Source organism: Mus musculus, chromosome 14 (genome assembly GCF_000001635.26).
Source record: "Mus musculus strain C57BL/6J chromosome 14, GRCm38.p6 C57BL/6J".
Classification (NCBI taxonomy): domain Eukaryota; kingdom Metazoa; phylum Chordata; class Mammalia; order Rodentia; family Muridae; genus Mus; species Mus musculus.
Genome location: NC_000080.6, coordinates 42,098,084 through 42,170,172, shown reverse-complemented (window position 1 = coordinate 42,170,172; position 72,089 = coordinate 42,098,084). Strand labels below are relative to the sequence as shown.

The 72,089-nt window shown below is 41.3% G+C and overlaps 4 long non-coding RNA genes across 5 annotated transcripts; 3 read left to right on the top strand and 1 right to left on the bottom strand.

Moving 5' to 3' along the window:
- The first annotated feature begins 7,680 nt into the window (after positions 1-7,680).
- Positions 7,681-9,973, top strand: Gm17027. The gene is made up of 3 exons (XR_001781233.1): positions 7,681-7,711; positions 8,499-8,661; positions 9,937-9,973. It is a non-coding gene; the product is annotated as a predicted gene 17027 (long non-coding RNA).
- A 25,094-nt stretch (positions 9,974-35,067) lies between these two features.
- Gm5376 lies at positions 35,068-38,201 on the bottom strand. The gene is made up of 2 exons (XR_003951209.1): positions 38,181-38,201; positions 35,068-35,762 (listed from the first exon to the last, which is right to left on the bottom strand). It is a non-coding gene; the product is annotated as a predicted gene 5376 (long non-coding RNA).
- A 2,425-nt stretch (positions 38,202-40,626) lies between these two features.
- Gm41135 lies at positions 40,627-45,986 on the top strand. 2 transcript variants are annotated; one of them, XR_874535.3, is made up of 3 exons: positions 40,627-40,676; positions 42,583-42,702; positions 45,801-45,986. It is a non-coding gene; the product is annotated as a predicted gene, 41135 (long non-coding RNA). The 2 variants fall into 2 exon arrangements; XR_874534.3 differs by lacking the exon at positions 40,627-40,676 and adding an exon at positions 42,013-42,178.
- Positions 45,987-52,934: 6,948 nt separating this feature from the next.
- Positions 52,935-55,370, top strand: Gm7951. Its single transcript, XR_874536.1, has 3 exons — positions 52,935-52,964; positions 53,920-54,082; positions 55,334-55,370. It is a non-coding gene; the product is annotated as a predicted gene 7951 (long non-coding RNA).
- The last annotated feature ends 16,719 nt before the right edge of the window (positions 55,371-72,089 follow it).

Below are 72,089 nucleotides of genomic sequence, written 5' to 3'. Positions count from 1 at the left end.
AGAGAACACAAATGCCAGCACAGGCTACTATACCCAGCCAAACTCTCAATTACCATAGATGGAGAAACCAAAGTATTCTACGACAAAACCAAATTCACACAATATCTTTCCACGAATCCAGCCCTTCAAAGGATAATAACAGAAAAGAAGCAATACAAGGACGGAAATCACACCCTAGAACAAGCAAGAAAGTAATCACTCAACAAACCAAAAAGAAGACAGCCACAAGAACAGAATGCCAACTCTAACAACAAAAATAAAAGGAAGCAACAATTACTTTTCCTTAATATCTCTTAATATCAATAGACTCAATTCCCCAATAAAAAGACATAGACTAACAGACTGGCTACACAAACAGGCCCCAACATTCTGCTGCTTACAGGAAACCCATCTCAGGGAAAAAGACAGACACTACCTCAGAGTGAAAGGCTGGAAACCAATTTTCCAAGGAAATGGACTGAAGAAACAAGCTGGAGTAGCCATTTTAATATCGGATAAAATCGACTTCCAACCCAAAGTTATCAAAAAAGACAAGGAGGGACACTTCATACTCATCAAAGGTAAAATCCTCCAAGAGGAACTAACAATTCTGAATATCTACGCACCAAATGCAAGGGCAGCCACATTCATTAAAGACACTTGAGTAAAGCTCAAAGCACACATTGCACCTCACACAATAATAGTGGGAGACTTCAACACACCACTTTCTTCAATCGACAGATCGTGGAAACAGAAACTAAACAGGGACACAGTGAAACTAACAAAAGTTATGAAACAAATGGACCTGACAGATATCTACAGAACATTTTATCCTAAAACAAAAGGATATACCTTCTTCTCAGCACCTCACGGGACCTTCTCCAAAATTGACCATATAAATGGTCACAAAACAGGCCTCAACAGATAAAAAAATATTGAAATTGTCCCATGTATCCTATCAGACCACCATGGCCTAAGACTGATCTTCAATAACAACATAAATAATGGAAAGCCAACATTCACGTGGAAACTGAATAACACTCTTCTCAATGATACCTTGGTCAAGAAGGAATAAAGAAAGAAATTAAAGACTTTTTAGAGTTTAATGAAAATGAAGCCACAACGTACCCAAACCTGTGGGACACAATGAAAGCATTTCTAAGAGGGAAACTCATAGCTCTGAGTGCCTCCAAGAAGAAATGGGAGAGAGCACATACTAGCAGCGTGACAACACATCTAAAAGCCCTAGAAAAAAAGGAAGCAAATTCACCCAAGAGGAGTAGACGGCAGGAAATAATCAAACTCAGGGGTGAAATCAACCAAGTGGAAACAAGAAGAACTATTCAAAGAATTAACCAAACGAGGAGTTGGTTCTTTGAGAAAATCAACAAGATAGATAAACCCTTAGCTAGACTCACTAAAGGGCACAGGGACAAAATCCTAATTAACAAAATCAGAAATGAAAAGGGAGACATAACAACAGATCCTGAAGAAATCCAAAACACCATCAGATCCTTCTACAAAAGGCTATACTCAACAAAACTGGAAAACCTGGACGAAATGGACAAATTTCTGGACAGATACCAGGTACCAAAGTTGAATCAGGATCAAGTTGACCATCTAAACAGTCCCATATCACCTAAAGAAATAGAAGCAGTTATCAATAGTCTCCCAGCCAAAAAAAGCCCAGGACCAGACGGGTTTAGTGCAGAGTTCTATCAGACCTTCAAAGAAGATCTAATTCCAGTTCTGCACAAACTATTTCACAAAATAGAAGTAGAAGGTACTCTACCCAACTCATTTTATGAAGCCACTATTACTCTGATACCTAAACCACAGAAAGACCCAACAAAGATAGAGAACTTCACACCAATTTCTCTTATGAATATCGATGCAAAAATCCTCAATAAAATTCTCGCTAACCGAATCCAAGAACACATTAAAGCAATCATCCATCCTGACCAAGTAGGTTTTATTCCAGGGATGCAGGGATGGTTTAATATACGAAAATCCATCAATGTAATCCATTATATAAACAAACTCAAAGACAAAAACCACATGATCATCTCGTTAGATGCAGAAAAAGCATTTGACAAGACCCAACACCCATTCATGATAAAAGTTTTGGAAAGATCAGGAATTCAAGGCCCATACCTAAACATGATAAAAGCAATCTACAGCAAACCAGTAGCCAACATCAAAGTAAATGGAGAGAAGCTGGAAGGAATCCCACTAAAATCAGGGACTAGACAAGGCTGCCCACTTTCTCCCTACCTTTTCAACATAGTACTTGAAGTATTGGCCAGAGCAATTCGACAACAAAAGGAGATCAAGGGGATACAAATTGGAAAAGAGGAAGTCAAAATATCACTTTTTGCAGATGATATGATAGTATATATAAGTGACCCTAAAAATTCTACCAGAGAACTCCTAAACCTGATAAACAGCTTTGGTGAAGTAGCTGGATATAAAATAAACTCAAACAAGTCAATGGCCTTTCTCTATACAAAGAATAAACAGGCTGAGAAAGAAATTAGGGAAACAACACCCTTCTCAATAGTTACAAATAATATAAAATTTCTTGGCGTGACTCTAACTAAGGAAGTGAAAGATCTCTATGATAAAAACTTCAAATCTCTGAAGAAAGAAATTAAAGAAGATCTCAGAAGATGGAAAGATCTCCCATGCTCATGGATTGGCAGGATCAACATTGTAAAAATGGCTATCTTGCCAAATGCAATCTACAGATTCAATGGAATCCCCATCAAAATTCCAACTCAATTCTTCAACGAATTGGAAGGAGCAATTTGCAAATTCGTCTGGAATAACAAAAAACCTAGGATAGCAAAAAATCTTCTCAAGGATAAAAGAACTTCTGGTGGAATCACCATGCCAGACCTAAAGCTTTACTACAGAGAAATTGTGATTAAAAACTGCATGGTACTGGTATAGAGACAGACAAGTAGACCACTGGAATAGAATTGAAGACCCAGAAATGAACCCACACACCTATGGTCACTTGATATTCGACAAGGGAGCTAAAACCATCCAGTGGAAGAAAGACAGCATTTTCAACAATTGGTGCTGGCACAACTGGTTGTTATCGTGTAGAAGAATGCGAATCGATCCATACTTATCTCCTTGTACTAAGGTCAAATCTAAGTGGATCAAGGAACTTCACATAAAACCAGAGACACTGAAACTTATAGAGGAGAAAGTGGGGAAAAGCCTTGAAGATATGGGCACAGGGGAAAAATTCCTGAACAGAACAGCAATGGCTTGTGCTGTAAGATCAAGAATTGACAAATGGGACCTAATGAAACTCCAAAGTTTCTGCAAGGCAAAAGACACCGTCAATAAGACAAAAAGACCACGAACAGATTGGGAAAGGATCTTTACCTATCCTAAATCAGATAGGGGACTAATATCCAACATATATAAAGAACTCAAGAAGGTGGACTTCAGGAAATCAAATAACCCCATTTAAAAATGGGGCTCAGAACTGAACAAAGAATTCTCACCTGAGGAATACCGAATGGCAGAGAAGCACCTGAAAAATGTTCAACATCCTTAATCATCAGGGAAATGCAAATCAAAACAACCCTGAGATTCCACCTCACACCAGTCAGAATGGCTAAGATCAAAAATTCAGGTGACAGCAGATGCTGGCGTGGATGTGGAGAAAGAGGAACACTCCTCCATTGTTGGTGGGATTGCAGGCTTGTACAACCACTCTGGAAATCAGTCTGGCGGTTCCTCAGAAAATTGGACATAGTACTACCGGAGGATCCATCAATACCTCTCCTGGGCATATATCCAGAAGATGCCCCAACTGATAAGAAGGACACATGCTCCACTATGTTCATAGCAGCCTTATTTATAATAGCCAGAAGCTGGAAAGAACCTAGATGCCCCTCAACAGAGGAATGGATACAGAAAATGTGGTACATCTACACAATGGAGTACTACTCAGCTATTAAAAAGAATGAATTTATGAAATTCCTAGCCAAATGGATGGACCTGGAGGGCATCATCCTGAGTGAGGTAACACATTCACAAAGGAACTCACACAATATGTACTCACTGATAAGTGGATATTAGCCCCAAACTTAGGATACCCAAGATATAAGATACAATTTGCTAAACACATGAAACTCAAGAAGAATAAAGACTGAAGTGTGGACACTATGCCCCTCCTTAGAACTGGGAAAAAAACACCCATGGAAGGAGTTACAGAGACAAAGTTTGGAGCTGAGATGAAAGGATGGACCATGTTGAGACTGCCATATCCAGGGATCCACCCAATAGTCAGCATCCAAACATTGACACCATTGCATACACTAGCAAGATTTTATTGAAAGGACTCAGATGTAGCTGTCTCTTGTGAGACTATGCCAGGGCCTAGCAAACACAGAAGTGGATGCTCACAGTCAGCTAATGGATGGATCACAGGGCTCCCAATGGAGGAGCTAGAGAAAGTACCCAAGGAGCTAAACGGATCTGCAACCCTATAGGTAGAACAACATTATGAACTAACCAGTACCCCAGAGCTCTTGACTCTAGCTGCATATGTATCAAAAGATGGCCTAGTTGGCCATCACTGAAAAGAGAGGCCCATTGGACATGCAAACTTTATATGCCCCAGTACAGGGGAACGCCAGGGCCAAAAAGGGGGAGTGGGTGGGTAGGGGAGTGGGGGTGGGTGGGTATGGGGGACTTTTGGTATAGCATTCGAAATGTAAAGGAGCTAAATACGTAATAAAAAATGAAAAAAAAAAGAAGTGTGGAACTACATAATTCACGTTCATAGAATCACAAAATAATTGCAACCTGTCCGGATATTGAATCTTTTATCCTCAGGCTGGTCCTCTTGTCTAAGAGCTGTGGTGGCTACCACTATTCTACTGAGAAAAGCAGAGAAGTTACCTCTGGGTCAGCATCTTATACTTACATCACCCCATGCCGTTAAGTTTCTTCTCAAAGAAACCCCACAACACTAGCTGTTCAATGCATGGGTGAAGGGCCTACTCTTGGACCATCCTGGAGTCTGGTTTGAAAAACACATTGTCTTCATTTCTGTTACCATCTTGACAGATGATGACCTACAGAAGCTCATTAATAATTGCATGACAAAAGAAACATGAAGATACAGAACTGACTAGAGCTAATGAACACCTGCATATCCCATGAAAGATTCTGAGGGAATGCTCTACACGAATGGAACATCTTCATTAAACCTGGAAGAAGATACACAGTGTCTTCAGCAGATAATTACTCCCTTGAGGACACAAGTAATCAGGGCACTGAGTTGGCTGGCCAAAAATTGTCCTGAAGAACAGTAGAAGTCGGGCATGGTAGCACAGCCCTTTAATCTCAGCAATTGGAAGGCAGAGGCAGGGAGATTTCTAAGTTTGAGGCCAGCCTGGTCTACAGAGTGAGTTCCAGGACAGCCAGGTAATATAAAGAAACCCTGTCTCAAAACAAACAAACAAACAAACAAACAAACAACAGTGGATTCTACTGACATTCTGGTCACATACTGTGACCCACTGCTGCCTGAGACTCTATAATATAAACAGGGGAAATAGGGGATGTAAATATATCCAAAGTGTAGCTGAAACCAATGGTTGGTGGTAGACACCAGAGGGAAGAATCACTCTGCCAGGAAATATGGGCAGGTTTCTGGAAACAAACCTTCACCAGACTACCTGACTTATATCCACACTACTTTCTAAGTTGCTCATAACAAGGTATGGTATAACTGGACTTAACAGCCAGGCTCAGTTCCTTTAAGGAACATGTCAGCTTTATAGTAAAATATGTGTAAAGACAGATATTTCTGCCAGAAGTGGGAACATATGAGGGGCCAAACTATGGTCAATTGTGGGAAACTGACTTCACTGATATGTTTCCTGCTGGAGGAGGATAAGAGTCCATGCTTGTTTTTAATGAAACCTCCTATGGGTTTATCCAGTAGTCTGAAACTTCTAAAAGAGTAGCTGAAAAGCTCTTCAAGGTACTTGACCAACAATTATACCATGCCCTTTGAATTGTGTCAAACTATATTAGAGCATTCATAGCCAAAAGCTGTCAATAAACACTGAATTATTTATGAATAGATGGAAAAATTCATGGTGCATGCAGACCCCAGAGTTCTGGTCTCATGCAAGTAAAGAAGAGTTCCCTAAGGGAAACTCTACAAAACTCTCAGTAGATCTCAGGGAAAGGTGGATGGGCCTCCTCATTACTTTGGGCCTATTGTACCCAATACTGGGAGTATATTCATCCCTATACTCTTTTATTGGAATGCATGACCCATTGCTTTCCAGGCTCAGATATCATCAGCTAGCCAAAATATAACTATTTGTTTATCATTAGCCATGTTCTCCAGTTCCCCATAAAGGCTCTTCATACGACTAGCAGAGAGACAGCGTGGACTTCCTACTACCCCACCATCTCCCCAGACACCTTTGAGCCTTGTTGTAGTGATATTCCATAACCGAAGGTGGTAGCCAAAGACAACACAATCAATTTGGAAAGCCTTTGCATGATTTCTCCACTCTTACACCTGCAAGGTTAGGTGGCATTTTACCATGCACTCAGCACACCCAGGTCAAGAAGGCAGAAGGCACTGATGTCAATGCCAAAGAGAGCCCCTTCTGAAATTATGGATCCATTAAAATGGAGGTTTCACTGGACCCGAGGCCTTTTCATTCCCTATCCATGCAATTGAGTCTTAGGTATCTTATGAACACAGGATCATATTCCAACCCCCAAGAGACTCAGGCCTAGAACTGGGAACTCAAAAAGGTAGAAACTGGAGAAGTGAGAGCTAATGGGACTACGAAGAAGCAATTCAATGTCCCTGTTGGCCTTTGTTCAAAGATGCCTACTTTGGTTGTTTTGGAGATAGAGAGAATGTGGGATTTTAGCTTTTGAAGAAGGGACATAAACTTTACAATTTGCCCCATGGCTGACTTCTTCTATTGCCAAGTACAAGGGCGTTTTCATTGCAAAGAAATGGGGTTGTAAATCAGAGATTTTGTGAAAACCCATGGCTCATTTTATTGAAACAATGGCTCCTCTCAAGGCAGTTGCACACTAACACATATAATCCGACATATGTAAAAATAAAGGTGCAGGAGTAGGATTTTGGCCTCTGGGAAACAGAGACACCTGGGTAAATCGACTGTCTGTTACATGAATGGACCCCAGTAGTAGATTTATATTGGAGAAGAATCTCCCTCATAAAAGGATCCTAATGAAGATGAGCTAGCCAAGCCATGGCACTAACAAACTCTACCCATTCAAAGCACTGGACTTGTAATGAAGCAGTTAGAAATCTCTAGCTTTGGAAGGAGAAGTTGCCAAGAGGTATCCCCAGGGACAAAAGAGAGACTCAGGAAAGGGCACCTCAGAAACTGATCAAGATGGGGCAAGCTGATAAGCCGGTAGGCCAGGGAAGTTCCAGGTGACATCATCAGTAGACACTTCTCTATCCAAGAGAACCCTAGAATCTTCTGTGATGTCGCCAGTGTTGTGGTAACCAGATCAGCTTGTGGGATATTCCTTCAGATACTCATGGGTTCCCAAGCAGGCATGTTGTCCATGCTCCTCAGGGTATTTCAGAGAGAGAATAGAATACACACAGACACCAGACCAAGGCAGAAGGAGGCCGACCGCCCATCATGGTGGGAAAGGGCAAGAAACAACTGGTCGTGGAGAAGGCACAGTGAGTCCTGGGCAAGGTTTGGGGAGCTCCCTGGGGGATGTGGGCTTCAGCTGGTCCTTCCAGGAATAGGGATTGTGATCTGGATCCTTCAGATTCTTCAATGGTAGAACCAGAGTCAAGAGTGTCTGATGATTAGTTTTACAGACAGCCTGGTATTGATAAGCCTGCAGGGGCTTTGCAGAGATCTTAATTTGCCACTGAATGGCAAATTATGCAAAGACCAAGCTCTGTGAGAATAGAAAAGTGTTCTTCTCAGGATTAGTGTTCATGCACTTCATATTAATATAGTTTCCTCTAGGTTACATGACCATGTGATGCCAAGAACAGAGAAGGCTATTCCCCTGCCTATGAATCAAGATCTCAGACACTTTGGTATTGAACACACATGATGTGGACTGATTCACAGTCGGGGTTCCTGTAGTAGTGTATGAGCTCTCATCATGCATTTGAAGAAGACTAGAAAAGTGTTGGCTAGTATGCTAAGAGGTGTGAATGTTGTTGTCAGATATGAGCTGACAATGCTCTCCATTTATTCTTGCCTGGTCCAGCTTATGCATTTCAGGGCTAGGGCGATTACAATACGAAGTCAGGCATATGTTTAGTGATGGTGGTTGTGAACAGGGATCTATTTGAGTAGCCCAGCTTGAAGTTAGCTATGATGCACTATCAGGGATTCTCAGTGTCTCTACATTTTCCTCTTCCTCAGGCTTCTGTGTGGGAAAAATCATGGTTTCCCTTTCCCTGCCCTATTATCTCTACAAGGTTACTAGTGTTTTTATACCTACAGGGTGTGCTGGGGAGGCATCAATCCAAGCCCCCACCATCAATGAGCAGGAGAAGAGACACGAGAGGTTGGAGAAGCTCAAAAGAGAGCTCCAGAACATAAAAAATGCCAGAGACGAACTTCAGGGAATCCTGGCCAACTACACTAACAAGGATTTAAATGACAGGTAGTCATTATGCCCAGTTCTTTGCTGACTATCCTGGGCCATCCCTGTTAAGCCCAGATTCCCTCATACCACAGGTGGCTACAACTCCAGGCTGTTTACATACCCAAATCAACTTTGCTGATTGGAATTTCGATGCAGAACTTCAAGTTCAGATGGGAGTGAGATGGGGTCACAGGCACTTTTGATTCCTCCAAAAGTAATTCAGAGCCTGTGGCATGAATCACAGTCTGGGGATGAAGGTAGTAAGGTGTGAGCTCTCATCCTGCCATTTAAGAAGGTTACACAGGTGTTGTTTGGTGGGATTTGCTACGTAATGTTTGTTTATAGCCAATCCTTTCCATAATTGACCAGGCGGTAATTTGGGTCCAATTGGTCCTGTCAACAGCTAGAGGGGCCTGTCACATATACCACCTCTTAGTATGACTGGATTGGCTGCAGTTCATAACGGCTCTCCTCAAATTTGGTTCATTATACTCTCAGATAAAGCCAAATCAATTTATTTGGCATTCAGATTGCGTGTAAGTGTGTTTGTGTGTGTGTGTGTGTGTGTGTGTGTGTGTGTGTGTGTGTGTGTGTGTTTGTGTGTGTGTGTGTGCGAGCGTGTGCGTGCGTAAAAGAGAGAGATAGAGACAGAGACAGAGAGAGATACTGTGTGCATGTGAGTCTGTGTGTGCATTTGTGAATGTGTGTGTTCCTGTGTGTGTAGCTTAAGATCTAGAGAGTCTGTGTCATGTGATATTTCCTTAGGTTGTGCCTGACTAGATTTCCAGGCAATAACAGTGAGGAAGCCATGGAGGTTCATTTTGAGTAGCACAGAACTTGACATCTATGCTCACCATGGATGCACATTGGAATCTCCTGAAGTGTTATAAAGGCTTTTCCCTATAGATATGATTATGTCCTTTGGGAATTGATGTAGCAATAGAGCCAAGAATTGGCAATTCCGTGTCTAAAACAAGAAGGAGAATCATACAGATTTAATGTGGACCCAGGCCTGTGACACAGATTCCTGGAAAGTTCTGGGAGAGCTAGTCTATTCTTTCAAACCCCTTCAGGGAGCTGAGGCAGATCAGCACACTGCCTTTAATTCCCTGGGCTTACTGACCCAAGATGAAGAGTAATAAGTTTAATAAGCACCAAGTGGAACCGGTAACAAGGAGCTAGGTCGAGTGGCATATATGGGGTGGGGTAGTGCATGATTCAGCTTGAATTGAAATGATCCTTGTATCCTTAGTTCATGGGACAATTTGTTCCTTGGGCCATGCCCTCCCACAGGATCAACTTTGAGACATTCATGCTTGAGATGCAACATGACCAGGTGATGACTGACCTGAAGAGAATGCCCCAGGACATCAGTGAGGCCTTGTCCAAGTGCAAGCAGTTGACTAAAGAAAATCAGTTCTACTGGTGAGTGACTAACAGGGTCATGACCCAATGCCTAGGCACAGGATATGTCTGCAAATCCTTGTCTTTGAAATAAAGTGGGGACTCAGGTTCAATACTGTTAGTCTCTAAACAGGAAGCCTGCCTCCTTCAAACAAGGCACTAAGATTTTAACATCTTGGATCATTTTGGCCAAGTGTGAAGAGTCTGGGAGCCCCTCAAGTCACTGTCCTTTCCAACTAAGTATCCTCAAGATCAAAAAGGTTTCCACCATGATGGAGATCAATAAGCCTTGGGCCTCTTGGGCTCTGAAAGTAGATTCATAGATGGGGTTTCCAGGATAAACATAGAAAGATTCTGTGATGCTTGGGTCTCTTCACTCCTAGAGAATTTTGCCCTATACCTACAGGTGGTTTTTTTATACCACGGACTTAGAAGCACATATAGACCCCATGTTCTTTTCTGAGAGATACATGAGTTACTGTTGGTGTCAGGGTTTTCAAAAGTACCTTGGATCTTCTGGAAAGTGGCAGTCCTCTGATTTTTTCTCCCTCTAAGGCCAATCTGGATACTTGTCTGGGGCTGCCTGGGGACCAGGGCCAATGATGAAGGAATGGTCTTGGAGGAACAGGAGGAAGATGGATGCTTCCTGGATTCACCATGTTTTGTTTGTTGCTCAGCTTCAGGAACTGCCAACTCCTGATTGAATCTAACCTCATCCAGCACAAAGTCAGGATGTTGAGGAAGGAGAATAGACAGCTGCTAAGGGAGCACATTGCATTGGAAGAATGCAACATAGAAACAAAAACACTATGTAATGAAGGCAGCCAGAAGATCAAAGACCACTATACTAAGCAGCAGCAGGTAGTATGAATGAAGCATCAGGGGCAGAATGCCCTAATGTGTGATCATAAACACAGTCAAGCCTATGTAACCTTCCTGCACCTTATCCAGGCTCTCTCCTATTTCTCATCCAGTTTTACACTTCTGTGATCATTTCCAAGATTTTGTGTGGACTTACCCTCTTTTGAAGAAATTGGATTTCTGCCATGCCCCCTCCTCCCCATCCCATTAGGCCACCTCTAGTTTGCCACTCTAGGCAGAGGAGATCCTGGACCCCTGGAGGCAACCCCTTGAGGCTCTATGGTATGGAGAGGTGCCTCAGGATGCCACTTCCTGAATTATCTACCAACCAGGTCCTCTGTTCTGCTCTATGGCAACGCAACATGAGGGGCTTGGGCCTGTCCTCTCCTAGGACAGAAGGGCAGGCTCCAATTTTATTGTGTATGTGTGTGTGTGTATGTGTGTGCATGTGTATGTGTGTGCATGTGTGTGTGTGTGTGTGTGTGTGTGTGTGTGTGTGTGTGTGTGTGTGTGTGTGTGTGTGTGTGATGGCTTGGCTGAAAAGATGCAGCATCCTTTCGCTGTCTCCGAGATGAGGTACTAACACAGGATGGAAGTACCTAAGTAGCCATAAGCATAGCAGGGTTATTGGTTTTTGTTTTTGTTTTTTGTCTTTGTTTTTTGTCTTTTCCTTCATGAGTATCCCCTTTAGATTTCAATGCTTACCCTTGGGAAGAATTGCATGAAGCACACTCTTGCTGATTACAGTATTTTTTAAGTGTGCATGAATTTCCTGTGAGATGGTTTCTCTGGGGATTCCCAGATATATGGGTTCCCAAGGAGAGCCAAGGAAGGATTCAGCACTCCAGAAATAATAAGAGCCTTCACTTCAAAGTTTGCTAGGCTCCCTAGAAGGCCTCTGTTTAATGTTAGATTCAGACACTGATACACACTTATTTTTCAATATCAAGTATTTAGACTATTGGAGAAATGTGGTGTTTTACTTTAACTCCAGCACAGTGTGTAGTCCACAATTCAGTGTCAAGCAATTTTTTACATTTGAGAAAAACATCCAGACCCAGGTGCTCTCTGCCCTTTCTCCTATGGGGATACAGGAAAAATCTCAGATGAAAGGTCATACGGGATTGTTCTGCTGAGTAAAGCTGGTATTTGCAGGATCGATGACATGGAAAGATCTCACCAGGCTTTTTTTCTCTTCCTCCCGTAGGTCTGAAATATTCAGCAGAAGCTCAAACAGATGAGAGACCAGGTCAAGATCTTGCTCAGACACAACTGTTCACCAGGAGCACTGGGTGTGCAAAGCAAATTAACCACCATTGCATCTAATCCTTGTAACCATGGCAATCTTGGGCTGCATTTTCTTCTTTTTTGGTTTGCTATGGGTAATGAGGCCTTTATTTTGTGTAGCCTCTGGTCCAGCAAGACTGCCTGTTTGGAAGGCTTCAGAGAAGTGCTGAGATACATCAAGATCTGCTTGGCATCCAGGAGGGCTCTGAGAATGCCAATTTTGGCTGGTCCTGTTGGTGTTCTAGAATTATTTCATGGTGATCAGTCAAGTGAATTTGAAAAACTTTGAGGTATCATCTGTAACATCTCTCATGTTAGCCTTGGAAGGCCTAGTCCATCAGCAGAACACCCACCCCTATGAGGCATGCCTATATTCATCCTGAACAGATTATTACCATCAGTGACTGCCTTTGCACTATTTCGCCAAGGCCAGCAACAGGCTGTAGGTCTGTGCTGAACATCTGCTGCAAGAGAATGATGCTTAGCTTAATTATTTTGTTTGGTTTTTGGTTAGAGTTTTGATTTCTTTGTATCTTTGGTTTTCCTGTGTTTTCATTCAAAGTTTCATTATATATTCATTATCTTTTTGTTACTGTAATTAATTTGCTATTTGTGCTAAGTCTATATTCTGTATAAACTGACTCCCCACTTTAAGATGTTATTGAATAAAATTAGTGTATTGTTATGGATAAAATATCATCTCTAATTATGTCTATCATAAGGATATTCTGCATTTATGTGTGGTTCATACATAGTACTGTAACACTAGAAGTTTCAGGCAGGAATGGGACTCTTCAAGTATCATGTTGTTTAGGTTTCATAAGTAATGCCCAACCAGCCAGAACTCCACAGATAATTGATCTTTTGATGTGGATAATGTGTCAAACATTGTGAATCCCAATGTCAGGATGAAAAAAGTATCCATCTCTATCTCTATAGTCATAAATTTAGCTACAGTTATGATGTACTCTCCTGTGCATGACCACATCGGACAAACAAATAAGAAACACAACAGTATTTCTCTAATACATCACAGTAAATAAAAATATTCACATTGATTAATTGAAGTCTTCTGAATTATAAATAGAGTCATTTGGATAAAAATGACCTTCAAAGGTCATTTCATAATTGAATGTTTGATACTTACTTCATAGAAATGTTTTAGGATGAACTAGTATATATATGGCCTTGCTGGAGGAGTTGTGACACTGGAGGTTGGCATTGAGGATTCAAAAGATTATGCCAGTCCCTGCCTCTGTCTTTGTCACTATCTCTCTGTCTCTGTTGATCTCACTATGTTTCTCTCTTTTTCTCTATATCTCAGTCTATACTCTCTCTGTCTGTCTCTGTCTCTATCTCTGCCTCTGTCTGTCTGTGTGTCTGTCTGTCTGTATCTATTTCTTTCCTCTGCCTCCTCTATATGTATCACATGCAAGTTCATCTACTCCTCTAGTGCCATGATGTCTGTATGCCTGCCTGCCTGCCTGCTGCCATGTTCCCAACCTTGACAATCCTGGATCACCCTTTTATATTGTTGGCCAGCCACAGTTGAATGTTTTCTTTAAATGTTATCCTGGTCAAGGTGTGTCCTACAAATAAAACAGTGAATAAGAAAGCAAAGAAACTCTTAATCAATGGAAAGATCAGTTATGAGATGGGAGAGGAACTTCACTAAGTGTACATATGAAAGAGAGTTCATTTCTACACAATCGGATGGTGTTAAAAACTAAACACCAGGAAACTGCCTGTTAAACATTATAACATTTTAAATTTAAACATTTCAAAACGTTCTATGGCTGTCCATGGTAGAGCACACCTGTAATCCCAGCAGTCAGATGGCAGAGGCAAGAAGAACTGCATGAGCCTCTGGACAGCCTGGTCTATGTACTAGATTCTGGGACAGCAGGGATAAGTAGAGAGTCCCAGTCTCAAACACACTCCCTTCTAATGTTCTGTCAAACTGAACAGAATCTTCAAAAGAAGAGAAAGAAATGGATCATATTTGTGTATTTAAATGTTTAATATCCTTCTTCATCAGAAAAATGCAAATTAAAATAGTTTTAACCTTGTATCTTACTGCAGTCAGAATGGCTATTACCAGTAGACTAAATGACCACAACTGTTGGCATGAGTGTAGGGTAAGAGAATATATATTCACATGTACAGTCATTATGAAAAACAGGAGAAATGTTCTGGAAAACATTGCTAGAGATAGATCTTCTATATGAAACAGCTGTACTATTTGTGGTTGTTTGAATGAGAAGAACCCTTATAGGCTCATAGATTTGAATACTTGGTCAACAGGGTATAGCACTCTTTGATAGTATTCGGAGCTGTGGACTTGTTGTGGAGGTGGGCTTTAAAGTTTCAAAACCCAGCTCAGGGCCAGCATCCCTGCTTCCTGCAGATCCAGATCCAGAACTCTCAGCTACTTCTCTAACACCATGTCTGCCTCTGCATGATTCTCTCAAGACAAAAATGTACTAAAGTTCTGAAATGGTAAGCAGCCCCCCATTTAAATGCTCTCATTAAAAGGACCTATCATGGTCCTGGTGTCTCTTTCTAGCAAGAGAACACAGACTCAGACACTATTTCAGAGCATATAGCCAAAGGCATTATCCTAAGACAGAGACCAGGGTGTGCTCATGTTCCTTGCTGCATTATTCACAATAGTCAGAAAATCAAAACAACCCAGATGTAATATAACTGATGAAAGGATAAAGAATATATGGTTCATATACACAATGGTAATGAACTGTGACAATATAAATGAAATTTACAGGTTAATGGATAGAGACATGAATAATCTTTCTGAGTGATATGACCCACACCCAAAAAGACAAGGAACTCATGATGTGTCTTATGAGGATGGTAACATTGAATGTCTAGAGATGTGTATTTAAACTGCAGTATCCATAGAAGGTAATGCACTAGTGTTGGGTTATAGGAGGATATTTCAAGAAAATAATAGAACACATAATTTGTGAAGGAGAAAAAGGAAAACAGTAGGACAGAGTGAGGTAAATGTCTTGGGAGATTGCAGAGGAGTGTGGTGGCTTGAATATGGGGGTGTTACTTTTAGGAGTTGTGGCCTTGTTAGAAACAGTGTGTCAGTGTGGAGGGTAGGCACTGAGACCTGCATACTAAACATATGTCCTGGTGTTTCCTCATATCAATAAATCTCAGACTAAGACCTGGGACAGTAGACTACCATGTCCAGAATTTGGTAAATTTGAGTGGGTTGGAAGTCCCAGACCTAAAGTAGATAGCAAAAGTGTCACCTGCTTCCTAGCAGGCCTCTTTCATGGGACCAAAATCTCTACATAGGAACATGGCCTGTGGTCATTTAGAACAGAATAGGGTTTTCCCTGCTAATGAGGTACCTAGAAGATGGTAGGGTTCAGTCAATAACCTTCCCTTCCTGGACATTCCTTCCTCACAAGGTACTTAACTTCTAGTCTAACCTCAAGACATGTTATGCTTTCTTTCTTTTCCATGAAAAGCAATAAACAGTTTACAACCAAGGACTGTCTCTCTCACCAAACCAACTGTGGGTTACATGGAGAAAAAGCCTTTGCCTACAGAGCCTTGCCATCTAAGTCTCCAACAGAAGGCCCCTCAATACTCCTGGGCTAGTCACCTCTGAGCTAATCCAGAATTCCCCATTCCCTGATTTCAGGGCTAGTTCTCAGCCTGCTGGCCTCCTCCATGCTCAGCTCCTCTGAGACTTCTAGCAGTGCCTGCATGTCTAAGATTCTGAGAACCCCTTGCCCTGTTATCCTTGCAGGCCAGCAGGGTCAAACCTGCTGTGAACTCTCTGCACCCCAGCAATGTCTGGATGTCCAGGATTTTGTGGGTCCCTGTCCCCAGACTCCTAAACATAGGCCCGTGGAATTCAGAACAATATACTACCCAATGAAAAGCCCAGGGACAAGTTTGGGTTATCTTGTTTGGGGTTGCTCATCATTGAGTCTCATACACACTCCCCAGTCATTAAAGACTGATGTCATTGCTCTTCCTTCCTTTCTGGAAGATAATGGTAAGAACACATTGCTGAAGAAGATGGTATCTCGCACAGGCATCAATTCAGGCATCTATCTCATTATTTTCTGTGTGGTGAGAACATATTTATTACTCTTTTGCAGTTACTTGGAGATATTTGACCATTGCAACGCATCAAATTTCTATAGACGTGGTAATCCCTTGGTAGCTGAGATTGCAACTCCCTGTTCCCCATCACCCTCCCAACATCTGTCTTAAGATCTGGCAACTGTTATTTTAATTTCAGCTTCTCTAAGTGGGCTAAACTGAAGAGGGAGCCCAGGGCCTCATGCATACCAAGCAGCAAACACTGCAGGAGAATACACTACACTTCACCACAACACACTGCACCACACCACACTACAGTACACTACACTAGAGCACCCCCAGTCCACCTGTTTCTCTGAGATCAACTTTCTTTCTTAGCCCTTTCTCAGCCTTCCTGCATGGATTATCTGCCCAAACAAGGTGAATGTAATAAAACAAAGTGAACATTTTCTACTTTTATAATCCACATTGAAATTTGCTGTGAACTCTGTGCAGAGTTCATGACCACCAGGAGCACCTGGCCTCCCTTCTCCCCATTGTCACTTACTGGGTTCTCTCTCCATTTTTTCTGTTGTCTTTCTAATCTGAGGATACAGCCTTGGATACTCAGATTTTGGGTACTTTGTCCTTTCCTTCAGACCTCTGTATTTGCTGTGTCTCCCCTTAGGACTCTGTGCATCAGGCTGAGTACTTAGTAGAGCTGTTTCTAACTCTGCATCAGCAGATACCCACAAGAGCTTCTGGCCCTCAGACAGGTGGTTCTTCAAAGCTTTAGAGAAGAGATGTGACTCTGAAGAACACCCTAAGTGCTGCAGATGGATGGCTGCTGAACAAACTCCATGACTAGTTGTCTCAGGAGGGTTTTGGGACTCCTCCAAATCTGGCTGCACTGCAGCTTCTCCTAGAATTCAATGTGGATGCCTTACAGGTTAAGAGGATCAGTCAAGTACCAACAAGGTGGCCACATGGATGCATCCAGAAAGGCATGGTACAGGAGAAGCTGAGAGTCCTACATGTTCATGTGAAGGCTGCTAATAGAACATTAATGTCCAGGCAGCTAGGGTGAGGGTTTTGACCACACACACAGTGTCCCATATACTCTAACTTGGCCACACCTTCTTATATTGCCACTCAGTGGGCTGAGCATATAAAAACCATAGCAAATATTGATGCAAAAATACTCAATAACTTCTTGGAAACTGTTTCTAATAACACATGCAAATGATCACTCACCATGATCCAATAGGCATCATGTATAGGATGTAAGAATGATTCAATGTGTTGGAATTCATCAAAGTAATATACTATGTAATAAATTTAAGAAATTATTACTTGATCATCTCATTAGATGCTGTATCATCCCACGGATGCAGGAATGATTCAATATATGGACATCCATCAATGTAATCCACTATATAAAATAACTTAAAATATATTGGATAATCTCATCAGATGCTGAAAAAGTATTTGACAAAATATAACTTCAAAATAAATGCATTGGAGGAATCAGAAAGTCACGGTCTATATCTGAATATAGAACGAGCAATATAGAGCAATCCAGTTGCCAACATCAAAATATATGGAGAAAAATTTTAAGCCATCCCATTAAAATCAGAGACAAGGAAAGACTTCCCCCTCTTCCCGTATGTATTCAACATAGTCTTTGACATTTTACCCAGAGCAATCAGGCAAAAATGCAGATCAAAGTGATACAAATTGGAAGGGAGGAATTCAAGACACTACAATTTGAGGAGTATGGGATATTATACATAAGTGAGCCCAAAAAAATCCAGGAGAGAACTCCTACAGCTGATAAACCACTTCAGCAAAGTCAATTAATATAAAATTAACTCGAACAATCGAGGAACTTTCCTCTACTCAAAGGATAATTAGGATGAGGAAGAGATTTTTAAAAACTACATACTTCACAGTAGTCACAAACAATATCTAGGTGTGATTCGAACAAAGCAAGGCAAAGATCAGAATGACAAGAACATTAAGTCTCTGAACAAAGAAATCAAAGAAGACCGTAGAAGATGGAAAGATCTCCCATGGTCATTGATGAGCAGGATTAATATAGTAAAAAAGGTCCATCTCGCCAAAAGCAATCTACGGATTCAATGCAATCCCCATCACAATTCCAACTCATTCCTTCACAGAGATAGAAAAAGCTATTCTCAAATTTATCTGGAATAACATATATCCCAGTATAGCAAAAACTATTCCTAACAATAAAAGAATGGCTCGGGAAATCACCATCCCTGATCTCAAAATATACCACAGGGCAATAGTGATAAAAATGTCATGTTTCTGGTATAGAGAGACAAGTAGACCAACAGAATAGAATTGAAGACCTAGAAATGAACCTACACTCATATGGTCACTTGATCTTTGTCCAAGGAGCAAAAACCATCCAGTGGATAAAAGACAGCATTTTCAACAATTGGTGCTTGTTCAACTGGCAGTCTGCATATAGAAGAATGCAAATTGATGTATTCTTATCTCCTTGTACAAAGCTCTAGTCCAAGTCACTCAAGGACCTCCACAGAAAACAAGATACATTGAATCTAATACAAGAGAGAGCAGTAAAGAACCTCAAACACATTGGCACAGGGGAAATGTTCGTGTACAGGACACCAATAACTCATGCTGTAGGACCAAAAACATTGTCAAATAGGATCCCATAAAATTGAAAAGCTTTGTAAGTCAAAGGATGCTGTCAAAAGGACAAAATTGCACACACATATTGGGAAAACTTCTGTACCAACCCTACGTCTGATAGCGGGCTAATATCCAAAATATACAAAGAATTCAAGAAGTTACTCTCCAGAGATCCTAATAACCCTATTAAAGAATGGGGTACAGAGCTAAACAGAAAATTCTCAACTGATGAATCTTGAATGGCTGAGATGTACTTAAGAAATGTTCAACATCTTTAGTCATCAGGGAAATGCAAATCAAATTGACCCTAAGTTTCCACTTCACAGCACTCAGATGGGCCAAGAACAAAACTCAGCTGACAGGTGATTCTGGCAAGAATGTGAAGAAAGAAGAACATCCCTCCATTCCTGCTGGGACTGCAAGTTGGAAAAACCACTTTGGAGATCAATCTGGCAATTCTTGAGAAAGTTGGAAATGGTTCTACCTCAAGTACAGGTATACCACCATGGTACATATACTTAAAAGATTCTCCAATGTATTAAAAGGACACATGCACCACTATGTTCATAGCAGCCTTATTTATAATGACCAGACTCTGAAAACAACCCAGATGTCCCTCACAAAAGAATAGATACAGAAAATATTGTACAGTGTACAGGAGTACTACTCAGCCTTTAAAAACATTACTTCATGAAATTCAAAGGCCAATGTTTGGAAGTTGAAATATCATCATGAGTGTGGTATCCTAGTCACAAAAGGATACACATGGTATGTAGTTATTGATAAGTGGAAATTGGTCAAAAAATGCATGGAATGCCCACAATACAACTAACAGACCATGGGAAACCAGAGAAGAAGGAAGATCACACCAGAGTGTGAATGCTACAGTTCTACTCAGAAGGGGGAAGCAAAGAATGTTTGGAAGTAGGAGGAGAGAAGGATCTGGGAGGGAGAGAAGAGTAGGAGGTAAAGGGGGTTCTGGTTCAGATATGGGAGGAGATGGGGAAGAACTAGAGAGGGAAAGTCATTTGAAAGGAGGTCTGTACCCATTGGGGAGGGGGAACTGTGTGTAGCCACTATAAAGTCTCAGATGCCAGGGACCCAAGAGATTCCCAGAACCCAACAGGGAGGACATTAGCCTAAATACCAAACAAAGGGGAAGTAGGAACTATACAGACCATAATATTGGATAAACATGGCAACCTTTTAAGGTTGGGGCTACCCAACCACCTCAAAAGTATTAATCCAGAATTCCTTCTGTCAAAAGGAAATGCAGGGATAAAGAAAGGAGCAGAGCTTGAAGGAATGGCCATCCAGAGACTGCCCCAACTTGGGATCCATTCCATCTGGAGACACCAAACCCAGTCACTATTGCTGATGTCAAGAAATCTGATGCTGTCAGGAGCCTGGTTTCTTCCTTCCTTTCTTTCTTTCTTTGTTTCTTTCTTTGTTTCTTTCTTTGTTTCTTTCTTTCTTTCTTTCTCTCTTTCTCTCTCTCTGTCTCTCTCTAACTGTCTCTCTCTCTCCCTCCCTCCCTCCCTCCCTCCCTCCCTCCCTCCCCCCTTCTCCTTTTTTCCCCACAGGTGGAAGAACATTTTTGTTCCTTTTCCCTAATCACAGTGTAAAAATGATAGATAGCATTTGTATCAAGTTAGAATTATGTAGGATTTTGGGTAATCAGGAGATGACTCAGTACATCAGTATATAGCAATGGTTGTCAACCTTCCTAATGCTGCAGCAAATCTTTTATGTACTTCTTGGAATGCTACTTCATAACTGTAACTTTTGGTATTGGTGTCTCTTGAAATGCTATGCATGCAGCCAAACATGAGACTGAGCGAGGGGACCCAGATTGTGAAGTTAGGACAAGGACTGAGGGAACAGAAGGGGCTTGCAACCCGATAAGGAGAACAACAAAATCAACCAAACAGAGCCTCACAAAACTCACATGCACTAAACCACCAAGCACATAGTACAAGAGGGGATATCCAGAGTTCCAGCTGGATAAGTAGTAGAGGAATGCCTTATCTTGCATCAATGGAAGGGAGTGCCCTTGGTCCTATACAGGCATGATGATCCAGGGTTGGGCAATGCTAGGGCACTGAGGCAGGAGTGTTTGGACGAGGGGGTATAGGAGGACCCTCATACATAGAGGCAATGCTAGAAGTAGAGGGGATGGGGTTTTTGGAGGTGGAACTGAGAAGGAGGATAACATTTGGGGTGGAAATACATAAGAAAATCAATAAAGAAAAAGTAAAAATAAAGGTATAAAAATCACAAATGGGGCAACCCTGAAGAAGGACAACCTACAAAAAACATCAGGGTCTACAGATTCAAGCCTCACCAACAGAACATAGAAAAGAGAATCACAGGCAAAGGAAATACCATAGGTGATATTAATAGATGATATTAAAAATTCACTCAAAGAATATACAGAGTAAAAAATTCCTAACTCAAAACATCTAGCAAATACAGGACACAATAAAAAGAACAAAACTAAGAATAATGGAAAAAGAAGTGGGTGAGGGATAACAGTTCAAAGACCCAGAAAACATCTTCAACAATATGATTTTTAAAAGTCCTTAACCTAAAGACAGAGATGGCCTTAAATTTACAAGAAACCTACAACACACCAAATCATTTGGACCAATACAGAAAATCATCCTATCACATATTAAACCAAAGTATAAATGTTCAGAATAAATAAAGAAAATATGACAAGCTCTAAGGAAAAAAAGTCAAGTAACATACAAAGAAAGACCTATGAGAATTACATTGACATGTCACCAGAAATGGTAATATCTAAAAGATCTTGGACAAATGTCTTTCAGACTCTAAGAGAACACAAAAGCCAGCCTTGGCTACTATACCCAGAAAATCCTTTATGACCATAGTTGGAGAAACTAAGATATTCTGCGACAAAAACAAATTCAAACAAGATCTTTCCACTAATTCAGCACTACAGAGGATACTAGAAGCAAAATTCCAACAGATTGAGTGTAATTATACCCAAGAAAACACAAGAAATTAATAATCTCAAAGAGCCCCAAAGAAAGGGAAAAGCATGTTGTCTCCATTCCCTGCCCTATTATCTCTACGAGTTTACTAGTGTTGGTCAACCTACATGGTCTGTTGGAAAGGCATCACCCCAAGCCTCCACCACCAATAAGCAGGAGCAGAGAATGAAGAGGATGGAAAAGCTCAAAAGGGATCTCCAGAAGATCAAAAATGGGAGAGATGGACTCCAGGGAATCCTAGCCAATTACACTAACAAGGATTTGAACAACAGGTAGTCATTATGCCCAGTTCTTTGCTGACTGTCTTGGGCCCTCTCTGTTAACCTCAGATTCCCTCATATCACAGGAGGCTACAACACCAGCCTGTCCACACATCCAAATTCATTTTGCTGAATGAATTTTCGACACAGAACTTAAAGTTCAGATAGTCGTGAAATGGGACTCAGGAAATTTGATTTCTCCAAAGGTAAATCAGAGCCTGTGGTTTGAATTACAATCTGGGCATAAGGGTTGTAGTGTGTGAGCCCTAATCCTGCATTGTAAGAATCCTATACAGGTATAAGTTTTGGGGAGATGCAAAGTACACTGTGTTTATGGCCAATCACGTTTGCAGTTGACCTGGAAGTAATTTGGGTTCAACAGGTCCTGTCAACAGCTGGAGGGGCCTGGTCCCACATACTGTCTCTCAGTATAACTGGATTGGCCATAGTTCATCACGGTTTTTATCAAATTTTATTCACTATACTATCAGATAATGTGTGTTCATTTGGCATTCTGATTGTGTTTGATTATGAGGGGGGTGTCAGTGTGTGCGTGTGTGTGTTCCACTTAAGAGCTGGAGTGTCTGTATAGTTATGCTGGGGCCTGGAATTTTGCTTGACAGTTTCCAGCCAAAAATAGTGAAGACAGAGGGAGCCTCACTTTGAGGAGCACAGCATATGAGCTCTGAGCTCACCTTAGGTGCACACTGGAAATGTAGTATCCTGTAGATACAGATTATGTCCTTTGGGAGTTTATGTAGCAACAGAAGCAAAGATTGACAATTCCTTGTCTACAAACAGATGTGTCATCACAGGTTTTAGGTGGATCCAGGACTATGGCAAAGGTACCTGGAAAGTTCTTGGAGCGCTAGTCTATTTTTCATGCTCTTCAGGGAGATAAAGAAGGTCAAATCCATGCCTTTACTTCCCTGACTCTACTGACCCCAGGCAAAGAGTAATAAGTTGGATAAGCTCCAAGTGGAACTGGTAACATGGAGCAATGTCGTGGCATATATGTGTTGGGGTAGTCCACGATTCAGCTTGAATTAACATGATCCTTGTATCCTTAGTTCATGGGATTATTTGTTCCTTGGGGTATGTCCTCCCACAGAAACAAAGGTAGGACATTCATGCTCAAGATGCAAGATGACCAGGTGATGACTGACCTGAAGAGAATTCCCCAGGACATCAGTGAGGCCTTGTACAAGTACACGGAGTTGACTAAAGAAAATCAATTCTACTGGTGAGTGACTAACAGGGTCCTGATCCAAACACTAGGCAAAGGATATGTCTGTCCATCCTTGTCTTTGAACCAAAGTAGGGGCTCAGTTTATATACTGTTTGTCTCTAAACCAGAAGCCTGGCTCCTTCAAAGCAAGGCTCTAGGATTTTTACCTCTTAAAGGCATTTTGGCCAAGTGTGAAGAGTCTGTGAGCAACTCAAATCATTGTCCTTTCCAACAAAGTATATTTGAAGGAAGATACAGAGATAAGGTTTCCATGGGACACCTAGAAAGACTGTATGTTGGTTGGGTCTCTTCTCTTCTCCTAGAGAAGGTCTGCCTTCTACCTACAGGTGATTTTTAAATAACATGGACATATAAGCACACATGTGTTCCAGGTACCCTTGAGAGATACTTAAGTCCCTGTTAGTGTCACAGTTTACAGATGTACCACGGCTTCTGAAATATGGCTGTCCTCTAGATTTGACCTCTCTCAATGTGAAGCTCCATGGCCAATATGGACAGTTGTCTGGGGCTGTCTGGGCACCAGGGCCCATTGTGGCAGGGATGGTCCTTGGAGGAGTGGGAGGAAGATGGATGCTGACTTGTGTAATCATTTGTTTGTTTGTGACTCGGCATCGGGCACTGCCACCTCCAGAGTGAATCTAACCATCTCCAGCACAAAGTCAGGATGTTGTGGAAGGAGAACAGACAGTTGCTAGAGGAGCAGATTGCATTAGAAAATGCTCCAATGAATCAAAGAGGCTGTGTAAAGAAGGCAGCCTGAAAACCAATGACCTATGTACCAAGCAGCAGCAGGTAGGGTGCATAAATCATGAGGAGAAGGTTGCAGTCTTGTCTAACCTTAAACACAGTCAAGCCTAAGCAACCATCCTGTACCTTATCCATGCTCTCTCCTATGTCTCATCCAGTTGTTCATTTCTGTGATCATTTCCAAGACTTTATGTGCAGTTATCCTCCTTCAAGAAACTACATATTTGGGAAGTCAACAATCATGCTCAACTAAAAGCTGCATTTCCTTATGAGAGATAGGTTGAACACATAGTATACAAGTACATGCCAGTATGCTAAATGAGTTCCATGTGCTTGCCTCCATTGTAGTAGCACAGAATGTTGATTGATGAAGTCATTTGCTTCTTAGGGGTCATGTGAGATCACAGGCAGGACAAAATTTGCAAGTATTAGATCCCAGTGGAATTGCCATATGAGTGGAAATCATTGCCTTGGGTGGGGGGCTTGTATGCTTTGTCTCCCCTTTCCCTGCATTGCAAGATGGTCTCATCACTCTGCCTAGATCTTGGCTCACACTGAAAGACCCTGAGCATGTACTTGTCAGTCCTGTTTTCTGTCAGTGTTGTTAAGAGTTCTTTCCTAGAGCTTATATTCTGGAGCTGACTGGATCAACAGGGATGTGAGAAAGGCTTCTCTCAGCCTGAGTGTTGGTGTGAGAGATGTGAGGCTTCAAGAATGAAATTTCACTAACACTCTCAACCTAGTCTAAGAAATGTGCCCCCTAAGAAATGTTAGTGCCCAAGTGATGGATAGCAGAGTCCAGAGTCCAGTGTCTCACATTAAACATAAGCCTTCCATAGTCCCCATTCAACTGTTTCTCTACCATCCATTGTTATCTCCTCATAGTTTTCTACTCACTTATGATTTTTGGACAGAGAGAGCGACATGTGTGTGTATATATATATATATATATATATATATATACATATATATATATATATATATATAGACAGAGAGAGAGAGAGAATGTGTTTGTGTGTGGCATAAGCATGTGTGTACCAATATGTATATTGGTGGGTATGTTGAAAGTCCAGTTATTTATGTAAGGTTTTGTTCAGTTTTATTTTTTTGTTTTATTTATTTATTTGTCTGTTTGTTTGTTTATTGGGACAGCATCTTTTTGTTTGTTTGTTTTTTATTCAGCCTTTCTGTAACATATTCCCTGGAAACCAGGTCTGTCACTGAACCTGAGACTTCCTGTTTTGTTTATGCCTTCTGACCAGCATCTGTGTATCTTCTGTCACCTCCCAGGCAGAGATCTTTGTAGGGTTTGGTCTCAATTAATTGTTAGGAGATTCAATTGCTCATAGCTAGGAAGATCATGGTGTTATTTTCTATAATTTTATACAAACATTTTAGTGTTTTGGGTTTTTTTATTTGTTTGTTTTTGTAACTGCCAATTCATTAACAAGGAGGAAGACAATGCTGTCTGCTTCAGGTGCCAGACACACAACTTGACTCACTGTGCCTTCTCATGAGTTTTGTCTCATCATGGTGGAAACTTCAGAAAGTGGTAGTAGGGAGGGGGTAGACCAGAGGTGGTCTTACCCAAGAAACCTGGGCTACATGTTATCCACAGTGGAGTGTTTCAACAATTAATGCCTTTCTTAAGCAAGAGAAACCATGTTGCCAACACTTAAAAGTGAATGAAAACATAGATAGTCCAGCCCACCTTTTCCAAATCTTACCATGTGACCTCAGATTCCCCTTCCCAGTCTTTCCCTCATTCATTACAATTTCCAGACCCTGCCTTTGGAGGCCCACCCATGTGAGAAAAAAACGCAAAGCAGGCCTGGTACCCTTGGAATATGAGTATGATATGGGGAACAAAAGGAGTGCTCAAAAACAGCTAGCTGAAGAAATGAGACAAAATGGGGCTCCAAGGATCTCGATGTTCCTATTGAAAGAACACTTAGGAACCTAAAACAACAGCCTATCCTTCTAAGATAGGAGTGTAGGGCTCTTGGAGGTCATGGGGCAGAAGTCCAGGCACCCCGGAGTCACAAAAGATGGTGCCCTGGCCTGGTGGGAAAGCATTGGTGTTGTTTGAGGAACCACAGAAGCCTACTTACCTGGATTATCATGGCTCTCCATCCACTGGTCCTCAGACTCCAGTGGCCCTGGGATCAAGCTTCTTTGTGAAGTTCCACTTCTGTGTCTGTCTTCTGCTTCAGGGCCTTCACAAAGCATTCTTTCTCTTGCCTGAGGACACCAGGCCAGATGTGACCTTCGTGGCCACTTCCAATCCAGCCACATGCTCTTGTCCCCCTCCCAGTTGGTCACTGCTAGCTTTCCTTTCTAGGCAGAGGAGTTCCTGGACCCCTGACAGCAAACCCTTCCAGCTCTATGGTATGGAGAGGTGGCTTAGGATGTCACTTCCGGAATTATCTAGGAACCAGGTCCTCCAATCTTCTCTATGGCAGCTATCTCAGAGCAGAGCTTCTTGGGCCCAATACACTCCTAGGCCAGAAGGACAGTCTCCAGTTTTATTGTTTTCTAATTAAACTCTTTAGTAATAAAAAGTTAAACACGTAAGCATTTTAAAAATAAAACTTAGACTCCTTTGCCTTCATTGCACTAAGATAAACCCCTGGAATCTAATGAGTGTCTTACTGGCTTCACCGAGTGGATTCATGGAATCCAACACTGCATCCCTTTGCTGATGTTGTTTTGCTGAGTTTATCATAGACATGACTTTGCTTCTGTACAGATTCCCTCTCATTGTTTTGCAGAGTGCTGCATTTAAGAAAAATCAAGGCATGTTAAGTCACTAACCTGTTTTTGGCTGGCATTATTAACTTGTGTGTGTGTGTGTGTTTGTGTGTGTGTGTGTGTGTGTGTGTGTGCGTGCGCACACGCGCGTGCACACGCACAACTGTGTTTTTAAATTGGGTATTTTCTTTACTCACATTTTCCCGTTTCCAGGTTTCCCCTCATAAAAAAAAAACTCCCCCATTCCCTTTCCACTTCCCTTTTTACCATCCTACCCATTCCTGTTCCTGGCCCTGGTATTATATCGCATGAACTGTAATGTGTTGAATTGCAGCTACTGGATAATATCTATGGCTAACTGTTTTTATTGGTGCTAGAGAGTCTTATGAGAAGTAGCTAAGCTAGTTTTAGAGAGCAGAATATATTTCAGCTTGGAGCTTGCTGGAGGATGTTCTTCTGAACTCTCTCTTTTAGAACCTTGAATCTTGTGTGGACCCACTTGTGTGTGCAGAGGACTGATTTGTCTGTTTCATATCATACTTGTAGAAGCAGCAAATATCTGCATGGAAAAAGTTCCTGACAAGGAAATCAGCACAGGCCCAGGCAGCACAAGTTGGGTTAATTTAAGAATCGATTACACAGCTCAGGTCCTAATACTTCCTCAGTTGTCAGGAAATGTGCTGTAATATAGCAGTATTTTCATTGGTGTGTGTGTTTGCGTGTGTGTTTGTGTGTGTGTCTGTGTGTGTGTGTGTATATGTCTTTGTATGTGTTTTTGCCCAAGTGTTTGTGAGCATGTTTATGTGTCATATTTATGTAATGGTAGCTGCTTGTTGTAGGTGCAAGTATATAGTACTATTCATTCATGTATTGTTTTCTTTTATTTGTGTGTTTATGTTTATGTTAAGGTATGTATTCATGTGTCTCTGTACACATATGTATGTATTTGATTGTATATATTCACATAGTCACTCTGTAAGCAAACACCTTAAATGATATAATAGAGGACAACTTAAAAGAGAAAAGTACTCTGTCAGTTCATTTTGCATTGGGGAAACAGCTCTTCATCATGCCTGTCCACCTAGCTCACTAGAACAAATGGAGACAAACATGGTGTAAAGTCAGATTTTGAAGAGTTTGTAGAGGGAAAAGTGCTTATCTGTATTGAAATCATTTGTAAGAAAAGAAAGGAAGGTGAAACCTGGAATTAGCAATGTGCCTGCTGTGTTAAACCCATTTGGCTGAGAGTCAAAAAGGCTGGCTAAGCCTTTGTGTTCCCTCTCTGCACATCATGAATAGTGAATACACAGTGGAGGACCGGGGGGCTTCTTGCATCTTCTTGGCATCCTTGTTTATTTTCATCCTTGCCTGCTACCATTTTCTTTCCAACTTTGTCTATGCTTCACTCAGTCTCCCTTCCTTGGAGTTTGTTCAGGGTGTTGTGATTTGAAAGACTGAGTTGTTTGGAGTTGAGACTGTCCCAAGCCGAAGGGCCATAAGTATGGTGAAGTGCAAGAACAGGGCTGCCTCAGACAGCCCCTTAAGCTCATGATAGTCAGAAGAGCAAACACTCTGTTTTGTCTGTAGCCCTCTGTAATTCCTGTTATTAAAAACAGAGGAATGGATACAGAAAATGTGGTACATCTACACAATGGAGTACTACTCAGCTATTAAAAAGAATGAATTTATGAAATTCCTAGCCAAATGGATGGACCTGGAGGGCATCATCCTGAGTGAGGTAACACATTCACAAAGGAACTCACACAATATGTACTCACTGATAAGTGGATATTAGCCCCAAACTTAGGATACCCAAGATATAAGATACAATTTCCTAAACACATGAAACTCAAGAAGAATGAAGACTGAAGTGTGGACACTATGCCCCTCCTTAGAATTGGGAACAAAACACCCATGGAAGGAGTTACAGAGACAAAGTTTGGAGCTGAGATGAAAGGATGGACCATGTAGAGACTGCCATATCCAGGGATCCACCCCATAATCAGCATCCAAACGCTGACACCATTGCATATATTAGCAAGATTTTATCGAAAGGACCCAGATGTAGCTGTCTCTTGTGAGACTATGCCGGGGCCTAGCAAACACAGAAGTGGATGCTCACAGTCAGCTAATGGATGGATCACAGGGCTCCCAATGGAGGAGCTAGAGAAAGTACCCAAGGAGCTAAAGGGATCTGCAACCCTATAGGTGGATCAACATTATGAACTAACCAGTACCCCGGAGCTCTTGACTCTAGCTGCATATGTATCAAAAGATGGCCTAGTCGGCCATCACTGGAAAGAGAGGCCCATTGGACACGCAAATTTTATATGCCCCTGAACAGGGGAACGCCAGGGCCAAAAAGGGGGAGTGGGCAGGTAGGGGAGTGGGGGTGGGTGGGTATGGGGGACTGTTGGTATAGCATTGGAAATGTAAATGAGCTAAATACCTAATAAAAAATGGAAAGAAAAAAAAAAAGAAATATCTTTAGAGACCCAGCCTCTTGGCCCGCTTTATGCCACGTGTCGGAAGGACTCTAAACTTGAGTTATCAAATTTAACACTAACCATCTGTAGCAATGTAACAATTATTAATCTTAACCAACAACTTATGAGCTGATTGTGAAAACACTCAGAGCACATTATCAACAAAAAAGAACCAAATGAAGCAGTTACATTTAGACCAATCAGAGAATAATAATTTTTGTAGCTACAATCATAGAATAAAAAACACTTTACCATTGTCAAACACATTAATCATGAACCATTTATTAGCTTTTTTACTCCGAAACTTAGAGGCTGTGCACTCGCCCTTATTTCCTAAAACGAACAGTTTTTTCAGCAGGGGCCCTCCCGCCATGTGTCTGATTCCTGGCTGAAACACGTGGCAGCTCTCGGCTTTGCAGATAAAGTTTTTTATACCATCTTTATTATCCAACACAAAACATAGAACATTCATTCATACAGACTGGACACGAACATACATGAATTGAACACGAGAACAGATTGGTGCACCAGACATTAGACAAGACACAAAAGGGAACAGAGTACTCCTGCTATAAGGCCCAGAGAGAAATTTCTCTCTGCTTTTTGGGACATTTTCCTCCCTTATGGTGCATTTTTTATTAACTGGGGCAATCCGCCTATTACTTTTAATAAACCCTTTCTTTTCTCACGCCTCATGTAGCTTCGGAGAGCTACGGCCTACCGCCTATTACCCAGCTCCTCACTGCTGAACCTAAGTGAACCAGCGCTCGGGTTTAACGCTGTCTCAGCTTAGCCCATACCTTCTCCGGTATGAATTTCCTTTATACTTTATTTTATGGAGCTCTGAACCAGCAGCGTCTCTTCCAAAAATCCTTTGCCGTTTCTCAGTCCCGCGTTGGTTCGCCAATTGTTGTGTCCGGCCAGCAGACCACAACCTGGGTTCTAGCCTGGAAAGGCATTTTGGAAACCTGGAAGAGAAGAGGGGCTAGGTGGCGAGAGAAAGGAATGTAGCCAAGACAGTTACTCTGATCAAGGCTCAAATTTTATTGTTGCGACACTAGTTATGAAGGAGGGGGAGGGGACCCGATTCCCGCCGAATAATCTCTGGTCCAGTAGAAAGGTGCACGTGTGTGGCTCCGCAGGTTCCAGCAGTGGGCTTGGCAGAACGAATGAGCAGGAAGCTCCACCCCTGAGCAAGCAGGTTTCAGGCTGGGGGGGGGGGGGAGACTACAGAATATTATTAGGTCTTCTTTGACAGTTTGAAAGAATTCTGCACTAAACCCATCTGGTCCCGAGCTTTTGTTGGTTGGGAGATTTTACCCATTGCTTCTATTTCTTTAGGGGTTATAGGAGAGTTCACATGGATAATCTGATCCTGATTTAATTTTGATACCTGGTATCTGTTAAGATAATTGTCCATTTCATACAGATTTTTCAGTTTTGTTGACTACAGCTTTGTAGTAGGATTTGATGATTTTTTTTTATTACCTTGGTTTCTGTCATTATGTCTCCTTTTTCATTTCTGATTTTGTTAATTTGGATACTGTCTCTGTGCCATCAGGTTAGTCTGGATAAGGGATTCTCTATCTTGTTGATTTTGTCAAAGAATCAGCTCCTTGTTTTTTGATTCATTGTATAGTTTGTTGTTTGTTTATTTGGTTGGTTGGTTGATTTCAACCCGAGTTTGATTATTTCCTGCCATCTACTCCTCTTGGGTATATTTGCTTCTGTTTGCTCTAGAATTTTCAGATGTTCTGTCAAGCTGCTAGTATATACTCTCTCCAGTTTCTTCTAGGAGGTACTCGGAGCTATGAGTTTTCCACTTAACATAGTTTTTATTGTGTCCCATAAGTTTGGGTGTGTTGTAACTTTGTTTTCACTAAATTCGAAAAAGTCTTTAATTTCTTTCTTCATTTCTTCCTTGGCCAAGTTATAATTGAGGAAAGCATTGTTTAGCTTCCATGTGTATGTGGGCTTTCTGTTGTTTTTGTTGTTATTGAAGACCAGCCTTAGTCTGTGGTGATCTGATAGGTTGCATCAAATGATTTCAATTTTTTGTATCTGTTGTGGCCTGTTTTGTGAATGATTATATGGTCAATTTTGTAGAAGGTGCCATGAGGTGCTGAGAAGAAGGTATAGTCTTTTGATTTAGGATGAAATGTTCTATAGATATCTGTTAAATAAATTTAGTTTATAACTTCTGTTAGGTTCATTGTGTCTCTGTTTAGATTCTGTATCCATGATCTGACCATTGATGCGAGTGGGGTACTTGAAGTCTCCCTCCAGTGTTGTATGAGTTACAATGTGTGCTTTGATCTTTAGTAAAATTTCTTTTCTGGTTTTGGTTGCCCTTGCAATTGGATCATAGATGTTCAGAATTGACAATTTATCTCGGTAGATTTTTCCTTTATGAATATGAAGTGTCCTTCCTTATCTTTTTTGAAAACTTTAGGCTGAAAGTGGATTTTATTTCATATTAGAATGCCTACTTCTCATTTCTTGGGAACATTTGTTTGGAAATTGTTTTTCAGCTTTTAATTCTAAGGTAGTATCTGTCTTTGTCAGTGAGGTGCATATCCTTTATGCAGGAAAATCCTGGGTGCTGTATACTTTTTGAGTCTTTTAGTCTATGTCATGTTATCTGGGAACTGAGTCCACTGATGATTGAAAACCACTCTGGAAGTCATTTTGGTGGTTCCTCAGAAAACTGGACATAGTACTACCTGAGTACCCAGAAATAACACTCCTGGGCATATACTGAAAAGATGTTCCAACATATAATAATGATACATGCTCCACTCTGTTCATAGCAGCCTTATTATAATAGCCAGTAGCTGGAAAGAACCTGGATGTCCCTTAAGAGAGGAATGGATGCAGAAAATGTGATGTAATTACACAATGGAGTACTATTCAGCTATTAAAAACAATGAATTTATGAAATTATTAGGCAAATGGATAGAACTAGAAAATATCATCCTGAGTGAGGTAACTCAATCACAAAAGAACACACATGGTATGCACTCACTTATAAGTGGATACTAGCCCCGAAGCTTGGAATACCCAAGATACAATTAACAGACCACATGAAGCTCAAAATAAGGAAGACCAAAATGTGGATGCTTTGGTTCTTCTTAGAAGGGGGAGCAAAACACCCATGGGTGGAGACAGAGAGACAAAATGTGGAGCAGAGACTGAATGAAAAGTCAGTGAGAGACTGCCCCATCTGTCTAACCATTCCCTATAGTGTCACTACACCCAGGTGCTATTGTGGATGCCAACAAGAGCTTGCTGACCAGAGCCTGGTATAGCTATCTCCTGAGAGACTCTGTCAGTGCCTGTCAAATACTGAGAAGTATGCTCTCAGCCAACCATTGGACTGATCACAGGGACTGCAGAAGTGGAGATAGAGAAAGGACCCAAGGTCCTGAAGGGTTTTGCAGCCCCATAGGAGGAACAATATGAACCAACCAGTACCCCAGTGATCTTAGGGACTAAAGCACTAGCCCAAGAGTACACATGGAGAGAACCATTTCTCTAGCTGCAGTTTGCAGAGGATGGCTTTGTTGGTCATCAATGGGAGGAGAGGCCCTTAGTCCTGTGAAGGCTCGATGCCCCAGTGCTCAGGAATGCCAGGACCAGGGAGCTGGAGTAGGTGGGTTAGTGAGCAGGGGGAGATGGTAGGGGATTGGGGGTTTTCAGAGAGGAAACCAGGAAATGGAATAACATTTAAATGTAAATAAAGAAAATATTTAAATAAAAAATATTTTAAAAATAATAAATAAACTGAACTTCTAAATTATCCAGAGATTATGAGACTTGAGAAGGTCTTGGCTAATCTTCCTAACCTGTGTGTCCTTGTGTAATTAAGACAGGTTTCTTTGTGTGCTGGGAGGGTAGTTGAAGGAAACAATTTTAATTTTCATCTGGAGGTGGCTTATTCCCTAAGGATGAGGATGAATTCTGACCTTGTCTGTCAGGAATGGCACCGAACCATACATTGTTGTCCCATTTCCAGGCTGCAGAGCCCCACTGGTTTCTGAGCCTTACTGGCTGTTTGCTCTTGTCTACAAACCCTGCTCTCTCTTTTGGAGTAAATTGTCCCCTATTATATGTTCTTAATTTTGTGTTTTGTCTTCCTACAGGATGTTGAGTAACTGCTTAAGTAGTTTCAGGACAACTAATCTTAGTGCTTTTATATAAGATTGAGTGGGATTATCATTTCAAAGTCTGTATATGATCTCCAGAAATCAAAGCAAAGGGTCAATTTGATAATCCCAAAATAAAATAACATGGGAAAGCTTAAAAACCAGTGACTGGACAAGTTAGTCATTTGGAAGAGGTGTTCATCAGCCTCTGGTTCTATCTGTACCTTCAAAGTCTACTCAAGGCTGGACTAACCTGAAGGAGTAAACACGAATCTCAGGGAGCACACAGTGGCCATGGAATACTTTCTCCAAAGATAGATTCATAGTCTATAAGGATGACAAACAGAACTCACCTGTGGAATGGAAACACTCTGGCTGTACAGTCTTATTCTGACAAAGGCTCCAGAATTCAAGATTATGAAACGTAAAACTAGAGCAAATCTGTGTGTAGGACACTATTGGCTCATCAGTCCTGGGATGCACCAGGGCATACAGTAGGCACATATTTGTTTTAAGGAATCCCTACAGGAATGAGAAGACAGGATGAAGATGCCAAGATCATCCCCCTAAAGAGAAGAGCTGAGAATGTTAACTCATCACCTAATTTGTAGAAAAGTCTGTGCTTTCCCTTTTAACTTCCAGCTATGCATGTGTTTAAAAAAGAGAATGAGAAAAGGCACAATGGGGAAATCCCAGCATCTTCAAGAAAACACCATTCTCTTCAATCACAGGAGAGTGGGTTAGGAATGCCTCCCCCACCCACCCGCACAACTCTTCCAGGGAAAACAGAGGCTTTAGAATCTAAAGCACAGACTCACATCTAACCAATGAGAGAGGCATTCTAAGTCAGCTCATACCAGTCCACAGACACTAAATGATACAATCAGAAAACCTTTTGAGATGCAATCCCCTCCACCCTACCACCCACTCCCCCTCCCTTTCTTTTCTCAGAGAGGGTCTTTTGTAGCTCAGGAGGGTCTTGAACTCTGGATCTCCCTGGTTCAGTGTTCCCAGTACCCAGCCTTGAGAGATATTTCTCAAACAATGTTTAACACTAGGCATCAGAGTCTAAACTTCAGAACTTCTAAGACTAGCAGAAGCCATTTTACACCTATATAAAAAAGTCACCACTGTGGGTGTGATTGGCAAACACATTCTTGCACATTTCTGCATTTTCTTAAACTTTATTTACATTATGCTCCACCCTTAAAGTTTCCTTCTAATTATCTGCAAGCTGGATAACTATCTCACTCTGTCTCTCAAAAATCCCCCCACGGACAGGAAAAGTTAAGTAAGGGCTGGAGGGACATTTCTGGGGCTGTCTGGTTTTGTCCCAAGAAAGACACCCAATGCCCTTGGACCCCTTCGGGCAGGCAGAGCAAAAGCTCTTCAGAAAATCTTGGTTGCTAGGAAGCTTTTTTCTGTGCTGTCTAGCAGGGTCCCCGGTTTTATCTAGGGAAACTCAACTCTTAACTTTAGTTTGGCCACCAGCCGCCCTTGCCCAGCACCTTCCTGGACCCCATAGCCAGTGCTCCTGGCTCAACTGACCATGATCCAGTGCTGGAATTCTCCAGGTGCCTCAGCACCGCCACCTCGTGGATGGTGGAGAGCAGCATGCCCTCCTCACTGGTCTGCACTCCCAAGTGCTTCAGAGTCAGGAAGGGGCTGCCATTCTTCAGGTTGCAGGCCTTGAACACCTTCCTGTAGGCAGGCGCCTTCTCCAGTCTCTGCCATGCACTCATACTGCTGATCAGTGTGACTCAGGCTGTCCTTCTCCATGCTGGCTGCAAGCTGTCGGCGTGGCACAGTGGAACCGGGGTGCGCACTTGCTGCCTTACATGCCTCAGGGACTCCCGGAGTTGTACTGGCCACCAGGCTAGATGGACTGACCTCCTAGCCCTCCGGAGCAAACTGGGAGCAGCTGCAGTGAAACTCCACCTAGCCAAGTTGCTGCACCTTGCTGGGTGCTGCAGGAGAGCGCCAATCCCTCCTCTTCCCCCTCTTCAGCAATTACATAGTCTGCCCACAATCTCTGCACCGAGGAGGAGACAGGAGGACAAGGAGAAAGTGTGATCAAACTGCCCAGGAGACTTCCACTGGGTTCCACCAGCTCCCCTCCTCCTCCACTCTTCTTGCCTTGGCTTCCTAATCTGGCCAGGTTTCTTGGAGAAAAATCAAGTTACTTTTCCCCCCAGCAGGGCTCCTGCAGTCTTAGGGAGGAAAAGGTCGCTGGGGCCCCTCGGGGATGAGTACAGTACAGGAAGAGAGGGTGCTTGCCCAGCAGCCCAGAGTGTGCCCGGAGCACGGGGGGGGGGGGGGAGCACGGGGGGGAGGGGAGGCGCCGGGTAGGTCAATGTCATGGCTCAATATTTATACCTATATTGTTGGTCTCCGCTGCCCTTCCTCAATCCGGGCCTCAAGCTGGCATAGGACCCTGGTGTCCTGATGTCCCCGCTGTGGGAGGTTCATCTAGCTCCCCCCAGCTGGCCCCCATAACCTACCCAGTCTCAACTTTAGTCCAAGATTAAACCCACACAGTCCCCTTACACCCCATTACTCTCACCCACCCCGATCCTCGCCGGGGACCCTCACCACTCAGCCCACCCACGCGATTCCGTGGCCCCTTACCTGCGGTCCAGGAGTGTCTGCCTGCCCCTGCACGTGTTCGCCCCTTGGAGCAAGTAACTAACTACTGCTGCAGCACTCTGTCAGCAGGGGGCGTGCACTGCTGCAGAGGGCAGAGGGTGGAGGGATGGCAGAGGGCGCCACCCGCAGGGCAGCTGAGGAGGCTCAAGGGCCTAAGGGCTTTGGTCCCAGCTGGGGGCCCAAGTGGATGAATGCAGGGCATGGACCTGTGAGCCTCCTGGCCCCAGAACCACTCTGAGGCAAGTGTGCAAATTAAAGTCTTTTTGGAGCAAGTGAACAAGGCCAGGCCTGGCCCTGGCTTTTCTCTGCAGTGATAGGTTCCTAACTGGGAGGACCTAGGGCAGGGAAAGTTAAATGAAAATTTCAGGTTCTCACTGCAAACACTCTAGTGGGGGAATCTTGCGACTGAAAATAAGTGGCTTGAAAGGGATCCAGTGGGGTGCAGTGTTGGAGGTCTGCAGGGTTTCAAAAACAAAGGTCCCCCAGAGTTGGGGTGTTGACAGGGTGACACAGGGGGCATATCAGTCTGATGAGGACAGGTGAAAGCAAAATAGAGCAACAGTACTTATGGGGGTCCAATGGGGTGGTAGATAACAACATTTTCCTACACGCAAAAACCGGACCTTATCAGGAGTGGGGTTTTGGGGGAAGAGGGTTGGCAGGATGCAGTGCAGAAAAGAAAATACTAATCTGTCCAAGTGCTTTTCACTTTCAGCTTGAGCTACAGTTGTTTTGTTTTCTCTCCCTTCCTTTCTGCCTCACAAAGCCCTGTCTTTTCTGTTTGGACAGAGGCTATGGTTTGGGAATGGCCAAGCACACTTAAGGATCTATTTGAAGGGGCCGGCCGGGGTCACAATTATTAAGTGGTTAGAAACTGTTGAGGGCTCACCAAGGTATTTCTGGAGAGCTATAAAGATTCAATTTCAGTATTAAAAATTACTGCAAAATAACAGACACGTGCACACATAAAGAAGAGTGCTTAATTTAAGTGCTTCAAAGGGAACTTTGAAATTTGAACCTTTGTAAGAATGTCTCTTTAAACCTGAGGAAAAAATGGATGCAGCTACTTTAGGTGAGAATGAGAATTTTGGTGAAGGGGAGGAAAGGTCTTCAAGACTTTCTACAAATAGTAAAAGAAAATAGCTGTCTTTGAAAATAATTTGATGTTTTCCCAAACCTATATATGTAGATCTCAAAACTTTTAAACATCTTAAAGCAAGAGAGAGAAAAAAGTACAGGAGGGGCAATTTCTGTACTTTGTAGAAAAAAAATCAACAAAATTCTGCTTAAATTGGAAATATTGCTTGTAAGGTTTTTTTAATATTAGACCATGTTACTAATTTCACCATAGAGTTTTTTTTCCTTTTTAAAATTAATTCTGTTGCAATATGAAGCAAGGTTAAAGGAATAAAAGTTGCTATAGAAAACTGCAAACAGTTTGTTACTACAGATGCATTGTAGTAATTTATTAAATAATAAAACAGAGTAATGATATGCCTTTAAACTTAACTTAGAAAACACATTTTGTGTTTGAGAGCATCTTCTAAAATAAAACCCAGTTTCTGAGCAAATTTTATTTATGGTTTCATATATATCACATACACAAAGCAAATTATTAGATTTTATACTGATAAAAGCATCACTACCAATCAGTAGGCTCTTAGTCGACGATACAAGTGAGAGCCTCCCCCATTTTATGACTGTTCACACTTAGCAATGCTCTTTAAAACAATTTATTTGCTCGTAATTAATATGCTTATCTTATCTAAAAATAATAGTCAATAAATAGCTGCAGGAACAAGCACTTGGTGTCATGTATTCATTTAATTAAATAATTTATTCAAAAAATAGTAAGGGGCAAATAGTTTATAACACAAGTGTTTATTCTATACTGTGTAGTATTTTTAATTATAGTGTTAGAAAACAACTGTTACCAAGCAGATGAGAAATATCATGGTTTAGATTAAAAATCACTTGGACGTTGTCAAAAACAACCCCCCAAAACAATGAAGCAGACTGTACCAGATTTGACCTCTCTTGGTGTCCTTTCTCATCTTCTGCTACAGCTTATGTTTTATGTTAATTTAGCATTGTGTACTTTCCCTGGTTATGGTTCACATTACGTACCACATGATTAAAAATTCAGACCCAAAGAAGAGTTACAATGGCTTGCATTAAAATAATAAACTAGGGGTTGGGGATTTAGATCAGTGGTAGAGTGCTTGCCTAGCAAGTGCAAGGCCCTGGGTTCCTTCCTCGGCTCTGAAAAAAACAAAAACATAAACAAAACAAAACAATAATAATGAATTATAAGGTTGTTTTTGTTTATGGATAATTTCCTCTGTTGGCAGCAGGCTATTATAACAAAATTTGTGCAAAGTTTACAAACTGAACCAAAGTCTGAATCTTTTGTTGAATTTTCTTCACCTGAAAACACAGCATTCAAGACTCATGGCTGGACCCAGTGATTTTATACTTATACTGTCAGTCATATTCCACAGTTGCAAATCAAAATCATCTTTGTGAATTTCTTAGAATATGAATTTATCTCTAAACTGGGAGTTTAGTGTTACATAAAGGATATGTGTCATGTGGGAGGAATTTTACGTCAAATTGTGTAACTTTTTGTTTTCCCTTGAATAAAAATTGAAACTTATGAAGTTCTAATGTTAAAAAACAAAAAAACAGTGAATGAATTCTTTGCATACTTCTATGACTGTGAAAGACTGGGGAAATTCCTAGGAACTGGAGTGTGAAGTGAGACTAAGTACAAGGTCTATTGGCACAGAAATCAAATATTGAAACAGCTTAGAAGACAGATCAGGACAAAATATATTGAGTCCAGACTGATGCTGGAAGTCAATGAATAATCCAGAGAACATTGCCTCAGTAAGAAAGGAGCAGGGAGGAGAGGTACTTGGGCAGGTCTTGAAGTTAGCCTTTGCTAAAAATGAGTAAAAAATAAAATTTTCACAGTCGGTGCATTCATACAGGAATGGAGGAGATGACTCAGTCACTAAAGGTCCTGAGAGGCCACACTGAGCTGGCATTCATGAACTCTCCATTATTTAGTAAGAACAACTGGACTTGATTAAGATGCTTACATGACCTTTACACCCAGCACTTCCCTCTCTGCTACTATCTGTCATGGTGGAGGATCTTCTCAGGGTTGTCTCTTCTGAGCTGTCAGGACACTGGCAGGCTTTTCCTGTCACCTGTTATGGTCTCAACAAAGTCTCCCCTCACCAGCCAGAAAATCTCTTCTTGACATTTGAGCCTCATTGTGAGGTAGCAAGAGAATGGAAACAATCTACACCATTACAGATGAGGCCTTTGGAAGGCAATGTGGGTTAGATAATGTCATCAGAGTAATTCTTACCTTTTACAAAAGCCTTCTAAACAAATGGTTCCCTAGGATAGTTTCCTAACCAGAGAGCATGATAGCATGTGGCTTATGTATTTGCAATATGATGTGTGGGAGACAGGCTGCTGATTTTAGATAGTCTTAAGTAGACCATGCTGGTCTTGTACACAATCCACTAACATGGTCAAGGTTGACTTTGGATCCCAATAGCCACCCTAAATATTTGAGTATCAATAATTAAGAACCACTTCTTCATTTCTAAAATTAGTAAGTGCTTCAAGTCTAAAATAGTTTACCTTTACCTTCTCTTAAGTTAGTATGTAAATAATGATATCATTGTGTAACAATGATTTAATTTTTCCCACCAAGAAAAAGAATGTTGCTTTCTTTTTCTTGGACCTAAATGGTTAAATGGAACCAATGATGGAAATCTTCTGTCAAAGTTCCCTCTCTAAAGAAAATGCTCCTGATTCCTGACTAAGGAACAGAGTGTGGTGTGTGTTTCTGGTTGAGGCCTCTTATCAAGTTAAGGAACTAAACTAGATTTCCTTTTTAGAAACCCATAAATGGGTGCCATCTTGTATCAAAACTTTCTTCTGAGTGTGATGAGAACGTTTTGGTTTTTTTTCACAGAGATATTGTCAAGACTGAAGCTTCTGTGTGCAAGGCAGAGATCTGCTGTACCTTTCCCAACTCAGTCCATGACTCAGTTTATGTTCAAATAATTTATGACCTTATTAGTAATGCAAGGTAGATGAATACCTCCTGTGTTCTCCTCATGGGAATAGTCTAGACCAGAGTGAGATTATGTCTCTCTTTCTGTCTCTCTCTGTGTCCCTTAATTATGTTTCTGTGTGCCTCTGTCTCTCTGTTTCTCTTTCTCTGTCGATCTCTGTCTCTCTGTCTCTGTCTCACTCTCATTCTCTGTCTCTGTGTCTGTCTCTGTTTCTGTCTTTGTCTCTGTCTCTGTCTCTCTCTCCTGGTGTTTTTGATACAGTGTTTCTGTGTTTATTCCTAGCTGGTCTCTACCTCACTCCATACACCAGGCTGTCCTTCGGAGATTCAGGTAAAATCATGTACCACAAATGCCTACTGCCTGATTTTAAGAAATCATATATACCTTAAAGTATAGTGGAAGTTCATTGTAACAGTGACTGGAGCCTTTGTTCATTTAATCTAGATAGGGAGATTAGAATTTAAGTTATTTGGGCTCTCCAGAGTTAAAAGAGATTATCTTGTGCTTCCTTCTTTTCTGAGTTCTTTCTTCCTTTCCTCTATCACTCCCATGTTCCCTCTCTCCTGCCATACTTTCTTCCTTCTTTCCTACCTACCTTCCTTACATCCTTCCTTCCTTTCATCCACGTTTATTAATTCTCTTCTTCATTTGCTCTTGTCTCTTTTTATATCTCTGTTTATTTCATTATTTCTGTCTCTATTTAAATTTGTTAAAGTTTTTGAGACTGCTTCAAACAGTATGGCTCACATTGGCATGCATCTCATAATAAAACTATGCCTAAGATTTCCAATTGGTAGAATTATATATATGGAACAAATTGCCTCATAAGATTTTTCTCTTTGGATCACTACTTGGCTTTCATTTTCATAGTAATATTTATGTCTCCAGGCTTAAAAATTATTGAAAAAAATTACTTTTCTTGCTATCCTCTCCACTTCTGTCTAATTTGTGGTTGAAGTTATTTATTACTTTCTCAATCTTCTTCAAAAGTTAAGGCCAGAATTATGAAGGAGTCTAAAGCATTCACAGATGGGAGGAAAACAGGAGAAATCAACATGACATAGGAAGGGCTTAGATGCAGACTCAGGACAAAAGAGATGGTGAGTGGACCATTGAGTGGGGTGAGAAGAGGTTGACTAAAAGTGTCATGCCAGTCTGTACTTTCTGTGTGGACCACATTGCTATGACTGTAAGCAGTTGACCTCTGGAGAAAGTGAGTGAAGCATGTACACACATATGTTTACTTTTATATTTTTTCCTGCTTTTCTTTTAAATCCATAATAATTTTGAAAGAAGAAAAAAGAAAATCCTGACAAGGGTGAACAAAATGAAAAAGCATTACTATAGAAATCATTCAAAGTCCTTAGTGATCAGAGAAGTGCAAATCAAAATGACCCTGAGATTCCAGGTTACATCCATCTGACATGCTAAGATCTAAACCTAAACTGACAGTACATGTTGGCAAGGATGTGGAGAAAAGGGGACATTCCTCCATTGCTGGGGGGGTTGGAAACTTGTAAAAACCACTCAGGAAATCAATTTGGAGGTTCCTCAGAAAATTGAAAATATATCTGCCTGAAGATCCAGGTTTACCACTCTTGGGTATAAACCCAAAAGATGCCCCACCATACCAAGGGGCTACATATTCCACTATGTTCATAGAAGCCTTGTTTGTGATACCCTGATGCTGGAGAAAACCCCAGATGACCCAGAACAGAAGAATGGATATAGAAAATAATGGTTCATTTACCCAATGGAATACTACTAAGCTAAGAAGCAAAAGGACATCCTGAGATTTGCATGTACATGGGTCGAACTACTCGGACCATGAGGTAACTCGGACCCAAAAGAACACATATGCTGAGGGGCAGGGTGACCCTGTGGCAGGACCAGCAGACACAATTAACCTGGATCCAAGAGACCTCTCAGACCCTGAACCACCAACCAGACAGCATTCATCAGCGTTTATGAGGCCCCAAACACATATACAGCAAAGGACTACCAGGTCTAAGTTCAGTCAGAGAAGATCCACCTAACCCTTAAAAGACTGGAGGCCCAAGGGAGGGTAGGGCTAGTGTGGTGACAGTTGTGGATGGTGTGGGAACATCCAGGTGGAGACGGGGTCTGGATGGAGGTTTGGGGTGGGGAAGAGTCAGATAGTAGACCGGGAGGAGGATAAAATCTTGAGTGTAAAAAGATGATTAAAAAAATAGAAATAATTCAATTTACTCTGCAGAAACCAACTTTTGGAGAGAAGACACCAAGCAATGAACTGTCAGAAAGTTGTTTGAACAGAGTGGAAGCCGAAGACATAAGGAAGCATACTAAGTTTACAAGGGATGACATCAATTCATTAGTCAGTAATGCTTCATGACAATGTTCTTTTAAGGGGTGTGGGGTTGTGCATACAAGTTGAGGTCAGAGGTCACTACTGGGAATCTGCCTCAAACACAGTAACATTGTAATTTTGAAGAATAGATCTCTCACTGATCAGGGACCTCAGCAATTGGCTACACTCCCCAGTGTACTCAGGGATTTGCCTAGGTGTCCCCCCACTGCTGTTATTACAGGTGCATGACTCCATGAGAAGCTTTAGATAGGGGTGATAGGACTCTGAACTCAGGCCTCAAGCTTTTGTATAATATTATGTACTGCCATGTATTATTACATAGGCTGTTATAGCATCTATTATGTGCACATTGCAACATTGTCGCAAATGCAAACAATGCATTTCATAGAATTCTCTCTGTTCATCATCTCCTGTCATGCTGCATCCTTTATACTGACCATTTCTCAGAATATTCCCAGTAAACCTTTGATATCATCTTAATTTAAGTTTAGATTCAGCGTGATTAGAGAAAATGTGTGGCATTTGTCCTTTTGATTTTAGTTCATTTCATCTCTTTCACTGTCTTCCATTCCCTCCATTCTTCAGCAGATGACATAAGTGCATTCTGAATAACACTTCCCATTTCCCAATGTTTTGGTCTAGTAATGTGTTTCCAGGCAGATTCTATAATGTGGCTTTTGTGTACAGTGCTGCAGTGCACATCCTTGTATGCAGGCACCTCTACTGACATCAATCTTCCAGCTAAATGCTTAAATGTAGGATTACAGCAGAGAATGCAGTTCTATTTCAGGACTTTGAGCATCCTCTAAAACAACGTTTTCTTCAGGGGCTTTGCTAGTTTCCAGTCTTAGTGAATAGTGCTCCTTTCCTCACATCCTCCACACCATTTGTTGTTTGTTCCCTTAATTGTGCACATGCTGTCTGGAATGAGATTGCATGTTGGTGTGGTTTTCTTTAAATTTTCATTCCTTTTAAATTTTCATTCCTTTTATGCCTGAAAATATTTAATGTGGTTCATTATTTATTCACCATTTCACTCCTTTTTGGAATCATCTGTTCATCTCATTTACTGTGAATACCTGTATTACTAGAATTCTACCCAGAAACCTGTGTCCTTACCTACATCTTGGTGTGGCTTCTCTTAGGAATTTCTACCTATTATAATAAGATCTTTAATTAATAGTGATATGACTTTAGTCCAGTGTCACATCTTGGAATCTGATTTCTGTTCACATATATGAGGACCCACATGGCCAGGCACCATTTGATAAGGGTATCCTTTCTTCAATGTAAGTTTGACTTCCTTACTAGAACTCACATGCCTTTTCTCTGTCAGGACAACTCATTTGGGTGAAAAGGTCATGGGTGCTTGGTTGAAGTCACATACTGTAAAGAGGACTTCTGACCTAGTCATAACTAAAGTTTTCTTGTAGTACCTGTCAACAGGAAACATTTTCCAAAGTTTTACTGAGTTCAGATTTGTAAAAATTCATCCACTAGGCTTCAAGCTCCAGAAGTTTGAACCAGCCTTGCTGACTAATTTGAACTGACCTTACTTTTCTTCTTACCTCACCAAGAGCACTTCCCTAATGAAAGTAGAGTTTGCAGGGATCCACATGTTTATTTTCTCTTTCTATCTTGTTTCTTTATACTTGCTCATTGCTTCAAAGTCTCGGGTATTATGTTGAATAAGGTAGAGAGAATGTATACCCTGGTCCTGTTTCTTATTTTATACAGACTTTTTCTCTCTCCCATTACTATAATGTTGACTATGTTTGTTGAATAGAAGATTTATTCAGGTGAGGCATGTTTCTCTTATTCCTAGTTTCTTCAGGAATTTTATCATGAGGTGATGATGGACATGTCCAATGCATTTTCTGCAGGTACTGAAATGACAATTCAACTATTAATTTTTGAGACTATTTTTGTGCTGAGTTACATTTATTTGATTTACATCCTTTGTGTTATCCTTGCATAACTATATCACATTTTCATTGTGTGTATAGAATTTTATTTTTAAATTTATTCATTCTTTGAGATAGGGTCTCTCTATCAAGCCCTGCCTGTTTTGGGACTCATGGGACCATATTGGCCTCAATCTCACAGATATCTGCCTGCAAGTGCTGCCATTCAAGTGCAGAGATTAAAGTATTCTTATGCTACTACACCAGGTGTTTCTTTCTTTCTTTGTTTTTTTGAGACAGGGTTTCTCTGTATAACTCTGGCTGTCCTGGAGCTCACTTTGTAGACCAGGATTACCTTGAACTGAATGCAGAAATCCCCTTGCATCTGCCTCCTGAGTGCTGAGATTACAGGCATGCACCACCATGCCCAGCACAACACCATGCTTTTAAATTTGTTCTGGAATTCAATTTTCAATGCTTGTTAAGCTTATATAACTTTCAGGAATATTCAGGTATTGCAGTTGTTGTGAACTGCGTTGATGGTGTTGTACTGTTATCTAGTTTATATGAGGGGGGAAGCAACAGTGATTTTGTGGAATCTGATAGTGTTTCTTCCATTTCTGACTCATACAAACATTTGCTCTCCTTGAAAGATCTGTGGCAAAATATGATTTTGTATCTGTTTTGTTTTGGGCTTGTATTGCTTGGAAGACATCATCATGGCTTATCATTCTGTGTGTATTTGAGGTTTGTGAGTATTAAATGGTATGGGAAGGACTTGAACTGGTGTAATGCAAAGGGACATTGCAAAGAATCTCCATAAATACTACCCAAAATTAGTACTTGCCAGCATGCCTCATTCAAGAAGGATTAGAAGGTCCAAAAATAAACTCAAAACTAGAAAGGGGATATTTTGATTCTTCTTATAGTGAGTAATTGTTCTGTAATCTGAAGAGTCCCATTACCTTTTACAGAGAAGAAAGGTAACAGAAGTAATTGAAGCACGTGGGTATTTAAAATCTATACTCAATTTGGTTAGGGAGGGGAGCTGGGAAACTGATGGGATAACAATCAATAAAGCTATGGTCAGGAGGCCATTTAGGTGTGAATTTATATTTCTGAGTGACTTTTGTCCTCTTAACAGAACACTGGCTGACACTTGCCTAAATATTCCTATCAACTGACATTTCTCAACCACAGGGCATTTAAGCTGATTTCTCTGCAGAGTTGGATTTGAATTGGAGAGCATGCACCTATGTACCTGTTGCCCCTGGCAGCAGGGGTTCTAATAATGTGAGTGGGAGGTCACTTTCTTAGCCTGACAGCAAAATGAAGATTTTTGAGCTCCGGAGATATGAAAACGTATGGACCTTTAAATGACCTGAAAGAGCAGAATGGTAGCAATGGTAACCAAGAACGGTGTTTGCAGAGGTGCCTTTTATGAAGGTAAGCTTTCCAACTAGCTATTTACTGATAAATGGGCTTTACCATGTTCTTAAATCTGAAGATTTTTAGACAGGGTAAGGCAATATTTTTTACATGAAGCATCCATTGCGATATTAAATGTCATGTAATTCATTTTGGAAGATTTAACAAGTAAGCTGTGTTTATTGTAGTCAGCACAGTAATCAGTAGTAAATTAAGTGTACTGGTTCATGTTTTTATAAATGATTTTAACAGCGTGAGGAGCCAAGCACATACATAGATATTTAACTGAAAAATAGAAAGTGGTTGCTCCTGTTTCTTCATTCATACACTGTAATACATAAACACAGAGTTATTTTGACAACAAGCCCCCTCAAACATAAAACATTCTACCTGCACATCTTCAGCAACTGTCTAAACCGCAAAACTAAACAGAAATATGACAGCAGGTCCCTACTCTTAGATCAACCTGCTGCCAAGGCTTCGAAGGAGATTCAGCATGAGCCTAGTGAATCACAGTTGGTGCATCTTAAGGACATCATTGTAAAAGATTTCAAAGTAAAAGTGAAGTGCTTAAAACATGGAAATATTGTTTCCCCAAGGAAGAAAACCTACCTCATTTCTCTAAGGAAAAAACAAGATTAAAGGTAATTCTAATTTTAATAACAGTATATGTCATTTGAGTGCAAAGATGCATGTGTGAGCCCACATCTGCAGTGCTTAGGAATGTCTAGACTACAGGATCTCAGCTCTGTACATGTCCTGCATCTTCTTCACACCCTCAGTTCCTTCTATAGCCTTCTCATTGATCATTAAAGCTCTAAGGTATATAAATTAGACTATGAATACAATAAACCAGAAATTAGCAAGCTGTTTACACAAATGACAATTCTTAAAGTAATAATAATAATAATAATAATAATAGGAATGATGTTAAAAGTATTTTTTAAAGATACAGTGAAATGAAACAAACTAGTATGTGTAATATGCAAATAAGACATTTTAAACCAAAACTTAATTAACCAGAAAGGCTATATTACACGAGTACCTCAGTCTAATAAACTGGAAGAGCAGTGGTTCCCATAATTCCAATAAGTAAATCATGTGATTTTAAAACAGCATGTGGTTATATTGAAAAGCCTTACATTATGGGATAACTTGATCCACTGACTCTTCTTCTGCCTCTGGTGTTGTCAATGAAATATTTCACAATTCTGTGTAGGATTACATTTTAAAGTGTTCTTTATAAATGTTCACTTTCTTGAATCCATATACTTTTTCCAATTAGTCAACCTCAACTTATTCTGTTAAGTTAGTTGTTTCTTCTGATACTATCTGGAGCCTCACATTCCACATGACAAGCTGAAGACAATTCCCTGATACTTGTCTGGCTACTATTCTATTCTGTCAGCTGCTGTTTGCATCATAGTTAATATCAGCTGGTAAACTGTATAGAAATACTGATGGGTGGTTTTATGCCATTTCCATATAGCAGGATATTACTAGTAAGAACTCCTTTAGGTCCTGTGCTCTGAGCATTCATGGGTATTTGGTTTAATCAATAGTGCCAGTCATGAGTCTTGTCAGAATTTATATCCAGTGAGAAAGTGGTAGGTTGTGCTCACACCATCATACCACTGTCTCACCTGGGAGCATGTCTTGCCAGGCTGACAATCATTGTATATCTCAGGGTTCAGAGTTGGGTAAGAATGTTGATGACTTTCTCCCATGTTAGCATGTAAGCCATATTCTAATAACATGAATACTAACAGGAAGGGATTACAGATTAGCACAAAATTGATTTGTCCATGTCCTAAGACACAAGCATACAATGTCTTGAGTGAAAGGAATTTACCATTAAGATTTATGTGGTAACCAGCTCCACTGCAATAAACTATTCTGGTGGTATGGAAAAAATATGGATAAATATATAAATATTGATTCAAAAGAAGGATAACATATGCCTAGCACTGCACTTTTTAGTAGACTGTTTTGTGTGGCATAGAACCTGCACTCTGTTATAGAGTAACAACATTGACGTACACACACACAGACACACACACACATACATAGACACACACACATGTGTGTGTGTGTGTGTATATATGTATAATAAATTTTAAATATTATTTATAAATCATATTATAAATATATTTTAAGCATATAATTTATATTATATTACATAAATATTTATTTCATTATGTGATGATTATAAATATATAAAATATATGTTTAATACATACAAATATACATAAATATGTTACCATTTCCATACACCTGAGTGTGAAGCCATCTACTATAGTATGGTTCTATTTTGAAGTAGAGGTACAGAATATAATCTGAGGGTTCACAGGCTTCTTGGTTAGGTAAGACTGTTGATCACTTTTTTCCCCAGCAGATTTCAGAGTATGTAGTCTGCAGGGTTTTGATATTTCAATAACATGAATATTATATAAAAAAGAAAGCTAAGTAAAAGATACCAGACTCTAAAGATTACATAGAGCATGACATTCAGTAGGGCATGCACATAGTTATGTTAAAATATTTATGTAAAAGCCCTCTCCATACTCTGACACAATTAGATATGATTCACTAATCAGTACAGTATGAGAACTCCCAGATCTCAGCTACTTCAGGCATCTCTAGAAAACGCCTCAAAATAAATGCCTTATTTTCATCTCTCCAATTCTACATAATTCCCCCTTCGTCTGCATTTTCTTTTCCACATTTAAAAAGCTAACACACTATTATATTTCACTGATTTTTGCTTATAGTATAATACTACTTCCCTTATAGCTATTGGTCATTGCTAATATGTATTGGTGTTGTTAAATTTTTTCTGTAGAATAAGATTCAGGACATGAACCAAATCCTTGGTCCAGTTTTTGTTTTCCTGCAATAACAAGCTGGGCTGCAATTCTCACATAAAATCTTCCAGAAACCTGGCCAACATAACCATATTTTGGTCATTAGTGGTGACATTTTCCATTCTGTCCAGTTCAGTCGTCACAGCATAGAAACTGGCTGGACGTGTATTAAACTCTTCTGGATAGTTTCAGTACTGCAAGGGGATCTATCACACTTTATCTAGATGTGTTGAGTATTGCCTAGTGTCTTATTCTGGAGTCTGGGTATTTCATGTGTATTTGCATGGGGATCCAAAGGATCTCTTTTGGACACGTTTGTCATTGGAAGGTGATTGGTAGCCACCTTTTAATATTTTGAGTACCAAAAGGCAACCTATCCCACTCTCTGGAAAAGGCACTTTGACTTCAGGTAAATTTGGGTGAGGTACTGAGCAGGAAGGTAAGAGCTGTCCTGTGAGACATCAGAAGTCCCTTCCCTAGATGTTGTGTTGTAACCTGGAGAGCCCTGGCATTTTCTGTGATGTTACTAATGTGGTGACTCCAACTGCTCTTGGAGCATTCATTAACTACCTTTGTGGTTCACCCTTAGTCATGCTGACAAAACTGAGCAGGCCTCTTGGAGGAGAGAACAATGAACATACAGAGACCAGAAAGAGGCAGCCACAAGATGGCCTTTGGTCTTAGTGTTAAAGAGCAAGAATTAATGGTCCTGGGGAAGTCACTGTGAATCCTGGGCATGAAAGAGGGAGCTTCCTAGAGAAGGTGGGCTTGAGCTTGGACTTCCAGTAATAGGAATCAGAAGCTTGGAGCTTCTGGGAAGCAGTTTGTTTGACAAAGAGCAGGAATTGTCAAGGCTGCAGCTGCTCTGCAAGAGCTCCTTAATTTCATTCTGACTGTCAGAAGAGGGCATCAGGAGGCAGATTCCTCCTCCTTGCTCCTAGGGCTACACCACAAGCTGACTTTGATCTTAAGATGCTCTCTGGATGACTTTGGTACTGGATGGCAATCTGTCTTATCCATCTTCTGGATACTTTGGGTACTGAGGATCTAGCACCCTCTTCTGGATAAATTTGATATTACATGGAGGACTTTCATCCTTTTCTGCCTGCTTTGAGTATAGGAAATAAATCTAACCCATTCTTCTAGTCACTGAAGCTACTCCATGACACAGGCCTCAAGGATCATGTGAATTCAGGCTATGTCCTGGACTACCCTCATGCACTGGCTGCCACAGTCTGCCTCCTATATACTGAGACCTTCTGGTGCTTATTAAACTAAGTATCCTGATGCCAGGACAACACAGGTTGGGGTTCCTTAGTAAGGGATCAAGGGCTTCAAGACCTCCCTCATGGGCCTGGAAGGAAAGACTACCCTTCTAAAAAGTTTCAGGAAGTCTGTGCACAGGTCCTGGCCCATATCAACCCTGTTACCACTTTTTTTTTTTTTAATGTATCTTCAGAACACAGATTCTCAGTTGTAGGTTCTTATTGCTACACAGCTAACCAGAGCAAAAAAAAAATCAGTATTTGCTGGGAGGGAACTCAATATCAGGATGGCTCTATATAATCCTCACGGGATTTCAATGTGCCACCAAGGTGAACATATAGACAAAGAGCAGTGCTGACTAAGGTGGGGTTCCCTGTGCATGGAGACAGCATCACCTTGCAACAGGCCCCACTGTAGACTCCAGATTCCAAGGATGCATAGACCCATGGGGGACACAAGTACATACACACACACAGACACACACACACACACAGAGACACACACACAGGCACACACACACAATTGGTCCTCTATGAGGAGTCCATGTCTGTAGGCTTTTGCTACACTGCATCCTTGGTGTATTTCTTTAAGGTCCAAGGATGTCTGAGCAAAAATCAAGAAAAGAATATACCCCTGGACATATTTCAAGTTCTGAGACATTTACTACTTTCATCTTAGACACAGGCAATCACAGCTTGGTGGTGCTAAGCACTAGGGAATCCAGGACTTACTTGCATCACATCAGATACTAGCTGACATTGCCCTCCAAGCACAGCATGGCTGGCTAGCTTATGCCATCCAGAGCCAGTGGGATTGCAGTATGTGCTGAGGTACCTGACTAGCCACAGGGGTTGGGAACGATATCCTATCTTGAGAACAGCTGCCCTGATTTTAGGCCAAGAAGTGGGAGGGAGTGGGTAGGGGAGCAGGGCGGAGGGTGGGAGGTTATAGGGAACTTTAGGGATAGCATTTTAAATGTAAATGAAGAAAATATCTAATAAAATAAAATAAAATAAAATAAAGAAGAGGAAACTTCTCAAGGAGTAGCTAAAAAGCTCTAGAAGGTACAGGACCAAAAGTTTTACCAGTCCCTTTGAATTGTGTCAAACCATAGGAAAGAATTCATAGCCAAAGCTTGTCAATAAACAGTGAATGATTTATGAATAGATGGGAAACTTCATGGTGCATGCAGAATTCAAGTTCTGGTCTCAGGAAGTAAAGAATTTTTCTTGAATGGAAACACTACAAAACTCTCAGTAGAGTTCAGGAAAAGGTGGATGGGCCTCATTCTTACTTTGGACCTATTGTACCCAAATACAGGGAGGGATTCATCCCTATACTATTTGATTGGAATGCCTGCTGCATTGCTTTCCAGGCTCAGAGATAATCAGCTACCCAAACTATAACTATTACTTTTTCATTACCCGTTTTCTCCAGTTCTCCATAAAGGTTATTCATCTGACTACCTGAGAGACAGAGTGGGCTTCTGATTACCCCACCATCCCCCCAGACACCTTGGACCTTTGTCATAGTGATATTGCATAGCTCAAGATGGTAGACAAAGACAACACAATCAATTTGGAAAGGCTTTACATGATTTTTCCACTATTTTACTGGAGAGTTTAGGTAGCATTTTAGCATGCATTCAGCACACCCAGGTCAAGAAGGCAGAAGGAACAGATGTCAATGCCAGAGCCCCTCCTGAAATTATGGATCCATTAAAATTGAGGTTTCACTGGACCTGAGGCCTTTTCATCTCCTATCCATCCAATTGAGTCTTAGGTATCTTATGAATACAGGATCATATTCCAATCTCCAACAGACTCAGGCCTAGAAAAGGAACTCAAAAATGTAGAAACTGGAGAAGTGAGAGCTAATGGGACTGCGAAGAAGCAATCCAATGTCCCTGTTGGCCTTTGTTCACAGATGCCTATTTTGTCTGGTTGTTTTGGAGATAGAGAGAATGTGGGATTTTAGCTTTTTAAGAAGGGATATAAACTTTACAACTTGATGTTGCCCCTGTCCCTGACTTCTTCTCTTGCCAAGTACAAGGGAGTTTTCATTGCAAAAAAAAAAAAAAATGGGGTTGTAAATCAGAGATTTCATGAAAACCCTATGCTCACTTTAATGAAACAATGTCTCCTCTCAAGGCAGTTGCACACTAACACATATACTCCAACTTGTGTAAAGGTGAAGGTGCAGGAGTAGGTTTCTGTCCTCTGGGAAACAGAGACACCTGGGTAAATCGACTGTTTGTTACATGAATGGACTCCAGTAGTAGATTTATATTGGAGAAGAATCTCCCTCCTATAAGGATCCTAATGAAGATGAGCTAGCCATGCCATGGCACTAACAAACTCTCCCCATTCAAAGCACTGGACTTGTAGTGAAGCAGAGAGAAATCTCTAGCTTTGGAAGGAGAAGTTGCCAAGAGGTATCCCCAGGGGCAAAAGAGAGACTCCAGGAAAGGGAATCTCAGAAACTGGTCAAGATGGGGCAAGCTGGTAATCCGGTAGGCCATGGAAGTTCCAGGTGACATCATCAGTAGTCACTTCCCTGGACAATCTCTTGTATCCAAGAGAACCCTAGAATCTTCTGTGATGTCGCCAGTTTGTGGTAACCAGGGCAGCTTGTGGGGTATTCCTTCAGATCCTCATGGGTTCCCAAGCAGGCATGTTGTCCATGCTCCTCAGGATATTTCAGAGAGAGAATAGAATACACACAGACACCAGACCAAGGCAGAAGGAGGCCGGCCGCCCATCATGGTGGGAAAGGGCAAGAAACAACTGGTCATGGAGAAGGCACAGTGAGTCCTGGGCAAGGTTTGGGGAGCTACCTGGAGGATGTGGGCTTCAGCTGGTCCTTCCAGGAATAGGGATTGTGATCTGGATCCTTCAGATTCCTCAATGGTAGAACCAGAGTCAAGAGTGTCTGATGATTAGTTTTACAGACAGCCTGGTATTGACAAGCCTGCAGGGGCTTTGCTGAGAGATCTTAATTTCCCACTGAATGGCAAATTATGCAAAGACCAAGCTCTGTGAGAATAGAAAAGTGTTGTTCTCAGGATAGAGTGTTCATGTACTTCATCTTTTTTTTTTTTAAAGATCTACTTATTTATTATATGTAAGTACACTGTAGCTGTCTTCAGACACTCCAGAAGAGGGAGTCAGATCTTGTTACAGATGGTTGTGAGCCACCATGTGGTTGCTGAGATTTGAACTCCGGACCTTCAGAAGAGCCCATGTACTTCATCTTAATATAGTTTCCTCTAAGATACATGAGCATGTGATGCCAAGAACAGAGAGGGCTATTCCCCTGCCTATGAATCAAGGTCTCAGACAGTTTGGTATTGAACTCACATGATGTGGACTGATTCACAGTCTGGTTTCCTGTAGCAGTGTACGAGCTCTCATCATGCATTTGAAGAAGACGAGAAAAGCGTTGGCTAGTATGCTGAGAGGTACGGCTTTGGTTGTCAGATATGAGCTGACAATGCCCTCCATTTATTCTTGCCTGGCCCAGCTTATGCATTTCAGGGCTAGGGCGATTACAATAGGAAGTCAGGCATATGTTTAGTGATGGTGGTTGTGAACAGGGACCTAGCTGAGGAGCCCAGCTTGAAGACAGCTATGATGCACTATCAGGGATTCTCAGTGTCTCTAGATTTTCCTCTTCCTCAGGCTTCTGTGTGGGACAAAGCATGGTTTCCCTTTCCCTGCCCTATTATCTCTACAAGGTTACTAGTGTTTTTCTACCTACAGGGTCTGCTGGGGCGGCATCACCCCAAGCCCCCACCATCAATGATCAGGAGAAGAGACACGAGAGGTTGGAGAAGCTCAAAAGAGAGCTCCAGAACGTAAAAAATGCCAGAGACGAACTTCAGGGAATCCTGGCCAACTACACTAACAAGGATTTAAATGACAGGTAGTCATTATGCCCAGTTCTTTGCTGACTATCTTGGGCCATCCCTGTTAAGCCCAGATTCCCTCATACCGCAGGTGGCTACAACTCCAGGCTGTCTGCATACCCAAATCAATTTTGCTGATTGGATTTTCGATGCAGAACTTCAAGTTCAGATAGGAGTGAGATGGGGGTCACAGGCACTTTTGATTCCTCCAAAAGTAATTCAGAGCCTGTGGCATGAATCACAGTCTGGGGATGAAGGTAGTAATGTGTGAGCTCCCCTCCTGCCATTTAAGAAGCTTACACAGGTTTTGGTTGGTGGGAGTTGCTAGGTAATGTTTGTTTATAGCCAATCCTTTCCATAATTGACCAAGTGGTAATTTTGGTCCAATTGGTCCTGTCAACAGCTGGAGGGGCCTGTCCCACATACTGCCTCTCAGTATGACTGGATTGGCTGCAGTTCATATTGGCTTTTCTCAAATTTTGTTCATTATAATCTCAGATAAACCGAAATCAACTTATTTGGCATTCTGATTGACTGTGTGTGTGTGTGTGTATCTGTGTCTCTGTGTGTGTTTGTGTGTGTGTGTAAAAGACAGAGCTAGAAAGAGACAGAGAATGAGAGAGATACTGGGTGCATGTGAGCTTGTGTGTGCATTTGTGGATGTGTGTGTTCCTGTATGTGTGTGTTCCTGTGTGTGCAGCTTAAGATCTAGAGAGTCTGAGTCATGTGATATATCCTGAGGTTGTGCCTGACTCCATTTCCAGGCAATAATAGTGAAGAAGCCAGGGAGGTTCATTTTTAGTAGCACAGCACTTAACCTCTGTGCTCACTGTGGATGCACATTGGAATCTCCTGGTAGGTTATAGAGGCTTTTCCCTGTAGATATGATTATGTCCTTTGGGAATTGATGTAGCAATAGAGCCAAGGATTGTCAATTCCGTGTCTAAAACCAGGAGGAGAATCATACAGTTTTAACGTGGACCCAGGCCTGTGACACAGATTCCTGGAAAGTTCTGGGAGAACTAGTCTATTCTTTCAAACCCCTACAGGGAGCTGAGGCAGATCAGCACCCTGCCTTTACTTCCCTGGGCTTACTGGCCCAAGCTGAAGAGTAATAAGTTTAATAAGCACCAAGTGGAACCGGTAACAAGGAGCTAGGTCAAGTGGCATATATGGGGTGGGGTAGTGCATGATTCAGCTTGAATTGAAATGATCCTTGTATCCTTAGTTCATGGGACATTTTGTTCCTTGTCCATGCCCTCCCACAGGATCAACTTTGAGACATTCATGCTTGAGATGCAACATGACCAGGTGATGACTGACCTGAAGAGAATGCCCCAGGACATCAGTGAGGCCTTGTCCAAGTGCAAGCAGTTGACTAAAGAAAATCAGTTCTACTGGTGAGTGACTAACAGGGTCATGACCCAAGACATAGGCACAGGACATGTCTGCCAATCCTTGTCCTTGAACTAAAGTGACGACTCAGGTTCTATACTGTTAGTCTCTAATCAATAAGCCTGCATCCTTCAAACAAGGCACTAAGATTTTAACATCTTGGATCATTTTGACCAAGTGTGAAGAGACTGGGAGCCCCTCAAGCCACTGTCCTTTCCAACTAAGTATCCTCAAGATCGAAAAGGTGTCCACCATGATGGATATATCAATAAGCCTTGGTCCTCTTGGGCTCTGAACATAGATTTATAGATGGGGTTTCCAGGAGAGACATAGAAAGATTCTGTGATGCTTGCGTCTCTTCACTCCTAGAGAATTTTGCCCCAGGTGGGTTTTTTTATACCACAGACTTATAAGCACATATAGACCCCATGTTCTTTTCTGAGAGATACATGATTCCCTGTTGGTGTCAGGGATTTCAAAAGTACCTTGGTTCTTCTGGAAAGTGGCAGTCCTCTGGATTTGATCTCCCTCTATGGCCAATCTGGATACTTGTTTGGGGCTGCCTGGGGATCATGGCCAATGATGAAGGAATGGTCTTTGGAGGAATGGGAGGAAGATGGATGCTTCCTGGATTCACCATGTTTTGTTTGTGGATCAGCTTCAGGAACTGCCACCTCCTGATTGAATCTAACCTCATCCAGCACAAAGTCAGGATGTTGAGGAAGGAGAACAGACAGCTGCTAAGGGAGCAGATTGCATTGGAAGAATGCAACACAGAAACAAAAATACTATGTAAGGAAGGCAGCCAGAAGATCAAAGACCACTATACTAAGCAGCAGCAGGTAGGATGAATGAAGCATCAGGGGCAGAATGCCCTAATGTGTGATCATAAACACAGTTAAGCCTATGTAACCATCCTGCACCTTATCCAGGCTCTCTCCTATTTCTCATCCAGTTTTACACTTCTGTGATAATTTCCAAGACTTTCTGTGGACTTACCCTCTTTTGAAGAAATTGGATTTCTGCCATGCCCTCTCCTCCCCATCCTAGTCGGCCACCTCTAGCTTGCCACTCTAGGCAGAGGAGATGCTGGACCCCTGAAGGCAACCCCTTGAGGCTCTATGGTATGGAGAGGTGCCTCAGGATGCCACTTCCTGAATTATCTAGGAACCAGGTCCTCTGTTCTGCTCTATGGCAACTCATCCTGAGGGGCTTGGGCCTGCCCTCTCCTAGGACAGAAGGGCAGGCTCCAATTTTATTTTGTATGTGTGTGTGTGTGTGTGTGTGTGTGTGTGTGTGTGTGTGTGTGTGTGTGTGTCATGGCTTGGCTGAAAAGATGCAGCGTCCTTTCACTGTCTCCAAGATGAGGTACTAGCACAGGATGGAAGTACCTAAGGAGCCATAAGCATAGCAGGGCTATTGGATTTTGTTTTTGTTTTTGTTTTTGTTTTTGTTTCCTTCATGAGTATCCCCTTTAGAGTTCAATGCTTACCCTTGGGAAGATTTGCATGAAGCACACTCTTGCTGATTACAGTATCCTTTCAGTGTGCATGAATTTCCTGTGATTCCCAGATAGAGGGGTACCCAAGGAGAGCCAAGGAAGGATTCAGCACTCCAGAAATAATAAGAGCCTTCACTTCAAAGTTTGCTAGGCTCCCTAGAAGGCCTCTGTTTAATGTTAGATTCAGACACTGATACACACTTATTTTTCAATATCAAGTATTTAGACTATTGGAGAAATTTGGTGTTTTACTTTAACTCCAGCACAGTGTGTAGTTCACAATCCATTGTCAAGCAATTTTTTACAGTTGAGAATAACATCCAGGCCCAGGTGCTCTCTTCCCCTTCTCCTATGGGGATACAGGAAAGATCTCAGATGAAAAGTGATACTGGATTGTCCTGCTGAGTAAAGCTGGTATTTGATGGATCGCGGACATGGAAAGATCTCACCAGGCTTTTTTTCTCTTCCTCCCGTAGGTCTGAAATATTCTGCAGAAGCTCAAACAGATCAGAGACCAGGTCAAGATCTTGCTCAGACACAACTGTTCACCATGAGCACTGGGTGTGCAAAGCAAATTAACCACCATTGCATCTAATCCTTGTAACCATGGCAATCTTGGGCTGCATTTTCTTCTTTTTTTGGTTTGCTATGAGTAATGAGGCCTTTATTTTGTCTAGCCTCTGGTCCAGCAAGACTGCCTGTTTGGAAGGCTTCAGAGAAGTGCTGAGATACATCAAGATCTGCTCGGCATCCAGGAGGGCTCTGAGAATGCCAATTTTGGCTGGTCCTGTTGGGTCATCTAGAATTATATCATGGTGATCAGTCAAGTGAATTTGAAAAACTTTGAGGTATCATCTGTAACATCTCTCATGTTAGCCTTGGAAGGACTAGTCCATCAGCAGAACACCTACCCCAATGAGGCATGCCTATATTCATCCTGAACAGATTATTACCATCAGTGACTGCCTTTGCACTATTTCACCAAGGCCAGCAACAGGCTGTAGGTCTTTGCTGAACATCTGCAGCAAGAGAATGATGCTTAGCTTAATTATTTTGTTTGGTTTTGGTTAGAGTTTTGATTTCTTTGTGTCTTTGGTTTTCCTGTGTTTTCATTTGAAGTTTCATTATATATTCACTATCTTTTTGTTACTGTAATTAATTTGCTTTTTTTTTTTGCTAAGTCTATATACTGTATAAACTAACTCCCCACTTTAAGTTGTTATTGAATAAAATTAGTGTATTGTTATGGATAAAACATCATCTCTAATTATTTCTATCATAAGGACAATCTGCATTTATGTGTGGTTCATACATAGTCCTGTAACACTAGAAGTTTCAGGCAAGAATGGGACTCTTCAAGTATCATGTTGTTTAGGCTTCATAAGTAGTACCCAGCCAGCCAGAGCTCCACAGAAAATTGAGATAATGTGTCAAACTATGTGGATCCCAAAGTCAGGATGAAAAAAGTATCCATGCTCTATCTCTATAGTCATAAATTTAGCTACAGTTATGATGTACTCTCCTGTGCATGACCACATCGGACAAACAAATAAGATACACAACAGTATTTCACTAATACATCCCAGGAAATAAAAATATTCACATTGAGTAATTAAAATATTCTGAATTATAAAGTAATTTGGATAAAAATGACCTTCAAAAGTCATTTCATAATTGAATGTTTGATACCTACCTCATAAAAATGTTTTAGGAAGGACTAGTAGATATGGCCTTGCTGGAGGAATTTTGGCACTGGAGGTTGGCATTGAGGTTTCAAAAGATCATGCCAGTCCCTGCCTCTGTCTTTGTCCCTGTCTTTGTCACTATCTCTCTGTCTCTGTTGATCTCACAATGTTTCTCTCTTTTTCTCTATATCTCAGTCTACACTCTTACTGTCTCTGTCTCTGCTTCTGTCTGTTTGTCTGTCTGTCTGTCTGTCTTTCTGTATCTATCTCTTTCCTCTGCCTCCTCTATATGTATCCGATGTAAGTTCACCTACTCCTCTAGTGCCATGATGTCTGTATGCATGCCTGCCTGCCTCCTGCCATGATCCCCACCTTGACAATCCTGGATCACCCTTTTATATTGTTGGCCAAACCCAATTGAATATTTTCTTTATACGTTATCCTGGTCAAGGTGTGCCCTAGCAATAAAACAGTGAATAAGAAAGCAAAACAAACTCTTAATCAATGGAAAGATCAGCTACGAGATGGGAGAGGAACTTCACTAAGTGTACATATGACAGAGAGTTCATTTCTAGACAATCGGATGGTGTTAAAAACTATACACCAGGAAACCTGCCTGTTAAACATTAAAACATTTTAAATTTAAACATTTCAAAACGTTCTATGGCTGTCCATGGTAGAGCACACCTGTAATCCCAGCAGTCAGATGGCAGAGGCAAGAAGAACTGCATGAGCCTCCGGACAGCCTGAACTATGTACTAGATTCTGGGACAGCAGGGATAAGTAGAGAGTCCCAGTCTTAAACACACTCCCTTCTAATGTTCTGTCAAACTGAACAGAATCTTCAAAAGAAGAGAAAGAAATGGATAATAGATATGTATTTAAATGTTTAATATCCTTCTTCATCAGAAAAATGCAAATTAAAATAGTTTTAACCTTGTATCTTACTGCAGTCAGAATGGCTATTACAAGTAGACTAAATGACCACAACTCTTGGCATGACTGTGGGGTAAGAGAGTATATATTCACATGTACAGTCATTATGAAAAACAGGAGAAATGTTCTGGAAAACATTGCTAGAGATAGATCTTCCATAAGAACCAACTGTACTATTTGTGGTGTTATAATGAGAAGAACCCTTATAGGCTCATAGATTTGAATACTTGGTCAACAGGGTATAGCACTCTTTGATGGAATTTTGAGCTGTGGCCTTGTTGTGGGGGTGGGCTTTAAAGTTTCAAAAGCCCAGCTCAGGGCCAGCATCCCTGCTTCCTGCAGATCCAGATCTAGAACTCTCAGCTACTTCTCCAACACAATGTCTGCCTCTGCATGATTCTGTCAAGACAAAAATGTACTAAAGTTCTGAAATGGGAAGTAGGCCCCCATTTAAATGCTCTCGTTTAAAGGTCCATCATGGTCCTGATGTCTCTTTCTAGCAAGAGAACACAGACTCAGACACTATTCCAGGGCATATAGCCAAAGGCATTATCCTAAGTCAGAGACCTGGGTGTGCTCATGTTCCCTCCTGCTTTATTCACAATAGTCAGGACATCAAAACAACCCAGACATAAATATAACTGATGAAAGGATAATGAGTACATGGTTCATATACACAATGGTAAAGAACTATGACAATATAAATGAAATTTACAGGTTAATGGATGGACACATGAATAATATTTTTGAGTGATATAACCCAGACCCAAAAAGACAAATACCACATCATGTGTCTTATGTGGATGGTAAAATTGAATGTCTAGAGATGTGCATTTAAACTGCAGTATCCATAGAAGGTAATGCACTAGTGTTGGGTTATAGGAGGATATTTCAAGAAAATAATAGAACACATAATTTGTGAAGGAGAAAAAGGAAAACAGTAGGACAGAGTGAGGTAAATGTCTTGAGAGATTGCAGAGGAGTGTGGTGGCTTGAATATGGGAGTGGTACTTTTAGGAGTTGTGGCCTTGTTAGAAATAGTGTGTCAGTGTGGAGGGTAGGCATTGAGACCCACATACTAAACATATGTCCTGGTGTCTCCTCACATCAATAAATCTCAGACTAACACCTGGGACAGTAGACTACCATGTCCAGAATTTGGTAAAGTTGAGTGGGTTGGAAGTCCCAGACCCACAGTAGATGGCAAAAGTGTTACCTGCTTCCTACCAGGCCTCTTTCATGGGACCAAAATCTGTATATAGGAACATGGCCTGTGGTTATTTAGAAGAGAATAGGGTTCTCCCTGCTAATGAGGTAATAGAAGATGGTAGGGTTCAGTCAATAAGCTTCCCTTCCTGGACATTCCTTCCTCAGAAGTTACTTAACTTCTAGTCTAACCTTAAGACATGTTATGCTTTCATTTCCATGAAAAACAATCAATAAACAGTTTACAACCAAGGACTGTCTCCCTTTTCATTTCTGATTTTGTTAATTAGGATTTTGTCCCTGTGCCCTTTAGTGAGTGTAGCTAAGGGTTTATCTATCTTGTTGATTTTCTCAAAGAACCAACTCCTCGTTTGGTTAATTCTTTGAATAGTTCTTCTTGTTTCCACTTGGTTGATTTCACCCCTGAGTTTGATTATTTCCTGCCGTCTACTCCTCTTGGGTGAATTTGCTTCCTTTTTTTCTAGAGCTTTTAGATGTGTTGTCAAGCTGCTAGTATGTGCTCTCTCCCGTTTTTTCTTGAAGGCACTCATAGCTATGAGTTTCCCTCTTAGAAATGCTTTCATTGTGTCCCAAAGGTTTGGGTACGTTGTGGCTTCATTTTCATTAAACTCTAAAAAGTCTTTAATTTCTTTCTTTATTCCTTCCTTGACCAAGGTATCATTGAGAAGAGTGTTGTTCAGTTTCCATGTGAATGTTGGCTTTCTGTTATTTATTTTGTTATTGAAGATCAGCCTTAGTGCATGGTGATCTGATAGGATACATGGGACAATTTCAATATTTTTGAATCTGTTGAGGCCTGATTTGTGACCTATTATGTGGTCAATTTTGGAGAAGGTACCATGAGGTGCTGAGAAGAAGGTATATCCTTTTGTTTTAGGATAAAATGTTCTGTAGATATCTGTCAGATCCATTTGTTTCATCACTTCTGTTAGTTTCAGTGTGTCCCTGTTTAGTTTCTGTTTCCATGATCTGTCCATTGGTGAAAGTGGTGTGTTGAAGTCTCCCACTATTATTGTGTGAGGCGCAATGTGTGCTTTGAGCTTTACTCAAGTGTCTTTAATGAATGTGGCTGCCCTTGCATTTGGAGCATAGATATTCAGAATTGAGAGTTCCTCTTGGAGGATTTTACCTTTGATGAGCATGAAGTGTCCCTCCTTGGCTTTTTTGCTAACTTTGGGTTGGAAGTCGATTTTATCCGATATTAGAATGGCTACTCCAGCTTGTTTCTTCAGACCATTTGCTTGGAAAATTGTTTTTCAGCCTTTCTCTCTGAGGTAGTGTCTGTCTTTTTCCCTAAGATGGGTTTCCTGTAAGCAGCAGAATGTTGGGTCCTGTTTGTGTAGCCAGTCTGTTAGTCTATGTCTTTTTATTGGGGAATTGAGTCGATTGATATTAAGAGATATTAAGGAAAAGTAATTGTTGCTTCCTTTTATTTTTGTTGTTGTCATTCTGTTCTTGTGGCTGTCTTCTTTTTGGTTTGTTGAGTGATTACTTTCTTGCTTGTTCTAGGGCGTGATTTCCGTCCTTGTATTGCTTCTTTTCTGTTATTATCCTTTGAAGGGCTGGATTTGTGGAAAGATAATGTGTGAATTTGGTTTTGTCGTGGAACATATTTATTTTTAATGTATTTATTTTACTGTTTGAAAATATTACACACACATATATGTTGATCAGATTGACGCTTTACTCCCCTCCCAATCATCCAATCTGCTCACACCACTATTTCTGACCAAATTCATGTGCTGTTGAAAAATAAAACAGAGCCTATTTATTCATCCCTGAAGAAAACGGACTCTCCTCTCCTCAGCAGCAGTCAGTAACCAATAGCACCTCACTTAAGAATAGGACTTCATGAGTCCCTCTCTCATTAATGCCTGTGTTACTTGGAAAATATCTTCTGTATGTCTTGTGCATACAGTTACAGTTACTGTGCTTTCATGTGTGCAACATCCCTGTCATAGCCAGGGAAAACTGTTTTATTATACCTACCCACTATGGGTAGCTCTTACAATATTTTCCTCTTTTTCTTCTGATGCGTTCCCTAGGCCTAGGATTTATGGTTGATGTATAGCCGTGTCATGGAGCTCTGAGCACTCAACTGTCTCTTATTCGATGTACAATTACAAACTGGTGCTATGGGTCTCTAATAATCATTGTCTACTGTAAAGGGAATTTTCTCTGATGATGTTAAAGGTGTACTCCTCTTTATATCTAAAGGTAAAACTAAGAGACAGTTTTATGCTATTTCCATATAGCAGGATATTACTAGTAAGAACTCCTTTAGGTCCTGTGCTCTGAGCATTCATGGGCATTTGGTTTAATCAATAGTGCCAGTCATGAGTCTTGTCAGACTTTATATCCAGTGAGAAAGTGGTTGGTTGTGCTCACACCATCATACCACTGTTTCACCTGGGAGCATGTCTTGCCAGGCTGACAATCATTGTATATCTCAGGGTTCAGAGTTGGGTAAGAATGTTGATGACTTTCTCCCATGTTAGCATGTAAGCCATATTCTTTTTTTTTTAAATTAGGTATTTTCCTCGTTTACATTTTCATGCTATCCCAAAGGTCCCCCATACCCACCCCCCAATCCCCTACCTACCCACTGCCCCTTTTTGGCCCTGGCGTTCCCCTGTACTGGGGCATATAAAGTTTGCAAGTCCAGTGGGCCTCTCTTTGCAGTGATGACCGAATAGGCCATCTTTTGATACATATGCAGCTAAAGACAAGAGCTCCCGGGTACTGGTTAGTTCGTATTGTTGTTCCACCTATAGGGTTGCAGTTCCCTATAGCTCCTTGGGTAATTTCTCTAGCTCCTCCATTAGGGGCCGTGTGACCCATCTAATAGCTGACTGTGATCATCCACTTCTGTGTTTGCTAGGCCCCGGCATAGTCTCACAAGAGAGAGCTATACCTGGGTCCTTTCAGCGAAATCTTGCTAGGGTATGCAATGGTGTCAGCATTTGGAAGCTGATTATGGGATGGATCCCTTCATATGGCAGTCACTAGATGGTCAATCCTTTCATCACAGCTCTAAATTTTGTCTCTGTAACTCCTTCTATGGGAGTTTTGTTCCCATTTCTAAAAAAGGGTAAAATGTCCACACTTTGGTCTTCGTTCTTCTTGAATTTCATGCGTTTGGCAAGTTGTATCTTATATCTTGGGTATCCTAAGTTTATGGGCTATTATCCACTTATCAATGAGTACATATTGTGCGAGTTCCTTTGTGATTGGGTTACCTCACTCAGGATGATACCCTCCAGGTCCATCCATTTGGCTAGGAATTTCATAAATTCATTTTTTTAATAGCTGAGTAGTATTCCATTGTGTAAATGTACCACATTTTCTGTATCCATTCCTCTGTTGAGGGGCATCTGCCTATTATAATTAAGGCTGCTATGAACATAGTAGAGCATGTGTTCTTCTTTCCGGTTGGGACATCTTCTGGATATATGCCCAAGAGAGGTATTGCGGGATCCTCCGGTAGTACTATGTCCAATTTTCTGAGGAACCGCCAGACTGATTTCCAGAGTGGTTGTACAAGCTTGCAATCCCACCAACAACCGAGGAGTGTTCCTCTGTCTCCACATCCTCGCCAACATCTGCTGTCACCTGAGTTTTTGATCTTAGCCATTCTGACTGGAGTGAAGTGGAATCTCAGTGTTGTTTTGATTTGCATTTCCCTGATGATTAAGGATGTTGAACATTTTTTCAGGTGTTTCTCTGCCATTCGGTATTCCTCAGGTGAGAATTCTTTGTTCAGCTCTGAGCCCCATTTTTTAATGGAGTTATTTGATTTTCTGGAGTCCACCTTCTTGAGTTCTTTATATATATTGGGTATTAGTCCCCTATCCGATTTGGGATAGGTAAAGATCATTTCGCAATCTGTTGGTGGTCTTTTTGTCTTATTGATGGTGTCTTTTGCTTTGCAGAAGCTTTGCAATTTTATGAGGTCCCATTTATCGATTCCATTTTTTATCACAAGCCATTGCTGTTCTATTCAGGAATTTTCCTCCTGTACCCATATCTTCGAGGCTTTTCCCTACTTTCTCCTCTATAAGTTTCAGTGTCTCTGGTTTTATGTGGAGTTCCTTGATCCACTTAGATTTGACCTTAGTACAAGGAGATAGAAATGGATCAATTCACATACTTCTACATGATAACCGCCAGTTGTGCCAGCACCATTTGTTGAAAATGCTGTCTTTTTTCTACTTGATAGTTCTAGCTCCCTTGTCAAAGATCAAGTGACCATAGGTGTGTGGATTCATCTCTGGGTCTTCAATTCTGTTCCATTGGTCTACTTGTCTGTCACTATACCAGTAACATGCAGTTTTGATCACAATTGCTCTGTAGTACAGTTTTAGGTCCGGCATGGTGATTCCACCAGAGGTTCTTTTATCCTTGAGAAGAGTTTTTGCTATCCTCGGTTTTTTGTTATTCCAGATGAATCTGCCGATTGCCCTTTCTAATTCGTTGAAGAATTGAGTTGGAATTTTGATGGGGATTGCGTAAGCCATATTCTAATTTTTTTCCCATTTTATTAGGTATTTAGCTCATTTACATTTCCAATGCTATACCAAAAGTCCCCCATACCCACCCACCCCCACTCCCCTACCCACCCACTCCCCCTTTTTGGCCCTGGCGTTCCCCTGTACTGGGGCATATAAAGTTTACGTGTCCAAATGGCCTCTCTTTCCAGTGATGGCCGACTAGGCCATCTTTTGACACATATGAAGCTAGAGTCAAGAGCTCTAGGGTACTGGTTAGTTCATAATGTTGTTCCACCTATAGGGTTGCAGATCCCTTTAGCTCCTTGGCTACTTTCTCTAGCTCATACATTGGGAGCCCTGTGATCCACCCATTAGCTGACTGTGAGCATCCACTTCTGTGTTTGCTAGGCCCCGGCATAGTCTCACAAGAGACAGCTACATCTGGGTCCTTTCAATAAAATCTTGCTAGTATATGCAATGGTGTCAGCTTTTGGATGCTGATTATGGGGTGGATCCCTGGATATGGCAGTCTCTACATGGTCCATCCTTTCATCTCAGCTCCAAACCTTGTCTCTGTAACTCCTTCCATGGGTGTTTTGTTACCAATTCTAAGGAGGGGCATAGTGTCCACACTTCAGTCTTCATTCTTCTTGAGTTTCATGTGTTTAGCAAATTGTATCTTATATCTTGGGTATCCTAGGTTTGGGGCTAATATCCACTTATCAGTGAGTACATATTGTGTGAGTTCCTTTGTGATGTGTTACCTCACTCAGGATGATGCCCTCCAGGTCCATTCATTTGGCTAGGAATTTCATAAATTCATTCTTTTTAATAGCTGAGTAGTACTCCATTGTGTAGATGTACCACATTTTCTGTATCCATTCCTCTGTTGAGGGGCATCTGGGTTCTTTCCAGCTTCTGGCTATTATAAATAAGGCTGCTATGAACATAGTGGAGCATGTGTCCTTCTTACCAGTTGGGGCAACTTCTGGATATATGCCCAGGAGAGGTATTGCTGGATTCTCCGGTAGTACTATGTCCAATTTTCTGAGGAACCGCCAGACTGATTTCCAGAGTGGTTGTACAAGCCTGCAATCCCACCAACAATGGAGGAGTGTTCCTCTTTCTCCACATCCAAGCCAGCATCTGCTGTCACCTGAGTTTTTGATCTTAGCCATTCTGACTGGTGTGAGGTGGAATCTCAGGGTTGTTTTGATTTGCATTTCCCTGATGATTAAGGATGTTGAACATTTTTTCAGGTGCTTCTCTGCCATTCGGTATTCCTCAGGTGAGAATTCTTTTTTTTTTTCCATTTTTATTAGGTATTTAGCTCATTTACATTTCCAATGCTATACCAAAAGTCCCCCATACCCACCCACCCCCACTCCCCTACACACCCACTCCCCCTTTTTGGCCCTGGCGTTCCCCTGTACTGGGGCATATAAAGTTTACGTGTCCAAATGGCCTCTCTTTCCAGTGATGGCCGATTAGGCCATCTTTTGATACATATGCAGCTAGAGTCAAGAGCTCCGGGGTACTGGTTAGTTCATAATGTTGTTCCACCTATAGGGTTGCAGATCCCTTTAGCTCCTTTGGTTCTTTCTCTAGCTCCTCCATTGGGAGCCCTGTGATCCATCCATTAGCTGACTGTGAGCATCCACTTCTGTGTTTGCTAGGCCCCCGGCATAATCTCAGAAGAGATAGCTACATCTGGGTCCTTTCAATAAAATCTTGCTAGGGTATGCAATGGTGTCAGCGTTTGGATGCTGATTATGGGGTGGATCCCTGGATATGGCAGTCTCTACATGGTCCATCCTTTCATCTCAGCTCCAAACCTTGTCTCTGTAACTCCTTCCATGGGTGTTTTGTTCCCAATTCTAAGGAGGGGCATAGTGTCCACACTTCAGTCTTCATTCTTCTTGAGTTTCATGTGTTTAGCAAATTGTATCTTATATCTTGGGTATCCTAGGTTTGGGGCTAATATCCACTTATCAGTGAGTACATATTGTGTGAGTTCCTTTGTGATGTGTTACCTCACTCAGGATGATGCCCTCCAGGTCCATTCATTTGGCTAGGAATTTCATAAATTCATTCTTTTTAATAGCTGAGTAGTACTCCATTGTGTAGATGTACCACATTTTCTGTATCCATTCCTCTGTTGAGGGGCATCTGGGTTCTTTCCAGCTTCTGGTTATTATAAATAAGGCTGCTATGAACATAGTGGAGCATGTGTCCTTCTTACCAGTTGGGGCATCTTCTGGATAAATGCCGAGGAGAGGTATTGCTGGATCCTCCGGTAGTACTATGTCCAATTTTCTGAGGAACCGCCAGACTGATTTCCAGAGTGGCTGTACAAGCCTGCAATCCCACCAACAATGGAGGAGTGTTCCTCTTTCTCCACATCCACGCCAGCATCTGCTGTCACCTGAATTTTTGATCTTAGCCATTCTGACTGGTGTGAGGTGGAATCTCAGGGTTGTTTTGATTTGCATTTCCCTGATGATTAAGGATGTTGAACATTTTTTCAGGTGCTTCTCTGCCATTCGGTATTCCTCAGGTGAGAATTCTTTTTTTTTTCCCCATTTTTTATTAGGTATTTAGCTCATTTACATTTCCAATGCTATACCAAAAGTCCCCCATACCCACCCACCCCCACTCCCCTACACACCCACTCCCCCTTTTTGGCCCTGGCGTTCCCCTGTACTGGGGCATATAAAGTTTACGTGTCCAAATGGCCTCTCTTTCCAGTGATGGCCGATTAGGCCATCTTTTGATACATATGCAGCTAGAGTCAAGAGCTCCGTGGTACTGGTTACTTCATAATGTTGTTCCACCTATAGGGTTGCAGATCCCTTTAGCTCCTTCGGTTCTTTCTCTAGCTCCTCCATTGGGAGCCCTGTGATCCATCCATTAGCTGACTGTGAGCATCCACTTCTGTGTTTGCTAGGCCCCCGGCATAGTCTCAGAAGAGATAGCTACATCTGGGTCCTTTCAATAAAATCTTGCTAGGGTATGCAATGGTGTCAGCGTTTGGATGCTGATTATGGGGTGGATCCCTGGATATGGCAGTCTCTACATGGTCCATCCTTTCATCTCAGCTCCAAACCTTGTCTCTGTAACTCCTTCCATGGGTGTTTTGTTCCCAATTCTAAGGAGGGGCATAGTGTCCACACTTCAGTCTTCATTCTTCTTGAGATTCATGTGTTTAGCAAATTGTACCTTATATCTTGGGAATCCTAGGTTTGGGGCTAATATCCACTTATCAGTGAGTACATATTGTGTGAATTCCTTTGTGAATGTGTTACCTCACTCAGGATGATGCCCTCCAGGTCCATCCATTTGGCTAGGAATTTCATAAATTCATTCTTTTTAATAGCTGAGTAGTACTCCATTGTGTAGATGTACCACATTTTCTGTATCCATTCCTCTGTTGAGGGGCATCTGGGTTCTTTCCAGCTTCTGGCTATTATAAATAAGGCTGCTATGAACATAGTGGAGCATGTGTCCTTCTTACCAGTTGGGGCATCTTCTGGATAAATGCCGAGGAGAGGTATTGCTGGATCCTCTGGTAGTACTATGTCCAATTTTCTGAGGAACCGCCAGACTGATTTCCAGAGTGGTTGTACAAGCCTGCAATCCCACCAACAATGGAGGAGTGTTCCTCTTTCTCCACATCCACGCCAGCATCTGCTGTCACCTGAATTTTTGATCTTAGCCATTCTGACTGGTGTGAGGTGGAATCTCAGGGTTGTTTTGATTTGCATTTCCCTGATGATTAAGAATGTTGAACATTTTTTCAGGTGCTTCTCTGCCATTCGGTATTCCTCAGGTGAGAATTCTTTGTTCAGTTCTGAGCCCCATTTTTTAATGGGGTTGTTCGATTTTCTGAAGTCCACCTTCTTGAGTTCTTTATATATGTTGGATATTAGCCCCCTATCTGATTTAGGATAGGTAAAGATCCTTTCCCAATCTGTTGGTGGTCTTTTTGTCTTATTGACGGTGTCTTTTGCCTTGCAGAAACTTTGGAGTTTCATTAGGTCCCATTTGTCAATTCTCGATCTTACAGCACATGCCATTGCTGTTCTGTTCAGGAATTTTTCCCCTGTGCCCATATCTTCAAGGCTTTTCCCCACTTTCTCCTCTATAAGTTTCAGTGTCTCTGGTTTTATGTGAAGTTCTTTGATCCACTTAGATTTGACCTTAGTACAAGGAGATAAGTATGGATCGATTCGCATTCTTCTACATGATAACAACCAGTTGTGCCAGCACCAATTGTTGAAAATGCTGTCTTTCTTCCACTGGATGGTTTTAGCTCCCTTGTCGAAGATCAAGTGACCATAGGTGTGTGGGTTCATTTCTGGGTCTTCAATTCTATTCCATTGGTCTACTTGTCTGTCTCTATACCAGTACAATGCAGTTTTCATCACAGTTGCTCTGTAGTAAAGCTTTAGGTCAGGCATGGTGATTCCACCAGAGGTTCTTTTATCCTTGAGAAGAGTTTTTGCTATCCTCGGTTTTTTGTTATTCCAGATGAATCTGCCGATTGCCCTTTCTAATTCGTTGAAGAATTGAGTTGAAATTTTGATGGGGTTTGCGTAAGCCATATTCTAATAACATGAATACTAACAGGAAGGGATTACAGATTAGCACAAAATTGATTTCTCCATGTCCTAAGACACAAGCATACAATGTCTCGAGTGAAAGGAATTTACCATTAAGTTTTATGTGGTAACCAGCTCCACAGCAATAAACTATTCTGGTGGTATGGAAAAAATATGTTTAAATATATAAATATTGACTCAAAAGAAGGATAACATATGCCTAGCACTGCACTTTTTAGTAGAATGTTTTGTGTGGCATAGAACCTGTACTCTGTTATAGAGTAACAACATTGAAGTACACACACACAGACACACACACACACACACATACATAGACACACACACATTTGTGTATATATATATATATGTATAATTAATTTTAAATATTATTTATACATTATATTATAAATATATTTTAAGCATATAATTTATATATTACATAAATATTTATTTCATTATATGATGATTATAAATATATAAAATATATGTTTAATACATATAAATATACATAAATATGTTACCATTTACATACACCTGAGTGTGAAGCCATCTACTATAGTATGGTTCTATTTTGAAGTAGAGGTACAGAATATAATCTGAGGGTTCACAGGCTTCTTGGTTAGGTAAGACTGTTGATCACTTTTTCACAGCAGATTTCATACTATGTAGTCTGCAGGGTTTTGGTATTTCATTAACATGAATATTATATAAATAAAGAAAGCTAAGTAAAAGATACCAGACTCTAAAGATTACATAGAGCATGACATTAAGTAGGGCTTGCACATAGTTATGTTAAAATATTTATGTAAAAACCCTCTCCAATCTCTGACACAATTAGATATGATTCACTAATCAGTACAGTATGAGAACTCCCAGATCTCAGCTACTTCAGGCATCTCTAGAAAACGCCTCAAAATAGATGCCTTATTTTCATCTCTCCAATTCTACATAATTCCCCCTTCATCTGCATTTTCTTTTCCACATTTAAAAAGCTAACACACTATTATATTTCACTGATGTATGCTTAGAGTATAATACTACTTCCCTTATAGCTATTGGTCATTGCTAATATGTATTGGTGTTGTTAAATTTTTTCTGTAGAATAAGATTCAGGACATGAACCAAATCCTTGCTCCAGTTTTTGTTTTCCTGCAATAAAAAGCTGGGCTGCAATTCTCACATAAAATCTTTCAGAACACCTGGCCAACATAACCATACTTTGGTCATTAGTGGTGACATTTTCCATTCTGTCCAGGTCAGTCATCGCAGCATAGAAACTGGCTGGACGTGTATTAAACTCTTCTGGCTAGTTTCAGTACTGCAAGGGGATCTATCACACTTTATCTAGATGTGTTGTGTATTGTCTAGTGTCTTATTCTGGAGTCTGGGTATTTCATGTGTATTTGCATGGGGATCCAAAGGATCTCTTCTGGATACGTTTGTCATTGGAAGGTGATTGATAGCCACCTTTTAATATTTTGAGTACCAAAAGGCAATCTATCCCACACTCTGGAAAAGGCACTTTGACTTCAGGTCAATTTGGGTGAGGTACTGAGCAGGAAGGTAAGAGCTGTCCTGTGAGACATCAGAAGTCCCTTCCCTAGATGTTGTGTTGTAACCTGGAGAGCCCTGGCATTTTCTGTGATGTTACTAATGTTATGGTGACTCCAACTGCTCTTGGAGCATTCATTAACTACCTTTATAGTTCCCCCTTAGACATGTTGACAAAACTGAACAGGCCTCTTGGAGGAGAGAACAATGAAAATACAGAGACCAGAAAGAGGCAGCCACAAGATGGCCTTCAGTCTTAGTGTTAAAGAGCAAGAATTAATGGTCCGGAGGAAGTCACTGTGAATCCTGGGCATGAAAGAGGGAGCTTCCTAGAGAAGGTGAGCTTTAGCTTGGACTTCCAGTAATGGGAATTGGAGCTTGGAGCTTCTGGGAAGCAGTTTGTTTGATAGAGAGCAGGACTTGTCAAGGCTGCAGCTGCTCTGCAAGAGCTCCTTAATTTCATTCTGACTGTCAGAAGAGGGCATCAGGATGCAGCCTCCTCCTCCTTGCTCCTAGGGCTGCACCACAAGCTGACTTTGATCTTAAGATGCTCTCTGGATGACTTTGGTACTGGATGGCAATCTGTCTTATCCCATATTCTGGATACTTTGGGTACTGAGGATCTAGCACCCTCTTCT